We start from the raw sequence: 72,089 nt of genomic DNA on the forward strand, positions 1-72,089 counted from the left end.
AAAGGTTGGCTTGCATCAGAATGCTCTCTACCTTACAGATTTGGAGCTTCCACCCCACGTTTCCTGATGTTTACAGTACAAACTGGGACCAACCATACTTTATCTAAGAAGACAATTCCATAATTCTGGCTTATGTATGAGAAGATTCTACTGCTAGTCACTTTACTTTCAGCCATACCTACTGATTGATCATGAGCAGAAAAGAACCTTTTAACACCATTTTAATGCCCACTGTGCCACTAATGTCTGTATATGAAATGGGACCATAATTAAAAACAGTGTGCATTACTTTAAGTACCTATATGATATTGTGCCATTTAGTCATGCAGCTAAACAATCAGAAAGCTGCATTCTGTACCAGTTGTAGCTTCTTTAATAGTAATACACATAAGGAGTGTGATAGTAAAGTTGTCATAAGTTTACTAGGACTATGTACTGATAACAGAAACTAAGTAGACTTAGTGGCATACAAATGACTTTTATAATTATTATGAACATATTTTATTATGATTCAGATAAATTTATAGCACCAAATCAGTCTTTAATCAGAAGAGAGATAGGTAATACAACCTGTTGATCTATCTGTCTGTCTCTGTCTATTCACCCATAAATAGGTGTGCTAGTCGTTCCTGACTCTAGGGGCCTTGCTCATCTCCGTTTCATAGCTGAAGAGCCAACGCTGTCTGAAGACATCTCCAGGGTTATGTGGCCAGCATGACTAGATGCCAAACGTGCACAGAATGCTGTTACCTTCCCACCAAAGGTTGTCCCTATTTTTCTACTTGCATTTTTACGTGCTTTTGAACTGCTAAGTTGGGACAAGTAACTCCATTATGTGGCGCTAGGGATTCGAACCACTAAACTGCTGACTTTTCTGATCAACAAGTTCACCATCTTAGGCAGTGGTCTGTTTCAAAAAAAATTAGAACCTATTCTGTAGGTATGGCCTGTTTTGTGGGAGTGGTTCAGTGATCACGTGACCAGGATGGGAGTGGCTTGGCAGTCATGTGACTGGGTGGGAGTAGCCAACTTGATGTCACTCACCAGGAGATGTCAAGGATTGGGTAAAATGTGATGAAGGTCACTTAACAATGCTCTTAGCAACCGAAACTTTGGGCTCAATTGTAGTCATAAGTCAAGTTCTATCTCTGCCTTCCTCTGCATGGCAGCCTTGTCCTAGTAAACTCTTTCTCCTTTCTGGCAATTGTCCTCTCTGTTAGAGGCACCAAAATAATCCAGACAATGTAAGGTTTCCTGCTGCAACAGGGGGTTGGACTAGATGACCTCTGAGTAGCCTTCTAGCCGTAAATTACTGTTTCTGTTTTTCTTTCTTTCTGCTAACAAAGAAACCTGACTGAGGTTTATTCCACATTCCTGCCAGATAGAGATAATGAGATAATGACCCTAGAGAAAGTTTGGCTCCATTCACAAATGGAATCATCCAAACCCTTTTAGAAACACAAAGCCCATATTGCACAACCCCCAAAACTTCAAAAAGATAAAACCATATAATATATAACCATATAACTAATTTGTTATTCCCTGCACCTTTTCAATTTAAAGCTTCAATTTAAAGTTATAAGCATTAAGACTTGTGGACTTCAACTCCCAGAATTCCACAGCCAGGCATGTTCAATTCTGATTTAAAGTGAGAGCATTTGTTTTTCTCCTTTGCAAAATAAGTTTCCATCTTTCTTTCTCCCTTCCCTTCCTTCCTTCTTCTCTCCAGCTATTGGGGGAGGGGGAATGACTTCCTCCCTGGCCCCTGTCTGTTTCTTCCCCCTCCCCCCCCCCCCACACAGAGCTGGATAAAGCTATGCAAAAAGCCAGCCCTCACCGGCATCCAGCTTCACTGACTGCAGGCTGCATCAAACTACACAAGGAAGGGAGACAGCGAGGGAGAGATTGTGAGCGAGTCAGGGCCCTTCCCTCCAGTCTTTGCCCAAAGTCCCGCACCGCACCAGGATGATGAAGTTTGAATTCCTCCCCCTCCCCGACCCATATGTACCTTTTCCAGCTGCTTCAGAGAGGGCTTCAACGCTGCTCTTGCCTCAGGTCCTCTGAAGAAGTCCCGCCCTTGCTTCCTTCTCATGAGAAGCTCCTTGCAAACTGGGGCAGGCCAGGGGAGCGTAGTGATACAGGGGTGTGGCCACGCTGCCATGGAACGGGTATGCAAAAGTACGACAAATTTCTGGCCCCAATATGCCCGTACTGGTACGTACGGGCCGGAACCCACCTCTGATCTTAGCCACTGAGCCACCACGTCCTCACTGATACATACATGTAGATAATATAGACTTTGACTTAGAATAACTTTATTGTCACTTTAAATGTATACTAATTGACATACATTAAAATGAAATTTCATGGCATATAGCTGTCAAAGAGTCACCACCCTTATACACTACATAAACATGATAAACAAATAAACAAATAAATAAATATAGACTTTATTAAAAATTCTACACATAATATAAACACAAACAGTACAATACAGAAACATATACAGAAACATAAACCTGCAAATACAAAACTAACTTTAAAATAAACCTAATAGTTCAATCCATCCTTCACTTTGTCCAGAGATCCATTGACCATTTCTTATTCTTTTACACCATTGTAATAACTACTTAAATGTTTTGTTATCTACCTCAATATAATCTATAAAACTGTTTATCATTGAGCTAATGTAATCTAGAAACAAACTCCTGACTTTAATAAAAGACTCTGTGGTCTTTTGTTAGGAATGTCAGTTTGCCATCTCCACAAAGTCCATAACTTTAAATAGCCAGTCTTCTACATTTGGAGCTTCTTTGTTTTTTATTATTATTATTATTTCTGGGTATGTAATAATCTTTCTGCAGTGATCATATACAGCAATAAGGCACCAATTTATTTACTCAGTTCTTCCATAAATCCTAATAAGTACAGTTCTGATTTCATCTGAAAAGGGATTATTTTCACTAACGTCCCACAGATCACCAACCAAATATTTTTGGCCATTTCACAAGTCCACCCTGGATGATAATCTTTTCCATGTTAGGTATGCTAACTGCCTTGAGTTATTTAGAAATATTCATTTTTTTCATATATTTTTTTCATTTTATTTGACATTTATAGGCCGCCCTTTTCCCTAAGGGGACTCAGGGCGGCTTACAATTTGTAGGAAGGGAGTGCAAGACAAAACACAAAAAGAAAATGTGGAGTATAATAAAATAAAACAATAAAACACAACATTCATTCAGCATTCGGGTGGGGCGAGATTAGGGTCTTATTCCCAGGCCTGACGGGATAGCCAGATCTTGAGGGCTGTGCGGAAGGTCTGGACGGTGGTGAGGGTACAAATCTCCATGGGGAGATCGTTCCAAAGCATCGGAGCTGCTACTGAGAAGGCTCTCCTCCGCATAGTCGCCAGTCGGCACTGACTGGCGGATGGAATTCGGAAGAGGCCTACTCTATGCGATCTGATGGGATGAAGGGAGGTAATCGGCAGAAGGCGGTCTCTCAAATAGTCAGATCCACTACAATGGAGGGCTTTATGAATGGTAAGTAGCACCTTGAAGCGCACCTGGAGATCAACAGGTAGCCAGCGCAGCTCACGGAGGATCGGTGTTATGTGGGCGAACCGTGGTGCGCCCACGATCACTCACGCGGCTGCATTCTGGACTAGCTGAAGTCGCCGGATGCTCTTCAAGGGCAGCCCCATGTAGAGCACATTGCAGTATTCCAGCCTAGAGATCACAAGGGCTCGAGTGACTGTTGTGAGGGCCTCCCGATTCAGGTAGGGCCGCAACTGGCGTACCAGGCGAACCTGGGCAAATGCCCCCCTGGTCACAGCTGACAAATGATGGTCAAAAGTCAGCTGTGGGTCCAGGAGGACTCCCAAGTTGCGGACCCTATCTGAGGGGTGTAGATTTTGACCCCCCAGCCTGAGTGATGGAACGCTGGCCAAATTGTTGGGAGGGAAGCACAACAGCCACTCGGTCTTGTCTGGGTTGAGTACCAGTTTGTTAGCTCTCATCCAGTTCTTAACGGCCTCAAGGCCCCGGTTCATCACGTCCACCGCTTCATTGAGTTGGCATGGGGCGGACAGATACAACTGTGTGTCGTCCGCGTATTGATGGTATTTTATCCCGTGCCTCTGAATGATCTCGCCCAGCGGTTTCATGTATATGTTAAATAGTAGGGGGGATAAGACCGAGCCCTGCGGCACCCCATAGGTAAGGGGCCTCGGGGACGATCTCTGCCCCCCCACCAACACCGACTGCGACCTGTCTGAGAGGTAGGAGGAGAACCACTGCAAAACAGTGCCTCCCACTCCCACCTCCCGCAGTCATCGCAGAAGGATACCATGGTCGATGGTATCGAAAGCCGCTGAGAGGTCAAGGAGAACCAGGATGGACGCATGGCCTCCATCTCTGGCTCTCCAGAGATCATCAGTCAATGCGACCAAAGCGGTTTCTGTGCTGTAACCGGGCCTGAAGCCGGACTGGAAGGGGTCAAGGTAACTAGCTTCCTCCAAGGTACGCTGAAGTTGGAAGGCCACCACCTTCTCAACAACCTTCCCAACGAAGGGAAGGTTGGAGACTGGACGGTAGTTATTAAGAACGGCTGGATCCAAGGATGGTTTCTTCAGGAGGGGTCTCACCACCGCCGCTTTAAGTGCGGCGGGGAAGTGCCCCTCCCGAAGGGAGGCGGTAACAACCGTGTGGATCCAGCCTCGTGTCACCTCACTGCTGTTGGCAACCAGCCAGGAGGGACACAGGTCCAATATACAGGTGGAGGCACTCACAGCTCGCATAGCCTTGTCCACATCCCCAGAGGCAACATCCTGAAACTCAACCCAGAGATGGTCTGCCAAGTTATCCCCCTGTGTCTCGGCTGGATCTGCAGGGGTGGAGTCCAAGTCCGACCGAAACCGAGCCACTTTGTCCGCCAAGAACTGGACATACTCCTCAGCCTTACCCTGTAAGGGGTCCCCTGCCTCCCTCCTGTTTAGGAGGGAGCGGGTTATCCTAAACAGGGCGGCCTTTTATTATTAATAAAAGCAGAATAAAAATGAAATAAATCACTGTTCTCTCCATCCGTAGGCATCCTCTTTGGCCATCTGACCATGGCCAGAACATTTTAAAAAATTGCCTAATAATTCTGGTAGAAATAATTTGTTGAGAATGACTAGATGTGCTTCCTATGGTACTTCTGGTCCTCAGAAGCTTGCCTTTGAAGCAATTAAAGATTTCTCCCTATGAAACTGTATATGGATGATCAATCCCTTTAGGTTTTGAATTAATTCCCATCCCAGAAGGTGTTCATCCTGATTTAAACTTTTACTGCTGCCCAATCTTTCAACAGGAGCAGCACCTGGCCCAAGCACAAATTAGACTGTGTCATGATCAGAATGCCTACATGATCAGAATACCTACAGCCTACAGAAAGTGAGTATATCAGCAAAATGCATGTGAGAAAAAATTGTCTCCAAGGTGGAAAGCCCCACACCTTGCATTATTAGTTTCTCATAGAAGTGCCAAGTTTAAAGGTGGCACATGCCAGCTGCAGAAGCGCAGAAACAAGCACCATCATTGTTCGAAGCTTCTGAGAAGAGAGCAGAAGAAAGAAAGGTAAAGTTTTGCCTATGAAATCCTGAAGAGTTTTGAAGATAAAACTTAGTGGACTTTGAGGCAGGGGTAGGATTCAGCCAGTTCAGACAGATTCAGGCGAACCAGTAGCTCCAATAATCAGCTGGGGAGCGAATCAGTTCTCTCTGATGATCAGGTGGGCCTGCCTGCCCGCCCCTGCGCTTTACTTACCTATATCCTCTCAGCTGATTTGCATGACAGAGCAGATTGCCATGCCTCAGCTGTGTTAGTCCCCAGAAGTAACATGGAGGGTAAGTTTTGTTAAAACTGTGCACGTGCGCAGAGTACGCAATCACCAAGCCAGTTGTTAAACCGGCAGGATCCCACCACTGCTTTGAGGCAATGGTCCTTGCAAGAATCTAATTTTGATATTTAGGCCAATGAAACTATTGTATTTGGTTTGTTTTACTGTATACATATTCTTTCTTTCCATTACTTTCTGTTTTTCAGAAAAGCAATGGGTCTGCTAAAATTTGTATGTCGACCAGCGTGTCTATTTACAATTGCCAAGGTATAGAACACAACAGCCACTGGACTGGCAGCCAACCAATAACTCTTGTTTCATTTTAATTCATTCTTTAATTCCTCCTAAAAAAAGTTTTTTTATGCTAGTAAGGTAAAAAAAAGTGGGATTCTGTGTTCAAAACATGTTTTACAGTGGTGCTTGAGCAGTTTTGGAGATACTTCATACTAGTTCTCAGTTGTCCACAAGACATAAATCAAACAGTCTTAATTCTCTAGGAAAAACCCTTTTCATTGTTGAATACATTCCCATCAAACACCAGTGGACCCACCCAATTTTATAGAAGGTGGAAACCAAGGGCAATTTGCCTGGCAGCAACTGTATGTGAGTGCTTGGTTGCCATGATCTATCACCAAATGAAAACTGCACAAAAGTAATAGAACTTGTTTCTCTACAAACAGATTTGTACTTACCAAAGGAATGATATTTGTTGTGTGGAAAATGTGCCTTTTTCTGCTTTCCAGTACATGATCAAGACCTCCTTTTACACAATCCCACTTGTTCAAAATTACACTCATAAGCCCAAGTGAGTGCACAGTAGTAGATACCTCCCTGAAGCTCCTCCTTTTGATAGTAGCTATGATGACCATAAAGACTTATTAAACATTAGAGATGATTATGGGCTCATTATCTATCTCTAATTAGCACACTAGCCCTACTTACCTTGATATTAGCAAATTGGCTTGTTTAGTTATAAAAAATACAAACAAAACTTCAAATGCTATTGTTGTTTTAACCATTCAGTCGTACCCAACTCTTGGCAACTTTATAGGCAAGTGCTCTTTATGTTACTCGGCTAAGCACAGCTTCTTTCAGATGTTGGATATATTCACCTTTGCATAAGTTTTGATATTATCACTGTCCTCTTTGTCCCTTCTTGTTCTACTAACCATTCCCAGCATCATTGACTTTTCCAATGTATTTGCACGCATGACATGGCCAAAGTAAGTCAGACATAGCTTGTGATTTTGGCTTCTATTGACATGTCTGGTGTGTGTGTCAACTGCTATAGTTCTCCTATATGAGGAGCATGAAAAGCTAAGAATAGCAATTTTTCAGAATGGAATGACCTTTGATTTTATGGTATTCAAAATGGCCCATAGCTGTGAAAAATTTCTAGGTGTGTGTTGCTTTAATCTCATTCCTTGAAAGTAAAAGTCATGGTAAAGGAGAGATTTGGCAAAGCAAGTTATAGAACAAGCCCCTGGTATTTAATTCAGTTGGCTTAGTTAACTTAACTTTAACTTTAACTTTTAATAAATTTATATGCCGCCCAATCCTGTAGGACTCCTTAGTTAATGGTTACCTGGGACAGGTTGATTGCAAAACTTGGCTCTAGGATACCTAACTTTCCTGGCAAGCATTATCCTTTCACGTCACATAGAACAATATTTAATAGGAATGTTTAGTCATTATTTCAAGAAGAGTGTAAGGCTAAATTCTGTTCTCCTGTCAGATAGGTATGTTAAAGTCAAAATGGGAGAGAAGGGTTATGAGGAAAATTAGTTCCTAGGTGTGTGGAACTGATTAAATAAAGTAGACGTATAGAAATATAGCAGGAGTGAAATGCTACCGGTTCACACAAACTAGTAGGGACGATTGTCTTTATTTCTATGAACCGGTACTAAAAAAAAGCTTCTGACAATCTCACAGATCAGCTGTGAGCCGTGCGATCATCGGAAGATTCCCCCACCCCCGCGTTTTAAAGTATTTTTTCCTGCCTATTCACCCGAACCGGCAGGAAAAAAAATGCTTTAAAAAGTGGGGAGGAGAGCTTCCGATAATTGCATGGCTCCCAGCTAATCCGTGCAATCGTTGGAAGCTTTTTTTCCACTTTTTAAAGCATTTTCTTGCCTATTTGCCCAAATCAGCAGGAAGAAAATGCTTTAAAAAGTGGGGGCAGGGGGGAGGTTCCATGATAATCACCTGTGCCGTGCAATTGTGGGAACCTTTTTTTCACTTTTTAAAGACTTGTTTTACTATCTATTCACCTCAACTGATAGTAAAAAAAAATGCTTTAAAAAGTGTGTGGGTGGGGGAAGGCTCTCATGATCGCACAGCACCACTGAACCTGGTTTTTTTTTCACTTCTTAAAAGTATTTTTTACTACCAGTTCAGGTGAATAGGTAGTAAAAAAACTGTAAAAATTGAAAATAGTTGGCCATGGCCATCCAGTCACATGACCCACCACCAACAAGCCACACCTGCCACGCCACACCCAGAGAACCAGTGGCATTTTTTTTTTACATTTTACCACTGAAAATAAGGCCAAAGTTTCTTATCTCATATACATTTGTATATATGACATTGTATGTACACATCCTATACATTTGTAATGAGAAATGTTTTTTTTTTCTTTTTGGTGTCTAGCATTTCCAAACTTCCCCCTCCTCTTGATTTATGGAGACACTTGTCAGGGGATGAAGTATCTCTCTCAATATCTCAAAGAAACAAGTCAGGAATCCATGATTATTTGTTTTAGCCTATGCTTCTGTATCACATGTTAATAGCAATTTATAAATTATTGCAATCACACTTGTCACCTTTGTATAAAACTATTTCAAATTCCTCCTCTACATTCTCTCTTCCTTTCTCAAATTGTGTCCTTATTTATGCTTGGCCAACCAAATCAAATATATAAGTTCTGCAATTATCTACACTCTAATACAGGTTTGCCAGCTATAAACCTCAGTAAACGCTCATAATTTATTGTTCTTGGCCTGCTTCTTGAGTTGTGGTGTACAATGATCATCTTGGGGACAGCCTAGTCTTATATTTATTCCAGATATTTAAAACAGGTAATCTCTGACTTACAACCACAACTGAGCCTGGAAATTTGGTTGTAAATCATTGTAGTCGCAAATTGAGCTACCATGTGACCAGACTAAATATTATGATCATTTAGACAGTAGGTATAGTAGGTTAAGTAGGTCATCCTGGGCATGAAGTGACTCATATGGTTTATGATTTCAAATCCAGGTTTCCAATGAGTGGTCATTCCCAGATAATGGCACGAAAGTAATACAATACAATGCGGTTGCTGCAATCAGTCATAAACATGATCTGGTTGCCAAGTGCTTATAATGGGATCGCATAACTATGGGATGGTACAGCAGTGATAACTTTGAGGAAGTGGCATAAGTAAGTTTTTTCAAGTCTGTGGTAACTTTGAACTGTTCTTAGATGTCATAAGTCAAAGACAACCTGTAGGGAGTAGTCTGTATGTGGAATTTCTAAGCTCAATATTTACTTTAACCTTATCATACCAGAGATATCCACGTAAACTGTATCTGAGGTTGTGCACCTTCAGATTTAAATTTTTTTTATTCCCCAATAAGAGCCACTCCTCTTACCATACTAGACAGCTTGCCTTAAAATACAATTTGAAATTACCTCCTGCCAAAACTCCTCTCTCTTTCGTATCCTGTAACACTTTTGTTTTAGCGCATGATTTTTTGCCTTGTCATATGAATTTATTGAAACCTGTTTGTCATTGTACCAAAGACACATCATTTTTTTTTCAATACAGGTATTGTCTGGAACAAGAAAAGCATGATAGGTAATACATTTATTTTAATTGCTGTTATCCTCCCCAATTCCCCATCTCACTAAATCTTTTTTTTTTACATCCCTTGAAACGTTTTTCTAATTATTTTTAAATTCACTTTGGACATATTTACTCCCAAATATTTAACTATCATAAGTTGCAGGACAAAACCAGTCAAATCCACTAACCATTTCTATTCATCTACTATCACATTTTTATTTAATAACTTGGAAGTTGTTTTTCTTTTTTTCTTTTAAAGCCAGATAATTTTCTATATTCCATTAACTCATCCATGAAAACACCAACATTTTAATTAGTCTCCATTAATATATTGTTAAAACCAGACCATAAACTCATGAAAGTGCCATAAACTCTTTATAACTTTGGTGACTAATTCCCTCACACACACAAATTCTATTTTCCACAGGTGCAACCTATAGATTGTAAAGTATAAAAGCATAATTCTGGACCCAGACGATTTTGGGGATTCTGAAGCAGATGAATACACTGGTTCAGTTCTTACTTGCATGGCAATCATTGGATGATTATACTAAGTTATGTGGCAATTAAAATGCTTGATTCTGCTAAGCCTAAGCCTAAGCCATTTTATTCCATGGTGCTTTTTAACATTAATACAAAGGGTGGGGTAGAGGTCTAATCAAGATGTTCGGACTGCCATCAGTGTGTTAATGGTGCTCAATAACCAGAGTATTGAATGTAATTCCCCTTCTGTCTTCTGAACCCAGGATCTTCATTTTATTGAGATGAAATGACAGAAGAGATGTGAAGAAAGAAAAAAAACTTCCAGTACATGGAAATCATGGAAAAGAATTTATCTTCAGATCCATACAAGGAGATAAGTGTTTGTATTCTTCCATCCTTCTGTTGAGGTGTTATAATTCAGTGATCCTCTTTGACGTAGCCTACAATCTGTAAAGAGAAATGAAGATGATTTTATGGGGATATTCAAATCCAGATGCCACGATAATGAGTGGGAAACATATTTTAAGTTCACAATGGACTACATAAGCAGATATGATAGGCACTAGTACCCTAATTCACTGAACTAGAAGTAGGAGATGGAGGCACAACATAATCAGTTTGAGATTCTGTTATAGCCATTCTTAATAAAAGTAGTCCTGTGGAGATGATTTCTTAGTCTGATTACATAGTGGGACTGATCCATCGTACCTGATGGACTGGAAGAACTGGAAGAACATCAGGCTACCATGATGCATATGCCATGTACAACATTTGCCACAGTGAAACATTGCACAATATTTTCTTGACACCATGTATCTGAGTGAAAGTCCACTGGGGCTGCATTTTCCAATGTAACCTTCATGCTTAGGACTGGAATGATTTATAGCAGACTCTGATGGTAGAGTGTTATCTAGCATGATTTCATCTACCTTTGAGTTTGAGCCAAGATTTCTTGGTTGCTTTGTGGGTGGAGAGACTGTAATAAACTTGATTCAGGAAGTTTCAGCTCAGTGGAGAAATCCTGACAGAGGTGGGTTCCTACCAGTTCGCACCAGTTCGGTAGAACCGGTTCGTCAAATCTACAGAACCGGTTAGAAGAGGTTCAAACAGTGGACCCAGAAAGCAGGCCACACCTACAGAAGAGGTTCCAAAAAATTTTGAAACCCACCACTGAATCCTGATGAAGACAGCGGTGTAGCTCCTTCATATGATTCTTTCTTTGGAATAATCCATTTTAGACAACTGCCATCCGAACTACAATCTTTTCTTTTTTCAGGTAAGCAATAGTATCAGCACTTAGATTTATATACCCCTTCACAGTGCTTTACAGCCCTCTCTAAATTGTTTTATAGAGTCAGCATATTGCCCGCAACAATAATCTGGCTCTTCATTTTCTCAACCTTGGAAGAATGGAAGGCTAGGTCAATTTTGAACTGATCAGGATTGAATTGGTGGCAGTTGGCAGAATTAGCCTGCAATACTGCATTCTAACCACTGTGCTACCACGGCTTATCAAGCAATTGAAAAGAAGGTGCCATTGCCTATGATACAGGCAACTAGCATTTTCAAGCCCAAACAGTGGATGAAAACATAATTACTCATACAAGTGGATGCCCTTCATCAGGACTTGGAAAAGGGTATGTGTACCCCTTGTTTCTTTCATTTGCTTGGCTTATTGCTGGACTTTGATAAAACAGTGGCAGTTGTATTTCCTTATTACTAGGGCCATGAATTCTTGGGCCATTTCTTTCATTAGACACATTATTTTTGCTTCCTTTTCTGTGACTCATTGCCTTTCATTGCATCCTCTTTTGTTAATCCAAATCATTAGAGGACCTGGGCAATCAGAATTTTGGCAAATTCTGGAAGGCAGGAAGCCCAACCCACTTTAACCCAACCTTTTCAGATTTCAATCTCTTTCTGGACACCTTTTTGTCCTGCCCCCTTTTCAGGAAGTATTACCTCATTTACCTTTGCCTCAGGGTAGGAATCTTCTATAAAAGAAGAGCGTCTCTCCTCTTAATTAATAGGTGAAATCTTTCAGAACTCCAAAGAGAAACAGCCAGTCCTGAACTTTTCTCTTCACCTGCCCGTCATTTTCCTATCTCAGAGAGAAACCTCTTCAAAACGTCTGAAGCCGGATTTCCCTCAGCAGCCTGGACATAACCCAGTGAGTAGAAGAAGTTGGTCAGGGTCTTTCACTAAATTTCAAACCCAAGGAGCCTTACAGGAGCTAAACCAACTGCCTATAGCACATTGCCTTTATAAAGTTGAAAAGTATAGACTTCTCTGCCTCTAGTTCTTGCTAAGTTGGGTTCCATGTTCTGGAAAGGTTCACCAGCTTCAGTGTTATCCAGAATCAGACAAAGTAACAGTAATAGTATATTGACGCTCATTCTTTCAACAAATTTGAGTTACCAAGAGAATTGTGACGTCAGAAAGCTTGGGACCACATCAAACTGACCTAGGCAAAATAGAATCAAAAAGCAACTACTGATAGGTTTTCCTATATTCTTTCCTGTCCAACTGCTGGAAGAGCCATCTAACACCAGCCTTGAAGACCAGATCTGTGTAAGCAGTTAAATATTGAAAAGAAAAGGTAATTAATTTTACTTCTATCTTTTTCTTTTCTATCCAGATTTTATTTCCTTTCCTAGATTATATGAAGACTGTACAAAAAATAATCTCCCTAGGCATATGTTATGTCTGTTAAAAGCTACATCTTGTGTATGTTTCCTTCATTCTTGTATGAGGAACCCTGAAATATTCTGACCTCTGGCAATAGTGTGCTTTTCTTTCTGTTTTTATCTTCTGAACTGAGTACTATGTAAAGTTATTTAAGTCCACTTTTCTTCCAGTTTCCCTGTCATTGAACAACTTCTTCATCTCCCTCTCATTGAACAATATAATGTGTGAATTCCTCAAATAGATCATTAACATCCTCTTATATGTTTATCTTAGATGGTATTAGCATGAAATATTTTGCAGGTGACTTTCCAAATATATTATTAAATGTTTATTGTTCGATAGCTGTATATATAATTAACTTCATTATTTAAAATAGAACTGATTATTAATTAAAGTTTCATTTTTGGATGTTGAAAATGCACACACTGGGTTAATAAATAGTGTTACTAAATCATGACAGAATGATTCTGTGTAGAGACCCCTGTTTATAATAGCAAGGAAGGGTTCTCTAATCTGTCCTCTGAGCTTTCAGGTTCAGCTAAGGCAAGCAATTCCATGGCCAAAGGTTCTTTTTCCAGTTCGTCTTCCTGCAGTGGCAAAGTCAGACTATTATAATATATTTTATATGGCACTGAGATAAGAAGGGAAACTTGGATTTAGGTTTCCAAAGAAAATAGACTCTAATGAACACATTAATCTGTTTGGAAATGAACTGAACGCTAGTTGGCTTTAAATCAAGCATAAGGGACTTGTAATACCATATATGGCTTAAGAACATTCTTAAAATAATCATAAAAAAGAAATTATCTTCCTATTCATTTATAGCAGAACCTTTTTTGCTTCTGCATTTTTTCAGCCAAATCTATGCTGTTGTGTCCCTTGTCCTTATTCAATATTTTAATTGCTTGATTTTATAAGGTTGTTGTTACATAGTAGTTTCTAAATCTGTTTTGTGTCTTGTTTTGGGATGATGTTCATACAAAAGTGGGTACCTGATTTCACACATAAATAAATATTTATTATTGACAGGGAAAGGAAAAAAAACAATCTGAGATTAAAAGAGAGACTGCATGTCAGGAAAGTTAGTTTTGAGAATCAATAGGCTCTGACTCATTTACTCTGTGTTACAAGGAAGCGGGATAAAATTGAATCTTCTATATTCTCTAAATTCCCCATAAAAGTTTATGACATCATAATGGGAAACCATCTTGTAATCTGGATATTTTAATGAAAACTATACTCATTTATATGAAAATTCCATTGTTTAGATCCCAACACATTTTCAAAGAATCTAGTATATTCCACTCTCATATAGAATTCTGATTATTCATTCATTCATAGACTGCTGATTCTCCCCTTCTCAAAATGTAGTTGTTTGGAAAGGATCCTTGAAAAGGATTAAAATGCTCTATTATGTTCTAAATCAGCCTTTCTCAACTTTTTTTTTTAATCCTTGAGGTATCCTTGAAATAATTTTCAGGTCTTCATTGACACCCTCGATAAAACTATTGTATCTACAGTTCACCATACACTACTATAATTAATAAGCCCATAAAAATGATAAAATTAGCCATTTGCTATGAATGAAGCTATCTCCTATCACCCAGATGGACAACTAAGTAATATTGCAACAGTGCTTTAGAAGCATTAGATGAAATTATGCACCAATGGCAATTCTAAATTTTCCATTTTAAAAGACTGTGGTACATAATAGACTGCCTTATATTATTACTGCAAGGTTAATAAAGCAGTTTGCCCCAGAATCCTCTTAAGGAATTTGTAAGGGTATAAATCAGTGGTGGGTTTCAAAAAATTTTGGAACCTCTTAGGTGTGGCCTGCTTTCAGGGTCCACTTGTGGAACCTCTTCTAACCGGTTTGGTAGATTTGACGAACCGGTTCTACCGAATAGGTGCGAACTGGTAGGAACCCACCTCTGGTATAAATGTAGGAGATGATCAGCTTGAGCCTGAGGTCAATTGCACCATCAGTCATGTATTCCTTCATGCTCATAAAAGATCTAAGTAGTTTACTAAAATTCCTTAGTTACTGCCAAATTGCTTTAATTTGACCTCGTGGTAGATAATAAATTTCCTGTATGTAATTCTATGACCACATGAACTGAGTTGCAAAAATCTAGATCAAATACAATAGCAGAGTTGGAAGGGACCTTAGAGGTCTTCTAGTCCAACCCACTGCCTAGGCAGGAAACCCTATACTGTTTCAGACAAATGGCTGTCCAACTTCTTTTTAAAGACTTCCAGTGTTGGGGCATTCACAACTTTTGGAGGCAGGCTGTTCCATTGAAGTCTTACAATACTACAGTAGAAACAGTAGTAACCTTCAAGTTTCTAGGTTTTATCATATGTCAAGACTTAAAATGGACACCTAACATCAAAAACGTCATCAAAAAAGCTCAAGTTATTTCTGTGCCAACTCAGAAAGCTCAAACTGCTGATTCAATTCTTTCTTTATTATTTTTTTTTCATTTTCATAACATATAATCACATGTATACTATTATATAACCTACATTATATGGTATTATTAAATGCTTACATCAATTCATCTTACCAACCACTCCCAAAAACCAATTATTGGCTCTTCTGCTCCCCATATACCATATTTGTACTTTATCCATCACTTTCTTCTCCCTCTCTCCTCCCCGTCCCTATCTCCTTTCTTCCCTCTGCCATCCTTTCCTTCTCAACTTCCCCTTCCTTTCTCCTTTTTGTCTCTCCCCTTACCACTCCTCATTTCTCTCCTCCTCTTCCCCCCTTACCCTCTCTCCTATCCCTCTCTTCTTCCTTTACCTTTCTTCTCTACTTCCCACTCTTCATCTCATTTACTTGGTGTATTTCAGCTTCTGAGCAAGCTCCATTTTATGTTGATGGTATTTATAATTCCTTTTCAATATACAGTACATATTTAATTTTTCTCCTCCGTTTTAGTAAAAAAATAACTCAATATAACAGAAAAGTATACATATATAGTCATCTGGCTTTTAACATCATCACCCCCAACCTAATTTTGGCTGAGCTGTAGACCTTGTTACAATTCCCCGCTGCTGATTCAGTTCTACAGAGAAATTATTGAGTCTGTCATTTGCATCCCTGTAACTGGTTTGGTTACAGAACCAGACAGGCACAAAATTCAATGGATAATTAGAACTGCAGAAAAAACAATTGCTACCAACCTTCCTACCAACCTGTATACTGCAGGAGTCAAAAAGAGGGCTGAGAAAATATCTACAGACCCCTCATATCCTGGACATAATTTGTTTCAATTTCTACCCTCAAAACGACACCATAGGGCACTGCATGCCAGAACAACTAGACACAAGGACAATTTTTCCCCAAATGCCATCATTGTGCTAAACAACAAATTCCTACAACACTGTCAAACTATTTACTAAGGCTCTATTACTATTATTCTTCTCATCCTTCCTATTACCTATCTCCCACTTATGACTGTAATCATGTTGCTTGTATTTTTATGATTTATATTGTTCTGTTTGTTTCCTAGTATGATTTGATTGCTTAACCTATGACTATCACTAAGTGTTGTATCTTATGATTACCTATCTCCTCCTTCTCATGACTATAGCCATGTTGCCTGTATTTTTATGATTTATATTAATCTTCTAATCATTCCTCCCACCCATTTCCTCCAACTTATGATTGTATGAATGTCACTTGCTTGTATCCTTACTATTTATAGTGATATTGATTGTTTCCTGATTGCTTATTTCTACCCTATGACTATCATTATGTGTTGCACCTTATGATTTGTGATGAATGTATCTTTTATTTTATGTACACTGACAGCATAGGCACCAAAGACAAATTCCTTGTGTGTTCAATAACACTTGACCAATAAAGAATTCTACTCTACTCTGCTCTACTCGACTCGACTCTATTTCACCTTGTTCCATATATAGATTTTGCATGATGACAATGAGATATTCTGAGGATTCCTCTTTATTTAAGTATATTCCACAGCTTCTATTCAAGCAGATATTAATCTCTTTTTGGTATTATTTGGCTCTCTTAATTATCCAGCATTATTAGCAATTATGCCTCAGGTTCCTCAATCTTTTGTAAAAGAAACTTGAAGTTCTGTCATTTCCATAGAGGGCTTTACTTTTTGTGGGATGATGGTAGCATTATTTGTTAGAATAGAAAATTAAATATATTGTACTTTAGTTTCCACAGTTAGTTAAACATAACATAGATTAAGCTATTCTTGGCCAATCATTTGCCAGATTTGCTGACATAAGATCAGTAAAGGTTACAATATTTACTGATATTTCTTCTCTTGCTTACCATGTTTCTGAAAATATTCCATCAATTAGTATAATTTACAGAATGGTAATGACCAGAATGTTGATACAACTATCATCTAATACTATAAATGTCAGGGTTTCAAGTAACACCCCTAATGAAAGAAACATGAGTAGGTTCTGGCTGCTGCCACTGCCAGTTTGCTCAGGGACGTGATGCACACGCACTTGATGCGTGCTATGCATGCCTGCACAGTACTAAAAAATGTTTCTGTGCATGCGCAGAAGCAAAAAACAAGATGGCACCACCATAGGCACCACCAAAAGAACTGGTTCAGCGGTGTGGCAGGCCAAGTTACTACCTACTTGGCCAAACCAGTCTGTACCGGTAGGAACCCACCTCTGGAAAGAAGACTCTGAGGCTTGAGTTGCCTCAAAGTTCCATTTTATTAGAGATGTCATATTGACACATCTGGGAAAACCCAAAAGCTTCCAGGTTTTCCCCACCCAAATGAAAGTTCAAGACCCTGCCCAGCACCCACATGTTCCTCACATGATCCAATCAGGCACCATCTGAATTAAAGATGCTTCTCAGTCACCTCATCACAGCTGCACGACAAAACGGTCCTGACTTTCTGAGAAAGATAGTTATTATGGCTACGTATCATACACATGCTGTATAATCTCCCTCCCATTTGCAATAGATTCTTGTAAGTCGGGACTGTCTTCTAACAAATCTTGGAGGTTGAGTACTGTAGGTTGACAACACATCTTTGCTTGATCTTCTTTAAATCGGTTACTTTTTATTTATTTATTATATTTATATGTCACCCATCTCACTATCAAAAAAATTCTGGGCTATCCATTGGTGACCTTAAACATATTAAACCTATTTCTGAGTTCAAAGATCTTTTGGAAGACTTTTTGTATTTTTCCATGCCTGTTTTTACCCTAGATGTCTTCAAAGTTGTTTTAATACTGCTTCTTGATGCTTCTAGCAGTTTTCTGAATTCTTGTTTAAGTTCCTTCTTGAGATTTTTGTCTTTCTTGACTTTGGTTTCAATTTTCTTCTTGACAATTTCTACAATTTGTTCTAAAATCCAGTTTTCTTCTGTTTCCTGATCTTTGGCAGTCTTTTTTCACATTCATCCCTAATTTTTTAACAACAGCAGGCACATTCTATAGTTTCTATGGTTCTAATAAATGATGTTCAAGACATCAAAGAAATTCCTGATGTTTTCCATGAAAATATCAATAGCACTCAGACATATATACCACTTTACAGTGCTTTACAGTCCTCTCTAAGTGGTTTACTGAGTCAGCCTATTGCCTTCAACAATCTGGAGCCTCATTTTACTGATCTTGGAAGAATGGAAGGCTGAGTCACCCTTGAGCTAGTGAGGATTGAATTTCTGACAGTGAGCTAAATTCATGATCTGTTCCACAGTCAGTTACTGCCCACATTTTGGCTGTTATAACTGAGCTTTACTTTACCAATAAAATTTAGTATACTTCTTAATGTCTACAGATCTTGGCATTCATTCAGATGTATGAAGACTGTTAACAAGAATCCCTGGATAAGCAGACACTTACATGTTGTTTTTCCACTCTATTTCAGATTTCTAGGTCATGTGGTCCAACTACATTTTCATCCTTAATATTTCCAAGAATAGCATTTCAGTCTTCAACCATGCACAACAAATCTGGTTTACATGTTCTTGTAAATTTTGATTTAAACCTGATCATCCAACTCATCAATTTCCTCTTCTTCTGAATCAGTCATTGGAACATAAACTTATATAATCATCATATTAAAGGATTATCCATGCTGACTAATTGATATTGTTCAGCTATTGATATTATTGTAGCCAAGCACTGTTCTTGCTATAACATTCTTCACTATGTAAGTAACATTGTTCCCTCTTTGTTTTTCATGTCCTGAGTAGTAAACAGTGAATCTTCTGACTGAAACTGTCCAATTCTACTCCATCTCACCTTGCTGTTGCCAACTGTGCTAATCTGTACTAGGCTCATTTCATCTTTAACAATACTGATTTTCCTGTGAAAGAATGCTTTATATTCCATGTTGCCACTGTAATTCTGTTTTTGCCATTTTTCCTGCAACTAGAGGTCCCAAAGTCTTCATATTCTGCAAGTCCCTCAATTCTTCTTCAGTTGCATATTGAGTTCCATCTGCTGATAATCATCCAGCATATTATCCTAAATATTGTCTATTTTAACTAATACAGATAGTCCTCAACTTAAAACAGTTCATTTAGTTTCAGTGGCAATGAAAAAAGTGATGTATGACTGTTTTCACTGTTGCAACCTTTGCAGCATTTCCATGATCATGTGATTAAAATTCAGACATTTTGCATTTGGTTCATACAGCATTGCTGAGTGATGTGATCACCTTCTGTAAGCAAAGTCAATGGGAAAACCAGATTCACTTAACAAACAAGTTATTAACTTATCAACTGTACTGATTCATTTAACAGCTGTGTCAAGAAATGTCGAAAATGGGGCAAAACTCACTTAACCAATTCTCATTTAAAAACATACATTTTGGGCTCAATTGTGGTGGTAAATCAGGGACTACCAGTACTTTAAAATATATTTTAATTTTAGAGCATGATGCTGCATCTGAGTTATGTTTTCTCCCGCTTTTAATGCATGCGAAAACAGGGCTTTGAAATCCATCCAGATTCAGTTATTTCCATTTCTTTAATTCACAATATATTCTGGATTTCCAGTGAGGTCACACTAAAATCATAAAGCAAATACTTACATGGTCTGGAAGAAAATTAGGCAGGAAAGGAAATTCCTGTTGCATAGTATAAATGTCAGTCTAATAATCTTATTTCCTCTCTGAGAATTATTAGGGACTCCCAATTTTTGCATAGCGGTTTCTTTTGTACTTAAATGTTTTATTGCTTGAAAAAAGGGAACTTATGCTATATGTTGTAATTCTGTGGCCCTGTGGTTTAAGCCAAGTGTTTTTTTTTCTTTCAGAATTTAAGCAGATATATATATAAGGCAAACCGTGTTTAACAGATAGAACACAATTCAGTGAGGTTACACTACTATTGGCAATAGCTAACAGCTGAAAAGGTAAGAATGTATTTATTTTTCTTCCAAATTTAGGCCTATCAGAATTCCAGTACTTTCCAGTACTGACTAGAAAGAAGTCTATTTGAAATGTACATTAATATTTATTTATGTATCAATTTATTTGTCACTTCTTGTGAGATGGGAAACCAAATAGAAAGAAAGAAAGAAAGAAAGAAAGAAAGAAAGAAAGAAAGAAAGAAGGAAGGAAGGAAGGAAGGAAGGAAGGAAAAGAAAAAAAGAAAGGGAAAGAAAAAAAGATGGACAGATAGACAAATGAATGATAGGAAATAATAGGTGGCAAACTATAGAATTCTAGAGCCCTTTACTGTTCAATATGTTTGTAAATTATTTGATGAGATGTTAGAAAATGATTATCCAATCTGTACATGATGTAATAATAGTAAGGACAGCAAAAATCTAGGGGAACATTATCAGGATTCAGGAAATTTTGAAAACTGGAGCAATGGGCAGAAACAAGCAAAATGAATTTCAACAGGGACAAATACAAAATCTTTATCTGTATAGGAATAATTCCTCTGGGATCAGAGGCAAATCTATGTAGCAGTATACATATGTGAACAAGATCTGGGATCTTGGTGGATCATAGATGGTGTACTTCTTTGAGGAAAATGTACCCAGCAGATCCTTAATTAAATTGTTAAGGATCTTAGAAGGGAATTATTAGAAATGTTGTTATGATTAGCTTGGTGAAGGGAAGTCTCTAGGCAGGCCTCTTTAAGTTGTCAGGAAAAACATGCGGAAGACTTTTTCAAAGAAAGGGTAATGAGCAATGGGTTTTATCTTACAAGGATACAGTTTTTTGCTGAACTTCAGGAAAACTGTCTGAACAAAACTAGTACAATTTCCTCAGAATGATGAAGTCTTTTCTGTTGAAGGTTTTCAATAGAGAATGATGGATTATCTTTTATTCTTATACTGCTTTGAGGTCTTGTGTTTTTGTATTTATTGTTTGGGGCATGTATTGCAATTATTCTAATATACCCTTTTTTTAAAAAAAATCAAACCAGGTCCAATAATAATCCAAAGAAACTAGTTAAGATGTATCAATTGTAAAATAATATGAAAGACAGACTAATTTCAACCCCTGAATAATTTAAAACAGAGAAATTATGTTAAATTTACTGAAAATAAAGTAATAAATGCAGATTATTTTTGCCCCATTAAATCTTCCTAGTGTGGGACAAATAACCTTTCTTTTGCTATTGGAGTTACCACAATTTCAACAATTTTCATTTCTTAGCACTAAACCCTTTCTGTTTGCAGCATCAAAACCATTGCATTTCTCTGATCATTCAAACATCAGAAGGAAAGGATAGGTTTATGGTATCTGACAGGGACGTGCAGTCAGGGGAGGCACAGGAGGCAAAGCCTCACCACTGTCATCATGAAAAGAAAAAAAAATGTAAAAGGAAAAAGGCAAGAGCTGAGGTCAGGCTGAGCTAGTTGCTGCCAGAATCACCATGGATGACTCTGCTTAGTGCTTAACTGTTTAAAAAAGCCTCTAAAAAAGTGCCCTCTACAGGATGAGGCGGGAGAACGATGTGCCTCACCTTGTCTGGCGTTTTATGATCACTCGAGCAGAGTTAAGCAAGAGTTAAAATTCCTGACATAGATGAGGCACGTCATTCTCCTGCCTCCTCCTGTTCCTCCTCTTCCTCCCTCCTGGGCACTTTTTAGAGGCTTTTTTTAAACAGATAAGCACTAAGCAGAGTCATGACTCTGGCAACAACTAGCTCAACCTGACCTCAGCTCTTGCCTTTTTCCTTTTACATTTTTTTTTCTTTTCATGATGGCAGGCAAGAGCAGAGTTGAAATCCTCTCTGAAACAGCTGGAAAAGTGTGGGTTGGACAGAGGGGGAGAAATTCCAACTTCATCCTCCTGGTGCGGGGCTTTGGGCAAAGGCTGGAGGGAAGTGCTCTCCCTCTCCAAGTGTAGTTTGATTGCAGGCAGAGCCACGTTGTCTTTTCAAACCTGTAATCAGTGAAGCTGGGCTGGATCCTTCCGGGGCTGGGGGAAAGTGTGTGTGTGCTGCAATAGGGCTCTTTGACTGGCTTCCTGACTCCCTCCAATCCAACTTGTGTGTTTGTGTGTGTGTGTGTGTGTGTGTGTGTGTGTGCTTCTTTGAGAGAGAGTTTGTTTGAATGAGAGAGGCAAGGGGATAGGAGAGGTAGTCCAATCCAACTTCTGTGTGTGTGTGTGTTTGAGAGCGGGGGAGGGAGGGAGAGAGGGAGGAAGGGAGGGAAGGGAGAAAAAAAAGAAAAAGAAAGAAGGAAACTTATTTAGCAAAGGAGAAAAACAAATGCTGTCGCTTTAAATCGGAACAAAGCATGCCTGGCTGTGGAATTCTGGGAGTTGAAGTCCACAAGTCTAAAAAAATTGCTGCCTCACCAGCCATAAACCTCACCGCACGTCACTGGTATCTGAGTACCCTGATACTCTATTTTATTTTCAGTCTAACTTGCTTGGTGCAACTCTATAGTTTCCATTAAATATTTTAGCCCTTGCTTTTAGCAACTAACATATTCTATAGGTTGGGTAGTAGGATTTAAGGCTCTGCTAGCTTTATGCCATGATTGTAAATGGGATTATTTTATTAAAGATTGCTGCCAGTATCAAGAAAATGCATTGCAGATAAGATGTCAATGCGTAAGATATAGAGGAAGATAGTTCACAATGTAAATAAATCCATGAAATATCTTGACCCTTCATTTATAAATATGCAAGCCTCTCAAATAATGATTGGTGCAATCATATAGAGTTTCTCTTTTTAATCTTTACTTTTATTTATTTATTTTTCCTTACAGATGACATTCATCATATTTATCCTGATGTTTACACTGACTTTGGTTGCTCACAGAGAAGCAACACAAGAAATAAGAGCAAGTGGTATGTCACTGAGTTTTGGAATGAAATTTTGTAGTAAATTGCAATGTGTTAATTACTTGATAAGACTCCATTTTACATCCAGGAACTTAAAATGGCATACAGACAGGAGTGGGATTCAGCCGGTTTGCAGTTCAGGTGAACCGGACGCTAATTTTGCATCCAGTTCACCAAACTGGTTGTTGCAAGGACTGGCTGGCTCCACCCACTCTGCCCCACCCCTCCCAGGAGTCTCCATGTGGCCCGTTCATCATGTCAGGTAAGTGCAGGGCTCACATGGAGGCTCCGGAAGGATGAAAAATGGGCCTCCCGGAAGACTACAAACAGGATCATTTCCACCTCTGGAGGGCCTCTGGAGCCCAGGAGTAACCATTTTTGTACTCCTGGAAGCTCAAGAAAAGCTTCCGGAGCCTGGGGAGAGTGAAAATGCTGCCCCCCTGTGGTGCAGGAGGCCGAGTAGGCCACGCCTACCCAGCAACCGGGCATTTTTCAATCCCAGCCCTGTATACACAGTACACTTCCTCTAATTTTTCTCCACAACAATCCAGATAGTTTTGCATGAAACTGGCCTAGTAAGCTTCTATTATTAAGAATAGACTTGAATAATATCTTCTTCACCAAAACATACTGCACCAAATTAACTCTATGTATGGTTTTGCTATGCAGGCCTTAGAACACTTCAAATGCAATCCCAAAGATTTATTTTCAATACATCTTTACCATGAAACACTTTATAAACCTTAAAATCCTTAGCAAAACAAACTGAGTACAATCATCCTAGGCATCACAGGGAGAGGCCAATCGTTCCAAATGATGATATTGCTTATATCAATATACCTCTTTTGAAAAGATATATATGTAGTAATAACATTTATATAGCTGCCCATTTTAAAACCAACTCAGCATAGCTTAGAACCAATAAAAATATATAGGGATAAAACCAGCAACAATAAATTAAAAACACAAATGCCTCAACCACATTTCCCCTGACTTTACTCTGTCCCATTCTAGTGGAAGAGCCAGGTCTTCAGAACACCAAGTTCAATCTGAAGCTGGGAAAAAGTCAAAATAATCATTGTGGAACAATTGATTTAAAGTCATGATGTTCACGTCTGCTCAAACTTTGCAATAAAACAGTTTCTCTCTTATGTTAAAGAAGAATTCAATAATTAATTAAAGATTCAGGAGTTTCGGTATCCAAACCCAAACTGCATCCCAGTATAGTCTAAAGATTTCTCATTGCCTGCACTTCTGAAAAATCAAATACTTTTTCTATTAAATGTTATTGCAAGAACATGTCACAAGTGCAAGGGAAATAGTTAACTTTCCAGAATAGTTGTGTTTGGTATATCTTCCTGCAATAAATAAAGAGAAAGAAATGGAAGAAGATGTGCTTGACTTCTCCTTGCTCATTAACAATAGAAATGTAGAGGAAGTTATGCTGCTTTTTAAACAGCAGTGATTTCCAGGATAGTCTTAGTTTGTTGATCAGGTTAGGCCAAGGCAAAAAAGCAAAATAAAAAAAAGCATACCTCATTTTTTCTCTCCCTTAATAAATATTGGCAACTACCACACATGGAATACAGGTAGTCCTCAACTTACAACTGTTTATTTAGTAACAGTTCAGAGTTAAAATAGCACTGAAAAAACTTACAGCCTGTCCTAGCACTTAAGAATTGTGCAGCATCCCTATGGTCACATGATCAAAAATTGAGCATTTGGCAATGGGCATGTATTTGCAGGGGTTATGGTCAAGGGTGAAATCAACTTACCTTCGCTACTACAAAAACGGGACATTATGATGTCTAGGTGGATAGGTAGAACGTCCCGCCCCCACCACTACTGGTCCACCCAAACCAGATAGAACCAGCTGAACTGCACCACTAGTTGCGGTGCCCTGGGTCATGTGATCACTATTTCTGACCTTCCCAGCTGGCTTCTAACAAACAAAGTAAATGCAAGAAGCTGGCTTTGGTTAACAACTGTGTGATCCACTTAACTGCAGTGATTTGTTTACCTAGCGTAGTAAAAACAGTTGTAATATCAGGTGTGACTTACTTAATAACTACCTTGCTTCGCAACATAATTTATGGTCCCAATTCCAGTCATAAGTTGAAGACTATCTGTAAGTCTATGGCAGTAATTGATTTGACAATGAGTAACTACAAGCATTCCTTGTAGGAATATTGTAAATGTTGAATAGAATATTCTGTTCCACAAGGGTTCGAGATAGAAATGAAACTATGGTGTACTAAATGGTCACGTATACAATGTCTATGCTGCCAGCTAATTGTAACTCTGTACCAGAATCAAAAGAAAAATGTTATCACATAACAGATGTACATGGGAGTTCACTATTTATTTACATATTTAAGAAAATGTATACGGCCACCCAACTCACTTTCAGTGACTCTGGGTGGTTTACAAAGATAAAAACTTATTATTTTTTTAAAAAGCAATAACCCCCCAATTCCCTCATGAGAACAATCAATCGAATAAGTCACTTGATGAGTTTCATCCCACTCTGGACTCCCCAGGCCCATTGGCAAAACCAGGTCTTCAGGGTCTTGTGAAAGAGTGTCAAATTGGGGAGCAATCTTATTTCTGTTCTTCAGGGATGGAGCCACCGCAGTCAAGCTTCTTCTTGGGCCCGTTAGATGTACTTTCTTCTGCTAGATGAACCTCCAATATGGAGACATTAAATATTAATTTAATTAATTTCTTGCAGGTCAGAGGTAGAAACAGAGCTTTACCCAAACTGCACACTTTATTAGATTATTCTGAAGCTGTTGTCTTTTGTTCATGGGTTCACTATGATATCTGCTTAAGGACAAGTACTGTTTTGATTTGCATGTGGTATAATCTTTACTTTTTAAAACTAAGTGATGTAATGTAAGAACGTGTTAGCATTTTCAAGGTACATGCACTGGGTTCTAGATGAACCAGTTGGTTGATCACTGCCTACCTTTTAGAGTTTTACAACTTAATGATTTTACAATGTTCAGAGCACTTTGTAGAATCCCAGTGGTCTTCAGATAATTCAGCACTTCCCAAAAACCTGACACTCATCTGCGACACATCTGAAAGTCAGCATGGATCGGTTTGTTGGAAGAAAAACCTGAAATGGGTAGGAAATGGCAGGACTTTGAAGATAAGAGTTAGAGGGACTCCGGATGCTGGCAATTATACTTGTTGGAGTAACACTACACAGGAGCTTCTAAGTTCCAATGCTGTTTACATTACAAAGAAGAATGAAAAAGGAGAAATAGATGAACCAATCCTCAAGAAAGGTAAGATTCGGAGCAGTATCAATACTGTGTACTGTTTCTTCTTTTTAAAATATAACTTTATTGAAGAATTTTAAGAAGATAAAAGTAATACAAATGTTCTCATTTAAATTATAGCATAATATACATTTCCCTACTATTCCAACAATATTTTATATTCAAAATTCTTAGCCATTTTACCATACATTTTTCACTTGTTCATCTGCAATTTTAAATTTTAGCAAAACTTTTGGCAATTACTTGCTTGTCATTTGTACATAATTCAGTTTCAAATTCTGTCTTTTGATACTCAGTTTCAAATGTGCTGTTATCTATCTTGAACCTTTCTCTTAGCTATGCATACAAAAAGTAGTAAAAACTAAATCCCTATGCAACCAATTGTTCTCTTGATTTCATCTTATATTCTCCATGTTCTTGTTCAAAAAATTCTCAATGTTCTTGTTCAAATAACTCTCAATAAGTTAACCATTTCTCTTTAGCTTCTGTTACTTTCCTATAAATTGTTTCTGTGCCGAGACCCATGAAGGTATTTTGGGGTATTGGTATTGTGGAGTGCTTCTCACAGTTCTTTCTCAGTTTAGAGATCCTGTCAATGAAATTTAGTCCAGCAGTTTCAAGTTTTTCAGAGTTTTGAAGTGATTTAGCAGAAAAACCCCAAATGTTACCCAGAAATTCCCTAAAAGTGTTCAGGAATTTTTCAGATTCCATCAAACAATCTGATAGATTTCTTACTTCTACAGTTGTGAATAAGTTGTGACAGCTAAATTTCAAAATGAAGGGATCCAATGATTACAGTGGAACGAGATTACAACACTCTAACCCACTTACTTGACCAAGGGTACTTCCATACTACATTCTTAAGGTGATCCTGTCCAATTCTCACACTGATTGATATAAATGAAACCATTTTAAGAAAATTCTGTCTAGATCAAGATGATAGACAATTCCACAGCAGTTATGCCATTTCTTTTTCTCTCACTAGATATGCATCCATTCATATTAAATTTGAAAAATGCAATACAACATTAACAAAGTTAAAACATCAATATGCAGTACAATGATCAGGTTTAAAGTAAATGTTCCTTTTTTACATTTTCCCTGTTGGGCTCCAAAATCAATGCTTCAGTTGTTATTACCAATGATGTTCCAATAATAACATTTGCCTGACATGCAAAAAACAAAAACAAAACCAATCATGCAAAACCTGGGGATTATATTTTTAGAGGTTTTTTTCTTTCCCACAGTCAACTACTTTAATGCTTTTTCTTTTTTTCCCCCAAGTATATCATTTTATCAGTTTTGCTATTATTTATAAGGAAAAGGGGTATTACTCTGGCTCCTAAATAGCCCAGCATGTTATAAAAGAAACATTCTAGTATTTGATTGGTCAACCTATTGAAAAAATAATGGCAGTATAAATTGAGGACAAGTAGTAAGTGTTATTGTCTGCTCTTGCCCAACAGATCTGATCAATGATCCATACTTACAATAACCTGCCATGTGGCTATCCCCCAAATTAAGATGTTTAGGAATAGTTATATGGACTTGATAGCTGTCATCAAGCTGTGAGAAAGTTAGGAAACAGTTTCAGCATGAGAATTGAGACCCGCAAAACTATATTTAATCCAACAGTGTTAGCTAAGGAAGCAAATGCTCTATATACCTTGTAGAACCCCTAAATTATCCAATAGTAATCCATTATATACAGACTCTTGACACTAGGATTTGTTAGCACAAGAATCCTAAATATGCGATGCAATCAAGAATTGGATGCAATGTATCATGGGCAGAACTTTAGAGACAGAAAGCCTAGTCCTAAATGCCCATGTCCTTTTGTCAATCTTTCCATCCCTCCCTCCCTCCCTCCCTCTGTCTCTCTCTTTCAGTAGTAGTAGTAATAGTAGTAGTAGTAGTAGTAGTAGTAGTAGTAGTAGTAGTAGCAGCAGCAGCAGCAGCAGCAGCAGCAGCAGCAGTAGTAGTGTTGAAGGCAAAGCTGATCAAAAGCTAACTTGGAACTGGTTAAGATCAGGAGCACTGAAAAAAGAAACAGAAGGCTTTATTCTGGCAGCTCAAGAACAAGCCTTAGCCACAAACTATATGAAGGCAAAAATTCAACATGTTACCACCAACAGCAAATGTCACCTCTGTAATGAGAAAGATGAGACCGTCGACCACTTGATCAGTGGGTGCAGCAAAATTTCACAAACTGACTATCTACAACGCCATGACCGCATTGCTATGTTCATTCACTGGAAATTGTGCCAAAAGTTTGGATTTGAGGACAGCAAAAACCACTGGGAACATCAGGTTGAGAAGGTTTTTGAGAATGAGAAAGTCAAGATCTTGTGGGACTTCAGATTTCAGATTGACAGGAACTTGGCCCACAACACACCTGACATAACAATAGTTGAAAAGAAAAAAAGTATGGTTCATTGACATTGCAATACCTGGAAACGCACGAAACAGCAAGAAAAAAAATCACAAAGTACCGGAACTTTCAAATTGAAGTTGAGCAACTGTGGAAAAACAAATCATGTGTTGTCCCGATTGTAATTGGAGCCCTTGGAGCAATACCCAAAGGGCTACCTCGCTATTTGGAAATTTTAAATTTATCAGACTTGAACATTCTGACTCTACAAAAAAAAACACCATACTTGGAACAGCTTATATCCTCCGACGTTACCTTAACAGTTCCTAGGTCCTTGGTTAGGACTCGAGCTGTTGAGCTACCAACCAGCCCCAAAGGCTATGAATCTCACCAAAGATTAACCAAATAATAATAATAATAATAATAATAATAATAATAATAATAATAATAACAACAACAACAACAACAACAACAACAACAACCAATTCCTTTCTGGAAAGACAGAAACAGTTTTTCTTCCCTGAAGGAAGAGAATGAAAATAATTATGTTCCCCAATGTTTCCTTCACATGGACAAACACAACTTATTTCTCAATGCACAAACAGCAAGGTTATTTATGTTTCTTTACCTGCTTGTGGAAAGGGAATAGAATTAAGGATGGGAATGGGAAGGGTTTTTCTAATCAAGAATGTATTTTGGAATATTGTTTGGACTACTAATAATATTTCCACTATAGATAAAGAAGAAAAATTATCACCAACAAGAATAAGGTGTGGCCAGACCTCTTCCTGTCTTTGCAGAGATAGTGGGAAAAAGTATATACATTTAATTAACTAATATTAATAACATAGAATTCAAATGATTGGAAAGAGAGAATAGCATGAACATTCAGAAACAATCTTGAAATTTTTTTTGTGGATCAGAATTATTATGTACCTTGTACCATAATATAATCTACTTGTGTATATTTGCAAAATAATTTCTCACATTGTTTTATTCATCTTGATGCTTTCAATGCCCTGAAAATGCCCTGCATTAAATCATAAATTAAAAATAATCACTAGCATGCTCTAAAACATGCTGTACTTTAAGGCCATTTTATTTTTGCCCTCTAGATCCAGAGAAAAAGGTCTATTTCTACTGTGAAGCAAATAATTATTCAGGGAACTTCACATGCTTTTGGAAAGTGCAGAGTCCAAATCCAAACCTGAAATTTCAGATTGAATATGAAGATGAAAATCAAAATAAGTAAGTCATTTAATATATTATTATATTGAGCATATAATTGTTATATGCAGGTTAAAAGGAAGGTCAAGAATCAGGGAAGGATGCATGGATTATCTGCATCTTCCAAATACCCTGATCAAAAAGCTGTTTGTGAAAAAGGGACAAGTGATGATGCCTGAACTGTGACATAAACTCTGTCTCTTAAGCACTTTCATGTGATATTGCAGTGCAAGAAAGAGGGAGCAGCGATGTCATAGTACAATTACCATTCTTTTGAAACTTCAGTAGAATTAGGAATGATTGCTTATGTGCTTTAGAATGATGTCAATTAAACTCAATAAAATCAAATTTGTTAATGAAGTAGAATACATAGTGAAGCATTGTGTATGAAATATTCTTTAAGAGATGAATGAGCCAATAATGTAATGGCTGATAGCATTGGGCTTGTCATATTGTCTAAGCTAGAGCAAAGTGAATGTTCATGATTATTACAATGTGTAGTCTTTATCTACTGGTAAAATTATCTAATCCATGAAAACTAATTATGGGATAGAGCTATTAAATTTTCCGTTACCATGAGAGAATTCAGTGTAACTAACAATACTAACAATTATACAAGGGCAACCTTCTAGAACTTATTTTCTGAAGTCTATATTTATTTATCTTCATTGCTGATGTTTTAAATTTGATAATTAGTTAAAAAAAAGAGGTAGAAATCCTGGCTAAATTGGATCTTGGCTTTAAATGCAGGTCTGCATCACGAACAATGATTTGTGACATTAAGTCTGACAAAACAAACACAGAATATTCGGCTTCCTGCAGAAGAGAAAATCCCTGTTCATATACCGAGGAGTATGGACTAATTGCAGTGTCTCTTCATGTTTTTTTGACGGATGTATTTGTCTATGAAAAACATACCAGAAGTTTCTTTATCAAGGACATCTGTAAGTCATGTAAAATACTTCATTTTGTCAATTCAACAGGCTGAGAGAACAAAAAAACATACAAACCCAATTTCCATCTACAAAAATAATTTCTCCTTTTGGCTGCAATATATAATATGGACAGCAGAGGACAACATAAGCTTATTTGTGAGCCTTTCTGAGAGAAAAGAAGGTGTCATTTCCCAATAAAAATATGTGAATGGCTTTTTTTGAAATCAAAACAATTTGTGGGACAAGAATAAACAATGCACTTATCCAAATCAGGATTGTTTAATAGTAATCTCATTTCAGGGGTCATGTTTACATTTGAAAACCATCCTGCCCATCAGGCTTACAATGTCTTTGATTTTCCACATAGTTCAAATCCAAGTCAAGTTGAGTTTCAAATAGCTTCTTGACAACGGTTCACCGACAAATGCGCGCCTGGCAAATGCGTGCTGCCAAAACCACACCGACAAAAACCGCGACGTCGAAAGCACACCCACTAAAGCACTCGACAAATGTGCGCCGACAAAAGCGCGCCATCAGAAACAAAATGAAAACAACGCGAAAACAATGTTAACAACCCTTACCCTAACCCTTACCTTTACCCTTACCCTAACCCTAACCCTAATCCTAACCCAATAACCCTAATCGCGCTTTTGTGGGCACGGTTTTGTCAGCACGCTTTAGTGGGTGTGCTTTTGACGTTGCGGTTTTGTCGCTGCAGTTTCATCGGCGCGCATTTGTCGGGCACGCATTTGTTAGGTAACGCTTGACAACTGTCTGGAAGTTGCTACTGCTTTCCTTTTTCTAGCCAAGGTAATTCCAATTAGTAGGAGTATCAGGTACTAATCAGGTAAATCAGCTAATAACCAGACCTGCTTAATCTTTTTACTACATGCCAAGGTGAGCACACAGATCATCTGGCTAATTTTCGCAGAAATTTGACACCATTTACGATGATCAAAGTGAATAAATTTTTAAATACATGTATGTAATCTGGGTGAGCTCCCTCTGAATCAGTGATGGGATTCAGCCAGTTTGCACCACTTTGGGAGAACAAGTTGGTAACTTTCTAAGCAGTTTGGTGAACTGGTTGTTGGGAGAAATCATTAGGGCAGAGAACCGGTTGTTACATTATTTGAATCCCACCACTGCTCTGAATGTACTGGACTCTAACTCCCTTAATCTGATCATTAGCCATGCTGATTGGTGCTTCTGGGAATTGTAGTCTAGAATATTTAGAGGTCCACAAATGTGTTAATTCTGATATAGTCAACCCAGATTTTCATACAAAAACTATACTGTAGGCTTCAAGGAAACATATACAGTATATTGGCTCAAGAAGAACTTTCATGTGGTCACCCTTCTTTGACTATCACCTTTCTTATTCTGAAATATTCAAATATATTGAATTGGTTCCTGCCAGTTTTCTCCCATAATAAAAGAGCAAGCAGCTAATATGCAATCATATTGCGGCCTTAAAATAAATGTGATCCTTCTTGACCTCATTAAAAATGACAAGCATTAATAGTATGTAATAATTTAAAAGTCTAACTAAAATAGATACAGTTACGTATAATATTCATTTACTTGTTTTATGCAGTAAAGCCGGATATTTCTCCGTGCCATGTTACCAGAACTGGCAAATTGATTTTGTTACATCCTACAACCTGGAGCACCCCAGTTTCTTATTTTGGGCTTACTTACCAGATCAAAATCGTTTTCAACAATAATGAAGAGGTAATTTTTTTAAGCACATGTACTTTCTTTGAAGATATTTTAAGATGCACAGCTGCAGAACTATGATAATAATGAGAATAGGAAGTAAGATAGAAGCAGACAATCTGGTGTAGGCAGGTCTGCTATCCAATATAAGTTTGGTTAAAATCTCTGCAATATTGGATTTTAATCAAATTGGCTGAAGTAACTCAAAATCTGTGACAAGTATCAAGTTGTCTATCTCTGTTTTATCGCATGTATTTTTGGTGAATTAATAGAAATAGAATTCTTTTGATTACTGTGATAGATATTTTTTTGTTCCTTTGTTGTTTCAATCTATGTCTTGTTCTGTTTATGCGTTTCAAATACAATTTCTAAAAAAAAATTAGAATACTTTATTGGCATAATGAAAATCTGGAAAGATCATCTATAGGGAGAAGGTCTACAGATAAAGGTATTGAACTAAGATCAAGGAGACCTAAGCTCAAATTCTCATGTGATCACAGAACCCACTAGGTTTTACCAGTCACATTCTCTCAACTGAACCCGAAAGCAATAGCACTTAGACTTTTATTCTGCCTCACAGTGCTTTACGGCCCTCTCTAAGCAGTTTACAGAGTCAGCATATGGCCCCCAACAATCTGGGTCCTCATTTTACCCACCCCAGAAGGATAGAAAGCTGAATCAACCTTGAGTCTGGTCAGATTCGAACTACCAAATTGCAGACAGTTGGCAGTCAGCAGAAGTCACCTGAAGTATTGCACTCTAACCAATGCACCACTGCAGCTCTAGATTTGATAGATTTGTTATGAAAACAGAACGAGGAGGGATTTATAATTCTCATTTTTTTTACTCCTAAAACAAGGGCAAGATTCACACATAATCAGAATTGAACTGAATGAAATTCAACGTCTCCATCCTTGTCTATCTCAATTTAGAATTGACATCCTTTCTGGAAACTCTATGCTTTTTAGGCTTATGTGCTTGGTAAATGAATTTACAATGCATTAAATGAAAGTTGTAATTTTATTCTCAGATTTCTGAAGTTGATCATTCATTATTGCTTCAACATGGAGACAACATGACCATTACTAAGAAATTGTGTCGCTTTTCTGGTTACCGCTGCTTAATTCGATCCCGGGATCATTATAACAGCCATTCTGCTTGGAGCAATTGGTCAGATTGCAGGTATGATTAAATAGAGCTCATTTTTAGTGGTCAGCAACAGTTTTGTTGCATGAGTTTATAATAGGTTTTTTTTTTTTTTACAGTCACTTTATATTATTTGTAAAACCTGAATATTTCTTTTAGGCAGAAAAAAAAATGTGTTGCATACAATAGATTATTCAAGAGAAACCTTATTATACAAATGTTCTGATTCCTAATATATCTACTTGCACATATTAACTAATATTTTTTTTAAACCCAACAATTTTTATTGATAGTGATTCATAAGGGGAACAATACAGCCACATGGTGTTGCTATATTGTTCATAACATACAAGAAACCAAATTGCTATTTTGCTAATTTTGCCTAAGAAATCAGGAGCCAGAGCGGTTCAAATGAAAACAGGTTTATTTATGTTAACATTCTCTACAAGAATATGAAGTAATAATGATCAAAGTAAATTGGCGATATATAAGAGTCAGTGGAATTCAAGGTGGGCTGGACTTAGATTTCTTGTGGGAATGAAGGGACTCAAGGCTGATAGCACGCTTGATCTCTCCCTTGGCCTCAACCAAGTCACCTCCTATAGTTTAACCATATGCTGTTTCCCTATCATCTCCTTCTGAAGTTTTATTTTTCCCCATAATTAATAGATTTAGTCTACTAAAATTATGGCTTTTATGCTTCATTTTCTTCAGAGTAGAAACTTTTGAGGAGTTACTAGCTTTCCTCCATTCTTTAAAAAAGTATTGAGAAAGAAAGATAACACAACAGAGTTTCTCTAAATCTTAAATTAGTTAACTTACATTGTTGAATATTGACATTTGAATAAGATTGTGAAGCAGAAACCTTTTTTTTTGTCCTCTCTTGTCAGGGAGATTTTTCAGGCCACTGAATATTTCAAATATATGGAAAAACTGTTTAAATGTATGATGAGAGGGAGAGTTGGGGAGGAATGAATATTGCAAGCAATAACAATTCAATATTTAACTCCCCTGCATTTTTTCCCTTCCTCCCATACTGTGTTCAAAAAGTAGAGCCATGGGTAAAAGTCATGACAGTGAACAGCCTTTGAGCTTATTAATTCTTTCCTCTTTCTTTTAAATAAGGGATTGGGGTTAAGCAAAAGCAAACTGAAGTAAGAAGTTATGCATAGTTCATTATCTTACTTACCAATCACTTTGTCTAATTATCAAATAGCCAGTTCCAAATTATCATCATTGGATGAGGATTTCCTGTGCTTTAGTGAAAGCCAGTTTTGTGCCATGATTAAGGTATTAAACTTGACTTTGGAGGACTTCAAAGTCTTGCCTTAGGCATAAAGCCAGCTGGGTGATCACGTGCCAGTTAGTCCCTGTTAGCCCTGGGAAGCAGGCAATGGCAAACCACTTCTGAAATTGTACCAAGAAAAATGCAGGGACTAGTCCAGGCAATCACAAGAAGTCAACAATGCCTCTAACACACCAGTCCCTGAAAAAGTATTTTAAAATAAAAACAGTGATATATCTTTCAGACTACTACTCTTTCTGTTCAAAAGGATTGGCAAAAAAATCATAAAAGCAAGTGGTTGTTTAGAGATAATATGAATAGAGATAAAATATTAAGCCAAATTCTCCAAGTGGACTTGCTAGAGATAACAAGTCTTTGTCTAGAGATAAGAACTAGAAATATGGTGATGAAGATGCAATATTTTAAATTCTGTTCTTTCTCCCTCCATTTTACTTTAGACACCGGATCAACTAGACATCCCAGGAATCTCATGTGGGATCAGCCAAAGAATTCCATCTATGAGATCAGAAAAAAGCAAAAAGAACACCTGCTGAACTTTTTGTTATACTTATTTATAGATTGTTGTAATTGTTATTATATATTTATAAAGGATTTTTAAAATGGATGCTTTTAGAATTCCTATTTCCTAAAAAAGGGAGGGGAATTAAACTGTAGTTCATGCCTTTTACATTCTGAATTGGTTAAATAAAGTAAATTGAAATCTTACAAGTAGTTAATTTTAAAAAGCAAAAACATGATGGTTAAGAATGTAAGATCTGAGTGTATCACTGTTCTTGTTTTCTTAGATGTACAGTATATTTGGGAGAGATTATATGTATTTGTATGTAGAAGTCTCCCCTATATACTTTCAAAAGCTGAAAACAATCTGGGATGGACCTTGATTTACAAGCCTCCATTTATTGTATCAGATTTCTCCACCTGTCCCCAATATTGTGACAATAGCTCAGAGAATTTCCAACCAGGAAGACAGAAAAGTTCTAAGCCTATGCAATATAAATTGAGAATTTTGTTAAACTTCTATTTACAGAAATCTGTAGGAGAATATGTTTAAAGAAAAAAATAGTTTTGTAGTTTTGTTTTATGTAATATTATTTAAAATATTTTAAAGTCCTGTGGTAACTGAGTTCATATATTTATCGTTTATTTATCTGAATTGGTGGTGGAAATTAAATTTGCCTCCCTCGTTCTTGGTTTTCCATAAGTTTTTAAAAACTGAATTGTTTAGAGGAATCTACGGAAGATGAATTGATAGCGTTGATTTGTTATTGTTGTTATTTATACTTTATTTTATCTTATTGTATTGTATTATTTGAAAATATATATTATGGATATTTGACTATACTTGATTGTATTTTTACTGCATTGTAAAATGCCATATGGGAATAGTTAATCACTATGTTACTAATTACACTATCACTTTGAGTAGTGGTGAGGAGAGGAGGGAGAGAGGGAGGAAGTTTATAAAATGAAAAACACATAATATAATGGTACAATTAATAATGGATCCTTCATAAAAATGAATTAGTAAAGCTATTTCATCTACAACATTGTGGTAATTAATTTACTGATAGATTGATTTTCAGTTGTCATAGGCTCTGCACTAAGATATTTATTTTCCATTCTCTGCAGTTCCATGCTCAAATTTTATTGAAAACACTTTATATCAGGATTGTAAGATATTCTACTTGCTGACATTTCGGCCTATAAATTAAAACTGAAGAATTCTATCAACCCATCAAACAAAACATTTTCAATAATAGTACTATTAACATTTTGCTACTTTGTAGGCATTATAAAATCTATGAATTACCATATGGGATTTTGAGATCGGAGTCCTCTTTCAGATCCAAGGAGCAGAAGCCTTTAAAAGGGCACAGGCCAGAACTAACTAATGGGTGCGGGTCGGGAGTGCTGGGAAGGGTTGGAATTCCGGGGGAGACATTAAGTCATTCCATTGGGGGGTTCACCATCTCTACTGTTTGTGGGAGAGGCAGATATGGTGGGAGCCAAGGGCCAAATTATGTTCGGGGGATGCGGATTCGCTGTTTAAGAGCGATTGCACATTCTGACCCTCATCACCCTTCTCACACCCCTGGGTGCTCAGGATTACAGGACTCTGGTCTCCGTCTGGTGTCGCTTAATGCCAGGTCCGTGGTACATAAGGCTCCCCTCATTTACGACCTCATACATGAGGGTAGAACGGACCTGGCGTGCATTACGGAGACCTGGTTGGGCCATGAGGGGGTGTTCCCCTTAGTGAATTATGCTCACCAGGCTTCCAGGCATTTTACCAGCTGAGAGCCCAAGGCAGGGGCGGGGGAGTGGCATGGTTATTAGGGAAAGTCTCAGACCTCAGGAGGTCACTGTGCCTCAGATAGGCGGGTGTGAGTCCCTTTTTGTGAAATGCGGCCTTGGAGTTCAGGTGGGCCTTTTTGTTATGTACCTGTCTCCCTGCTACGCTTCATCGCCCCTGCCGGAGCTGCTGGATGTGTTAGCTGGATTGGCGGTTGATTTCCCCAGGCTTATGATCCTGGGGGATTTCAATCTGCCTTCCATTGGTGAGACATCCGAGTCAGTTCAGGAGTTCATGGCTTCCATGACACTATGGACCTAACTCAGTTAATTCAAGACCCCACCCATAATGGGGGACACACGCTCGACCTGATTTTTGTCTCTGGGTAGTGGATGAATGATCTAGATTTAGGGGATATTTCTATCCAACCCTTGTCATGGTCGGATCATTTCCTCATCAGGCTTGACTTCCATACTGCTACCCATCACTGCAGGGAGGCGGAACCAACTAGATGGTTCCGCCCCAGGTGCCTGATGGACCCTGAAAGGTTCCTGATGGAGCTTGGGACTTTTCCTGAATCCCTTGCTCACAACTCATCCAAAGCCCTAGTGGAAGCCTGGGATAGGGTGGCCACTAGGGCTTTGGATCTTGTTGTGCCTTTGCGGCCTCTAACCCAGTGTCGATTCCGGGTAGCTCCCTGGTTTACCAAGGAGCTCTTGGAGATGAAACGTCAGAAAAGATGCCTAGAGAGTGGTTGGAGGGCCAGCCGGTCTGAATCTGATCGAACACTAGTAAGAATTCATATTAAATCCTACTTAGTGGCGATAAAAGCAGCAAAACGGCAACATTTTTCCGCTCTTATCGCGTCCGCAGATAACTGCCCAGCTGTCCTGTTTAGGGTGACCCACTCTTTACTTAACCAAGAAACTGGGAAAGACCCCTTGCAGGGTAGGGCTGAAGAATTTGTTCAGTATCTGCAGGATAAAATCACTCAGATCTGGACAGGATTGGACTCTGACTGAGTAGACTTGGGCAAGTCGAGGGGGATGAATCTTGTGGAGACCACCTGGGATGAGTTTGACCCTGTGACCCCCGAAGGCATGGACAGGATTATGGGGAGACTCAGTACTGCAACTTGTGTGCTGGACCCGTGTCCCTCTTGGTTAGTCTCGGCTTCCCAGGAGGTGACATGAGGCTGGCTCCAGGCGATTACCAATGCTTCGTTGAGAGAGGGGTTCTTTCCCATCGCCTTGAAGGAAGCGGTGGTGAGGCCCCTCCTTAAGAAGCCTTCCCTGGACCCAGCTTCTTTAGCCAACTATCGTCCGGTCTTCAAGCTTTGCTTTGTAGTGAAGGTTGTTGAGAGTGCGGTAGCACGTCAGCTTCCCCAGTTCCTGGATGAAGCTATCTACCTGGATCAGTTTCAGTCGGGTTTCAGGCCCAGATACAGCATGGAGACGGCATTGGTTGCGTTGGTCGATGATCTCTGGTGGGCCCGGGACAGGGGCTACTCCTCTGTCCTGGCCCTATTAGACCTCTCAGTAGCTTTCGATACCATTGACCATGGTATCCTACTGCGACGACTTGGGGGTTGGGAGTAGGGGGCACCGTTTTACGATGGTTCTCCTCCTACCTGTCGGATCAGTTGCAATTTGTGTTGACTGGGGAGCAGGTATCGACCCCGAGGCACATCACTTGTGGGGTTCCCCAGGGGTCGGTTCTCTCACCCCTCCTGTTCAACATATATATGAAACTACTGGGTGAGATCATCCATGGTTTTGGGATACAGTATCATCAATATGCTGATGATACTCAACTTTTCATCTCTACCCAAACCACCCAAACAATGCCCTCGACGTGATGTCCCGATTCCTGGTGGCTGTGCGGATCTGAATGGGGAGGAACAGGCTCAAGCTCAATCCCTCTAAGACTGAGTGGCTGTGGTTTCTGTCATCCCGATTTGTGCATCTTGTTCCATCTTTGATGATAGGGGGAGAAATTTTAGCCCCCTCAGAGAGGGCCCGCAATCTGGGTGTTCTCCTGGATATGCGGCTTAGTTTAGAAGAACACCTGACAGCCATGACCAGGGGGGCCTTTTCCCAGGTTTGCCTGGTATGTCAGTTGCGCCCCTTCCTGGATCGGGATGCTCTGTGCACAGTCACTCATGCCCTAGTCCTTTCTCACCTGGACTACTGTAATGCTCTCTACATGGAGCTGCCCTTGAAGAGCACCCGGAGGCTTCAGCTGGTCCAGAATGAGGCTGCGCAGGTTATCATGGGGGCACCTAGGTGCTCCCATGTTACATCCCTTTTAGGCGGCCTGCACTGGTTGCTGGTTGTATTCTGGGTGCGATTCAAGTTACTAATTATGACCTTTAAAGCGCTCCATGTCTTAGGCCCAGGATACCTGCGAGATCACCTACTGCCACCGGTAGCCTCCCATTGTCCAGTGCAATAGCACAGAGTTGGCCTCCTCAGGGTGCCGTCGGCCAGACAGTGTCGGCTAGCAACCCCCAGGTGGAGAGCCTTCTCTGTGGGAGCGCCTTTCCTCTGGAATGAGCTGCCCCGGAGTTTCATATAATCCCTGACCTCCAGTCCTTCCAACACGCCCTAAAAAGTTGGCTTTTCCAGCAAGCCATCCTGGCCTGAACAAAACAAAATAAATTATTGATCATTGTTAATTTTAATTTGATTTTTTTTAAAAAAATGTTATTGTTAATTCTAATTGGGTTTGTTTGGGATATTCTATTTAATTTTTTTTAACTTTTGTATTATGTGTTTTTTTAATGTTGTATGCCGCCCTGAGTCCTTGGGAGCAGGGCGGCATATAAATCCAATAAATCCAAATCCAATCCAAAAGAATGTATTTGGGACTCATTCTATATGCTTGGGTAAAAAAAAAATCAAATCAATATATATCCAGTGGTTTTTGCAATCAAGAGAAAAATCAGCAGAAAGGTAAAAGTTAAAACAGGAAAAAAATCTGACTGACAAACAGACTCCCTTCCCACAGCTAAGTCACATTTTGAGATGAGCCAGCAAAGACTGCTGTGGAAAAAACCCACTTCAGCAAGTGCCCCAGTTGCCCCAAACTGTGGCTTTTGACCGACCATTCTAATATTTGTTACATAATTATTAACATGAAAATTATTACTGTGCAACTGGTAGTTATGCCGATTCTACATTACAAGAACCATCACTTATCGCTTGCTTTAGGATGCATTATTTTACTTAATTGTATTAAATATTAAATATTACACACACTTTGTAGATGGTGCCAAAACAACCAGTCAGTGAGACAGAGGTTGTTGTTGTTTTTTTAATCTCAGGACATTACTCAGCTGAACACCTAATTCTAAAAGTGCTGCCTAATGTCTATGTGTATTTACCAATGTAGTATGCCTGTAGCATTATGATTTACGTATTCTATTATCTTTCTTACTTCTCCGTCTTATTCTTACTATTATGGTGATTATATGGTGATAATCATCCTTATTCTGTTGCTTTGCACATACAATGAGAGCTTTTGCACAGGAGACAAATTCATTGAGTGTCCAAACATAATTGGCCAAATAAAGTCTTCACTAAATGTGCCAAATAGAACTATCAGAATCAGAGAGTTTTTTCCTGAATAACATTTACTGACCATCTGTTTTCAGATCTATGAATTTCAGTAATTATTGTTGTAGCATTTAAACTATGCTCACATAAAAGCGACTTCCTGCCATTCTCAGTGACTGAACATTTCAAAGTGCTGTATTCAAACACTTTAGAAAACTACACTTTGTTTTCCATACTTGCAAAGGACACATATCTGCCATTTCTACTTGTACCCAACAAGAAGTGTGAGGACCCACTAACCATTTCCCAGGGACAGAAACATATGCCATTTTCCTCTTCTTGCCCTCAAACTACTGTGAAAGCAAAGTCTACTTGTCTTTTCTTGCTCCGAATGAAAAAAATAGTGCTTTGTCATATTTTACAACACTAGCAGAGCTGAGTTTCATTTCTTTGTTTTTAATAATTTATTTATTTATTTATTTATTTATTTATTTCCAAAACAAACATATATTGTAAAAAGTATATCAACTGGTTACAAAAAGCTTTTGTGCATCTCTTCCACCGTCATCAAATATAATTCATATTAATTCAAATATCTTAACTCAAATATTTACTATATTAACATCATCATACCTCCACTTTTATTTGACTACAGTTATTTAAACATCCTTCATCCTTAAATATACCAAGATTCAATCCATAACCACATGCTGGCATTTCATTTACTTATTTATAAAATCCTCCATTAACATTAAGTCCTCATATCCTGTTTCAGCTAAACATCCATAATATTTAATACCAAAGTTTTCTAATCCTCCATGTATATAATTTATTATCATTATCCTTTCTTTATTTAACTATATCCTATATCATAGCATTTTCCCCCTATTAGTTAAAATTTAACTGTATATAGTTTTTTATGATACTTATTATTGTTATTATTAATCTTTATAGATAGTCCAAAAATATTTCTAACCTTCCCTTCTCATATCCAATTATTACTTATCATAACAACTCAACATTGTATACATTATTATCATTATCAATTTTTATTTAACTATACCTATTACCAATGGATTTAACTAAGTTTAGCTAATTTTGAATTATACTCTTCCATCTATCAACCTGTATCTCTCCAATAACAGAACAGTCTTATATCTGCTGCCATTTGTGGGGCCAATTCTCCAAACATCTTTTTGAACGAATCCATACAAAGAAATCTTTGCACCTTCTTGTTTGTGGTATCTCTCATATAATTTTGGTACCCTCTTTTTGTTTCCTTTATCAGCTTGTCTTTAATTCTCAGCAGTGGTATCAAATGTTTTGCAAATAGTATTTCATAGTCCATAAATTCTTTGATATTTTTTTCTCTTTCTATGCCCTGTCCTTTGAAGTAAATTTTCTCTCCATTTAATGCCTCTTCAAATATTCCATATTCCATATTGTTTTTCTTTAAACAATAAAAGGTTCTTACCAGCTGGAAACACTTCTTCTTCAAATTGCCCTGACTTTGTCAGCCTTAAAAGACTGGAATTTTCACTGCCAGACAAAGACTTTAAACCTGCCTTTCTCGGAGATTTTGCGATATCTCCAAGATCAGCAAGATATAATCTTCCTGTTCACCATCTCTTCGGGATGATTTAGGTCCGTTAGAACCCCCCAGCAATAAAAGTATCGAGTGCGATCTCAGAGCTTCTTTATAGGCAAATACCTCTACTCTAATTAAGTAATGAAAGAGGCTTGGAAGTATCCCTTTCTCTATGACATAGTCCTTCATACTGAATGGTTTGTTTTTACAGGTTCATGGAAAAAACAGTGAAACCTAAGCATTTTTTCTGCTTTTTACAAGCTTTCTGGTTGCATGGTGAAATGCTGAAATGTAGTCCTTCCTTCCTTCCTTCCTTCCTTCCTTCCTTCCTCCCTCACTCACTCACTCACTCACTCACTCATTTCCTCTCCTTCCTTTCCCTTTCTCCTTTTACCCTAAGTGGTGAGAAAAAGAATTATTTTTTTCTCCACTAGATCTGCCATTGGACACACCTGAGAGTGGTGTGATGGCCTAGAGGTGGAGCACTTTCCTCACAATCAGGAGGCTGTGAGTTTGATCCTAGGTAGAGGCAGATATTTTTCTCTCTGGGCACGATGAGAATATATTTGCTGAACGTAACTCCACATTGGCGACTGGAAAGGTATCAAGCCAGTAAACAGCTCCATTCAGTTGCCCAGATTCCACCACACAACGGATTATGGGATCATTAAAAGAAGATGATGATCTACCATTGGGTACACCAAATGGGAATGTGTCAAATGTTGCATGAGGGACACTCAATAGAAGGAACTCATACAAAAGGTCTGTCAATGATAACCTCATGTCCTTAACAAGCCACCCATAGAAAGGACAACGATGTACACTTTTTCTGGAACAGATGTGAAAAACAAAGATGAAGGAGAATTTGTAGAACACCTGACTGGGAGTATTGCTACAGTTAAAAATGGATTGGAATCTATAGAGCAGTTTCTTAAGCACATAGAAGAGAGTTAAATCAATAAACAAAATGTTTCTTTGAATGTCAGTGGCTTTTGAAATCTAGTCACCAAAATTAGCAGTATTTAGATCAGGGGTAGTCAACCTTTTTATATCTACCGCCCACTTTTGTATCTCTGTTAGTAGTAAAATTTTCTAACCGCCCACCGCCCACAATCACAGTAATGGTGATTTTATGAAAAGCTAATGAAAATGTTTTTAAATAATGCTATGACATTTTTTTAAAAAAAGTCAATTAAATTTAATAAAAGGAAAAATCTTCAGTATCGGACAAAACCCCTACCGCCCACCATGAAAACTGGAATGCCCACTAGTGGGCGGTAGGGACCAGGTTGACTACCACTCATTTAGATAGTATTCCTAAAGACTGCTTATTAAAGATTATTACAATAATAAAGCAACATATTCTAGACTATGTAAATGATAATGTGCTCAATGAATAAAGCTGAGGCAGGAAGAAAACAATACTATTTGTGAATGATTAACCCAAAATCTTACTTCAGAGCTTTGCTGAGAAAAGTTTTTGTATCTTAGCCACAAAGAAATGATTCATCCGGTGGCAGACAAAAATAGATTTTTGTAATTTTGTAGCTGAGCTTCAAGATAAACTTATACATCAGTTTCTTCTTTTTTCTAATATAGATATAGGCAGTTATATATTAACAGCTACTGGTCCCGAGATATATCTATACTACAGAAATTCTGTGATGTCGACTTAGAGACATTGATTATCAATTGCAACCATTCTATTCCCCACCTGAGCTTTCCTCATTTCTCCTAATTGCTGTGTAAACAATGCATTACAAACTCTATCTGATCAGATTATGTGGGCTGAAGTTAAATACCCTGATTCACTTCCTATTATTTTGGGAGATTTCAACAGAGGTAACTTAAGGAAAGAGCTACCAAAATACTTTCAGCATGTCAACTGTCCCACTAGAGGAAAGAATATTTTAGACCATTTCTCCACAACCCTGAAAGATGCTTATTGGTCTTTACCACAAAAGGCTGTGTTACACTCTGATCATTGCATGATTCACCTTGTATCTGCTTACAGACCAAGACTTAAAACCATGAAACCAACATTTAAATCTGTGAGAACTTGGACTGAGGAGGCAAAACTAAAGTTACAGGCTTGTTTTGACTATTCTGACTGGATTATTTTGTAAACATTAGGGAATATCCATAATTTAATACCTTACCAAAAGCGAACAGAATCTAAGCCATGAAACTCTGCAGGGTTGATATTCCATAGGGCAGATGCCGCATCAGAGAAAGCAACAGACAACCATAATGATCAAGTGTTTTCCAAAAGAATGGGGATTTCAGAAGGGGATCTTATCTCTGTCCTTTCCACAGACACAAATCTGCAGCCATTTCCAGAACATGCCCGTTTGCTACCAAATATACTATCCTCTCTGTGGAACCAACAGAGTCATTTCATTTATTTCATTTATTTGGGATTTATAGGCCGCCCTTTTCCCTGAGGGGACTTTCATAGGAAAGGGGGGTGCAATACAGAGACATAAACAATATGTGAATAAAATAAACAGTAAAAACACAACTTTCATTCAACACTCAACACTCGGGTGGGGCGAATTAGAAACTTATCCCCAGGCCTGACGGGATAGCCAGGTCTTAAGGGCTGTGCGGAAGGTCTGGACGGTGGTGAGGGTGCGAATCTCGACAGGGAGGTCGTTCCACAGGGTCGGAGCTGCTACTGAAAAGGCTCTCCTCTGCGTAGTCGCCAGTCGGCATTGATGGAATTCGGAGGAGGCCCAATCTGTGCGATCTAATTGGTCGGAGGGAGGCGGTCTCTCAAGTACTCAGATCCACTACCATGGAGGGCTTTATAGGTGGTAAGTAATACCCTGAAGCGCACCCGGAGATCAACAGGTAGCCAGTGCAGCTCGCGGAGGATAGGTGTTATGTGGGCGAACCGTGGCGCACCCACTATCACTCGCGCGGCTGCATTCTGGACTAACTGCAGTCGCCGAATGCACTTCAAGGGCAGCCCCATGTAGAGCACATTGCAGTATTCCAGCCTAGAGATCACAAGGGCTTGAGTGACTGTTGCGAGGGCCTCCCGGTTCAGGTAGGGTCGCAGCTGGCAGACCAGGCGAACCTGGGCAAATGCCCCCCTGGTCACAGCCGACAAATGATGGTCGAAAGACAGTGTGGGGAGATCCGGGGGGCGGAGCCTGTTGCCGAGGAGAGCTCAACCGAGCTCCTCTCAGAGATCTGGTCTGTATATCTAATTAAGATCATAGATATCACCCCTTTTTGGCTAAGAAAGGGGCAGGAAGTAGCTCTGTGTGCTAGGGTCTATTCGTAATTCACAGCCTTCTCCTTTTTTTTTGGCTGTGGACAGAGATTAGATCCAGCATGAGCGGAGCTTTTATCTCCAGCCAGTTCTTCTCAGCTGCCTTTTTTTGCAGCCCCAGACAGGCGACCCCCCCCCCCCCCCAGGACAAAGCAAAGTTGTTTGAAGCTAGGATTAATACGGACGGGTCCCACTCCTGTGAGATTTATGCTTTTATTACTATCTTAAATACCAGCACCATTCATCTTAGAGGCTTCTTTGTTTAAACGGACTTCAAAATGGCGATTTCTCTCCGTTGGTGACGGATAGGGGATGTACGTAGCCGGTTTTACCTTACTGCAGACCGCTCCTTAACAAAATAATTTTTTTTTGTTTTTTTTGGAAACAGAGGGGAGCGAAAGCACTGTTTATTTGTTGATTTATAATGGCACCCAGGTCAAAATCGAAGCGTCTCTCTACAAATGTGCCTAAAGAATCTGTGAAGGAATCTAAAGAATCTATACTGGAATCGCAGCCCTTGTCTCCTACGCCCTCTACTGGAGAATTCTTAACACAGGAATTTTTTTTTCAAATCTTTAATGATTTTAAACAAGAAATTAAGGAATTTGTATTGGAGCTATATGGTGATTTAAAGTCTAAAATTGACCAAATGAAGGCGAATACATTTGCAGCCGTGTCTGCCCTGTCAGATTATACCGCTGAAATAGAGAATAAATTGGAAAGTTTGGAGGAGGCTAATTCTAATTTGACTACTAATATTCAAATTTTACAACAAAAAATTAGAGACACTCAGGAACAGCTCGTTATGATAAACTTTAATAAGAAGGCATTCGCAATAAGAGTCAGAGGATTCCGCGAAAAGGAGCGAGAGAATTTGAAACAGACCTTTGTTGAAGCCCTCAGCCATGCGGTGGGAAGCCCGGGACTTAACCTTGATTGGCAGATTCGGAAAATCTATCGCCAGAATTCGTTGGTAGCGGAACAGCGACAGCTCCCAAGGGACATAATTATATATTTCTCCACAAAAGAATCCAGAAACGCGATCGTGCAAAAATTTTACAATAATAGTTTGAGAATTGATGGCCAGAACTTGATTGTCTTCAAAGAAATACCTTTCCAGATGTTAAAGGCAAGAAGGGACTATACCTTCTTAACTAAAGAGCTTAGAAATCAACAGATTCAATATAGATGGGAGGCCCCAGCCGGTATTACGGTCACATTTGAGAATCAAAAACTTCGTCTTAATTCTGTTTCGGAGGCTCGAGATTTCTATTACAAGACTTTGAAGGCGGGACTTCCTGATTCACTTGGAAAAGAGGAGAGACAAGCCGAAGGAGAAGGCAAGCAACAGACCACATGGCTGCAAGATGGAGGAGGTAGCTCCCCCTCCCTCGGAGAAGCAGAAAAGCGGAGTTTGAGGATTTAGACATTCTAAAATATTCACCAAAGTTGTGGATTGAATGGGGGTTTGCGACCTCTCTCCAGCAGAAAAAGGGGAACTTATTGGTGGGGTGATACTGAATGTATATATGTAAAATGCATGCAGAATGATTTATGCTGTTTAAATCTTGTTAGAAGGGAAAGTTTGAAGAGATTATTTTAAAATAGAAGGTAAACTGATTCTTGTTGAAACTAATTATTTTGAGCTAGATTCTAAACTAATGCTTGCATAAATTTGATAGTGGCAAATATTAGAGAAGCAAGGGATGAGGGTAAAATGTATGCGGAATGATTTACGTATATTGGTGGGGTGATACTGAATGTATATATGTAAAATGAATGCAGAATGATTTATGTTGTTTAAATTCTGTTAGAAGGGAAAGCTGGATGAGATAATTTTAAAACGGAAGGTAAACGGATTTTTGTTGAAAGTATTATTTGAATATGTGGAATGATCTATGCTATCTAATTTTTATTAGAAGGGAAAGCTTGGTGAAATTATTTTACAAATTTGGATAAATGTTTATCTGAATACAAGGTTAAGGAAGAGGAACGGGAGAGTCTACAGGAGGTCGGGGTAAATAACAAAGAAGCAAGAGACGAGAATAAAATATAGATAGAATGATTTACACTATTTAAGCATAGATAAAGATGGGGGGCTGAGCTTAACACAAAGAGTTTCTTTTTTTTTCTTTTTTTCTTTGTCCTTTTCTCTCTTTTTTTTTTTTTGGTTTTTTTTTTCCTTTAATATATTATTTTTATTTTTAATCCATATGAATATAAGATACTTTAGATAGAAGGCAGTGACAGGTGTGGGCCCTGGGAAGTCGGGAGGAGTAGGGATGGGGATTTTTGGGGGGTGGGTGGGTGGGTGTTAACATAGTCTCAATAAGAACAAGAATGCACTTATATACGGTTGTTCTTTTTTTTCTCCTTTTTTTTTTTACTCTTTTCTTTCTTTAAAAAATTTTTTTCCTTGGTTTATTTTACTTTTTATCAGATTATAATAAACAACACTTGAATAAAGGAATACACCAAGGAGGGAGGTAGAGGGAAAGAGGAGGGAGGAGTAAGGAAGGAGTAAGGGGAATGCAAGGAGGGTGTGTTGGGAGTAAGGGGAGAAGGAAGGTTTGAGGGGAAAGGGAAGTAGGAGGGGAGCGTTAGAGGGAGGAAAGGAAAGTTGGAGGGGGTAGATGGGGTGTATGGAGGATGGAAGTGTCAGGTGGGGTTGTGAATGATGAGTTGTGTTTTCTTTTTATTTTATTTTTTTATTTTTTTTATTTTTTATTTTCTTCTTATAGCAAATACTCTGTATATAAGTGATTGTAAAATGGAATGTGAAAATGAATAAAATATATTTAAAAAAAAAAAAAGAAAGAAAGACAGCTGTGGGTCCAGGAGGACTCCCAAGTTGCGAACCAAGAGTGACTTATAAAAACATATGTGAACTCTGCAAAGCTAGGAGGTGAGTCACTTCCTACTTGGAACTCAATGGCACATCATCCCAAGCAAGTGGTAGCTCATGGGCCAACTACTGCATTTCCCTGCTGCCCGAATCTTAGGGCAGTTTGTCTCAGACACAGGTTGCCTAACCCCTCACCTTTTCTTCTTTCCTGTTTCTAAAGGGAAAGTGGGAAAAAAGTTAAGATACTGCACATAGGAGTGTGTGATGTCAAGGTAAATAACACTGGAAAAGTGACTAAGCTCACTTCTCCTCCTTCTCGGGTTTCGCCAATCCTTGATGTGGGTCTTGATCATGGAAGCACAGGAAGGCAGGAAAGTCATTCACCATATTCCCAGTTCAGAACTTGTTCCCCAAATCCTGATAATGCCAAGGATCAGCCTCCCTCCCACTTGGAAAAGGAACCCGGAGGAAACCCTTGTCTTTCTTTTCACAGGATGAGTGCAGCCAGGTCATGGTGGAACTCAAAGGCCTTCCTGATAAATGCATGTTGGGGTCAGCTCCCATCTGTGGCAGTGATGGTGTCACCTACCCCAATAAATGTGCTTTCTGCATTGCCAAAAGGTTAGCTCTTGAGATCTGTGTCTGCTTGGATGAGAAGGTGGCCTCTGGAGGCTCATGCTGCTCAGATGAATGGGTCCAAAACCCAAGAGAAGTCCAGAGAGAGCTCTCCCTGAAATCTCTTCCGTCAAGACCTTTAGAGATCCTGTGGGACAACACTTTCTTCCCGCTCTGGCCATTGAATGTCCCACATGAATCTGAGGTCAAATTCTCTTCTTTCTTTTAGGTTGAGTGAAAACAAGATCAAAATAGTCCGCCAAGGATCATGTGAATCAAAGGTAAGTCCCTTGCTTAGAAAAAAATGTTGTGGTCACATGAGGGGAACTAAACCTCAACTGAGTTGTCTATCTCCCTTCTTGGCATTTATCAGTCCTCCTTTAGCTTTTCCTCTCCAATCCTGTCCTGTCCTTTTTTTTGTGATAGACAGAGAAGCTAACTTAAACTAAGTAGATCCCTGTGGAATTCACTCTTTAATAGCTTATCAACTACTCTTCTTTAAATGTTTGCTCATATTCTACATACTGAAACTTTGAAGGGCTACATTAAGGTGTTCAAATTTATTTTATAATTTATGTTTTGTAGTTTTTGTTTTTTTTCTTTTCCTGGTATTATTTATTGGTTTCCATTTGGATAGTATTATTTGTAAAATTTATACTCAGTTCAGTTCAGTAATTACACTCATTCAAATATTTAGGCATGATTTATGTTTTAGCATTTTTTTTCTTATATAATTTTCCTTCCTTTCCATATCTTTCTGTGCATAACTTTTTAAATCTTCCAAAGTTGGCTAACTTGCTATTCTGGTTGATTACAATTATAACAGCAATAAATAACAAGCTACAAACTGTTTCGATCTTAGAGCAGACAGCATAATACTAGTTGTTTATTTCATATTTACAGTTGAAAAATGTTGTATTTGGCAGTGATGAGATGCAGAGGTGGGCTTCTGCCAGTTCACCCCAGATCGGGTGAACCAGTAGTGGCAGCAGTGGAAGGCTTCGCCCACCTGCCTAGATGCTTCCACACAGAAGCATTGCATGAGTGCACGAGCAAACCGGTAGTAAAATAAATTGAAACCCACCACTGATGAGATGGCTAACTGAAGAAGCAAATGTCATTTCCAATTTTGTTAGGAAAATATGCCGCACCTTAGGTTTCTCTTCCTTTAAAAATGTTTTTTTAAAAAACAATAGTTGCTTGTTCAGTTTTTTAAAATCTTACTTCGTCTTCTTTGCTTTCTTTTTTCTTTTACAATAGAGAAACTAAAGCCTTTCAGGAGATATCACAAGGTAGTTTAGAGATCTAGTCTGATGTTGTGGATAAGGCACCAGGCTAGAAATTGGGAGGTATGAGTTCCAGTCCCACTTTAGGCATGACCTTAGCTGGGTTACTTTAGGCCAATCACCAGCTCTCAGCCATAGAACGGAGACAATGGCAAAGCATTTCTGATAAAGCTGCCAAGAATATTTCTGGGTGTAGACCAGGCATTTGTGTGATGTAGAGGCACATAAACACCCACCCACATACAATGTGGCATACATGCTGGTCTCATTTTATTCTCACAGCAACAACTTTGGAAAATAAGCGAAGCAAAGAGAGACTATGATTGACTTCAAACCACTCCATGAGTTTTCATGACTGAAGGTTAACTAGAAACTTTCCAGTTCCAGCCTGACACATTAACAAGGGTTTAAACCTGTGATGGTGAACCTATGGCGTGTGTGCCAGAGGTGGCATGCAGAGCCCACTCTGCTATCATGCGCGCTGTTGCCCCAGGTCAGATCTCCATGGTGTCTCTTTCGTGAGCTTCTGCTTCCCTGCAAACGATGAAACAAAAGCTCACAAAAGAAAAAACCTCTTCCCGGGCTGCCTGTGTTGGGATGCCCTACTTCCCACCGGACAACTGGTCTTTGGGTCTCTGCTACATATCTTCATGCATGTGTGCATGCATGTCCATGCATGCAAATGTCCACACATGTGCATGTCCATTCATATTCATGCATACACATGTACACCTTTCAGTTTGGACACTTGGCATCTCAAAGGTTCACCATCAGTGGTTTAAACATTTATCAATCTAATACGTGCAGACTTGTCTAAATTTGGTTGTAGACGATGCCATTCTGACATTCCATAAGCCATTTTGAATTTAGTACTACCTAGATTCCCCCAAGTCCACCCAGAACGAGAACACTTATTTCATAGCAAGAGAAATGGTGCACAATTCTGACATACAATTTTTGTCTATTTCCCAATTCAAACTAATAAAGTGTAGGATTACTTGAGTCTAAAATTGTGCATTTCATTTCACCAGGTAATATTGGATATATCATACCCAACCACCAATTGCTTTTTTAACGGTGCAGGATAGAGGAAGGGTCATTGGAGTGCTATTTTCCAGCTCTCTTCTGCTACTGTACCTAAAAGGGTTAAATCTGCTAGAAAGACCACTCCTTTGGAAGTCTTCATGTTAATTAGTCAGCATGTTGTTTCAGGAAAGTTCTGTCACTTGAATAGATATAGATGTGTATGTTGTTTGTGTCTTTGTCTACCCCTACTTTTTTCCCTGCATCTTCTCTGTTTTTTGCCAGTTTATTGTTGTGATGTTTGTTTCGATTTAATAAACAAACATCAAATCATCAAGTGCAATGTGTGTTTGCTCTGATCTGAATACAAGGATTAATTGGTATTGTGCTGGCTATAAGCTAAACTGGAAATTACTCAGTAGAGGTGAAACTTTTCTGTCACCATTTGCTACAGGTAGTCCTGAAATTATGACTAATTATTTATTGACTGTTTGAAGTTATGATAGATTGCTATTTACAACCTCCTCTCAAAGTTTTGATTGATACCACCCATCCTGTGGTCACATGATTGCATTTTGGGCACTTGGCAACTGTTTCTACAGTCACACGATCATATTTGCAATTCTCTTTTTTTGCTGTTTTTCAGCAGAAAATGGCAAAAATGCCCATTGTACATTCTTAACAACAGTGTGGTTTGCTTAATGATCATGTGTATTTAAAGTACTGCAATGTTAAGAGTGGTTCAATATACAATTTCAATCTCTGTGGGACAAGAGGCAGGATTGGAACGAATCAGAAAGAATCTTCATTCCCTCAGAATTTATTCTGCAGCTGGGTCAGGCATCCTAATGTCTTCCTGATTTTTTAAGTATGGCCTCCCACCAATCCAGATATAAGAACAAATGAGAAAAGTTTGTGGAGTTGAATCCCAATATCTGGTTCCTCCTCCTTACTCTGAACACAGGCCCCAAATTCTGTCTCTGGTTCCTCCAAGTGAGTCTGAGAAAAGTCCTGCTGAAAACGTTGGAGAAGTACTCGGTATCAGCATGTAAGATTTTTATATTTCTTCTTCATGTTCTTCACAGATTTAGAGCTGTGAAGGAAAATACATTTTTTTTAGGAAGGAAGCTTCTCTTTCAAGGGAGAATTGTAGTTGTGGGAAGAGGGTGATTCTTGCTGGATTTGGCAGATGGAGCAAGAGTTAATTTTGCCTCATCACCCTTACCATTATACTCCATATTTTTATATCCTGCAATATCCCTCTATAGTACATTTTGTAATAGATATAGCTTCTAAATACAAAGGGAGGAATAACTGATATTCATAATTGTCAGCAATTTCTTGAATTATATAAATAAATAACCATTAGTGTTTACATAGTGCCATAGTTTGTAATGACCTATCACGATATAAAGTCAACTTTTATTTAAATATCAAACAGTTCAGTTAAAAGTGACCCATTTATCATAAAAGTAACTCATTTGCCAAAAAAGAGAAAATGTTTTTTTGTTTTGTTTTGTTTTGCACAAGAATTTGTGTGGAGCTAACAATATATGTTTGAAAATCTTATGACGAAGCTCTGCTCTTACCAAAATAATCTGTGCAAGTATAAGTCGTGAAAAGAAACACAATGCTTATTCTTCATTCAATTTTTTTAGCCTTTGAAGCTGAGCACCAATTGTGATTGAAGGATAAACACAGAGAGTTTTCCCAAATCCCTAACAAGCTGCACAAAGGAGTTCAATCTAGGCTGTGACACCAATGGTTTGATGTACAATAAACTCAGGTGTTGGTTAGCAAGAACTCAATGAACAGTTCATAGAGTTTGTTGATAGCCAATAGATCATTTGGAATAAGATCTGAGGAAATCTGTCACCATACATGTACTGATAGAACTAATCCAAACCCTTGCAAGCATCCTTGGCCTGGTTTCAAAGACTCCTTGTCTTCTGGCTACTGAGAACCTAACTACGTCCGTCAGCCAACAGTCCCACCCTCTCCTTCAGCTGACCAACAACATGCAAAACCCAGTATTCTAGGCAGCATTATAAACTTGTAGACCTTGGCTGCTCACATTGTTTGTTTCTGAAGCAAAGAAGAAAAAAAGGTGCAGCTCCTGCTGCTGATGAATAGGGAATCCCATGAGATTGATCTGAAAGGAAATAGGGATGGAACCAAAACAACCTAGAACTTTGACTTATGGAGTGAGGGGGGAAAATAATGAGGAGAGATTACCTGGGAATTTCGTATTAGAATCCATCAGTATATCAAAGGAAATGCTGCCACAATGTGCATGCCTATTTACTTCCTTATGAAGGTGAAAATGATGAGCTTCTCATCCTATGTGAAGTTCTATTAAAATATGCTTCACAACACATTTTACTTCAACCAGGTCCTGTTGTTAACCAATTCTTTAAAGATGTTCACTAAAATATATTCCACAACTTTTACATAGATTCTGAAGTAGTTAATTCAGATTTATGCAATGGAAGCTTTCAACTTACAATGCTCTTCAGCCATTTTCTTATATTCAGAGACTCTTGGACAAAATGAATTATCCATTGTTTTAACCAAACATGAGGTAGAAACAGCCTTTCTTCTATAGGCCCACATTTTCAGAGGAGGTAGACTCTGCTGGTGTGCTTACTGATTTTTAACATTATATACTATGCTATTCTTCTACTCAGATAAAATTGATTTTCCTTGCCTAATTCATAAATGGTTTTTATGAATCAAGAAAATATACAAGAATATGCTTCCAATCATGTTTACATCTATGGAATTATCTTGTGGCTAGTGGATGGCTTTCATTCATTATATTGTATTAAATTTAATAAATATAGTGGGAGAATTAATTAAGACATGATGCAATGTCATCACTACATTTATCACGTACCTAATTTTAAAGTAGTTTGTAAACTTATACCTGAATTAAAAATTACAGCCAAATGGAAATAAGATTTTACTTCTGCTCCTCTAATAGGCATTCAGTTGGGCACCATTAGTAAAAGGATATTGGACTGGAGAGGCCTTTAATATGAACCAGCAAAAGTTTTATAACAAGTTTGCTGTATAATATATATTTTGTTTGATCTGGTTCTGCCACAGGCAGAAATGTTTTCAAAAGTTTTTGATGTGTCTCAATGGTGGAGTCATTCATGGTGATTGAGGGCAGGCCACTGTAGCTTCTGCCTTGATTACCTTAACCATCAATCTTATTGTTTAATTAACTTATGGTATGTGTTCCAAAGATAATATTGGATTTTACAAATGCTATTTTATGATACTAGCACATTAAAATTTCTTTTACTGCACATTGTAATGCTTTATTCATTATTTTATTTACCCAGACCAGAAAATAAAATATATAGAGGAAAGACCTTCATCTGAATACACTTCTAAAAGAGGTATGTATATTGTTCTGACTGTAAAGCTAACCCTAGATAAATGATGTCCAATACAAATTTTTTAGAGAAGCACAAAAATAAATAAATTCAGTACTTGTGTTTCATACCTTTGTTGTAACAATTCCCTTTTTATGAATTAGTTTGGGAACACATTTAGGTAACTTTAAAATTCTGCAAACTGGAAACATCTCTAGGCCTTCAAACCAGAGGTGGGCTCCTACTGGTTCGGACTGGTTCGGCTGAACTGGTAGTGGTTTGCTGGCCTGGGTTGCCAGAACCAGCAGCGACCCAGGCCTGCCACGCCTCCAAACTGGTTGCCCAGTTGGCATGTCCTTTTTTTTTCATTTTTTAATGTTCTGTGCATGCACAGGCCTATTTATGGGCAACTGTGCATGCACATAGCAATAGCAATAGCAGTTAGACTTATATACCGCTTCATAGGGCTTTCAGCCCTCTCTAAGCAGTTTACAGAGTCAGCATATCGCCCCCACAGTCTGGGTCCTCATTTTACCCACCTCGGAAGGATGGAAGGCTGAGTTAACCTTGAGCCAGTGAGATTAGAACCGCTGAACTGCAGATAACAGTCAGCTGTAGTGGCCTTCAGTACTGCACCCTAACCACTGCACCACCTCGGCTCCCTACACATTAGCTCACATGTGTGAGCGAAGTGAGCACATGCCAAATTGCATGCGCACCGAACCAGCAGTAATGCCAGCAGCAACCCATTCCTGCTTCAAACTTACATTGTGACAGACAGACTGTCCTTTAATTGAACAAATTATGAAATGGGAACAATTTTGATCCTTTGATGGACCCACAGCTGAGGGCAATTGAAATCTTACTGGGTCCATTCCTTGTAGGCCCAACTTTAAGCAAGTATCTAAGATATACTTAAATCTTGGGCAGAATCTGCCCAGAGCCTGGGGAAAATCTTTTGTAATCTAAATATTTACACATAAAGTATTGCTGCTCCATAAAATATTGTTCCATTCTTTCACTGTAGTCATGCCTACTGTATGTAACTAAGGATGCTATCAGATGGATCTCAGGCAAGACTGAAATTACTTTGGAGGGCAAGTGCAAATCTTCCACACTAAGACTGAGGTTCCTATATAAACAGCAAACTATCTCTTAGAGCACTAAAATATACAGTACAATACAATACAATACAATGCAATGCAATGCAATGCAATGCAATGCAATGCAATACTACAATACAATACAATACAATACAATACAATACAATACAATACAATACAATACAATACAATACAATACAATAGCAGAGTTGAAGGGACCTTGGATGTCTTCTAGTCCAACCCCCTGCCTAGGCAGGAAACCCTATACTGTTTCAGACAAATGGCTATCCAATATCTTCTTAAAGACTTCCAGTGTTGGGACATTCATAACTTCTGGAGGCAAGCTGTTCCACTGATTAATTGTTCTAACTGTCGGGAAATTTCTCCTCAGTTCTAAGTTGCTTCTCTCTTTGATTAGTTTCCACCCATTGCTTCTTGTTCTACCCTCAGGTGCCTTGGAGAATAGTTTGACTCCCTCTTTTTTGTGGCAACCCCTGAGATATTGGAACACTGCTATCATGTCTCCCCTAGTCCTTCTTTTCGTTAAACTAGACATACCCAGTTCCTGCAACCGTTCTTCATATGTTTTAGTCTCCAGTCCCCTAATCATCTTTGTTGCTTTTCTCTGCACCCTTTCTAGAGTCTCCAATCTTTTCTACATTGTGGCAACCAAAACTGAATGAAGTATTCCAAGTGTGGCCTTACCAAGGCATTATAAAGTGGTATTAACACTTCACGTGATCTTGATCCTATCCCTCTGTTTATGTAGCCTAGAACTGTGTTGGCTTTTTTGGCCATAAATGAGCATGTTAAGAGAACAAAATATGAAGTCATGTAAATAAAGCGTTTCTTCTCAATATTGCAAATGATAGGCTGAAAGAGATGAATATCATTGAAGAATATCTTCAATGATATTAGAGTAATGATTTCTTTTTCTTTTCTAAGAACAATGAAAGAAGACTTGACTGCAAATCAGGAAGTGCTATTCGTGATATGAAGACAAATATGTATCTGTTAAAACTATTTTCTAGATTTTTAATTGCTAATGTTAAAAAGTTATTTTCTACTGATCAACAAATTAAATTTAACCTAATTCATTTTGGTTTGGTATAATCAAAATTTGCATCTGGTGAGCTAGCCTCCCAATAGATAGGACCTACTCTCCAGCTGTTACAATTGTGGCTCAATCTAAGCTTTGTTCAAAATATGTGCACACAGCAAAAGAAGCAGTCATATCTACTAACATTATTTTAGGATATATGGGCAGAATAAAATATTTCTCACTGATTATTCAGTTTGTCTGTTAGATTCAGTACATATTCTTCTCAAAAGTCACCAAGACATGAAACTATTGCTTGAAGATTCTGAAAATAAAAGCAAAAATGATTCACTGACAAGTCTCAGCTCCTCTATGCTTCTTTCTTCTATAAATTTTTCATATACTACCCAGTGTTCATCATCGTTATGAAGATCATTAAATTATCTCTGGAATTTTATGAACATATAACGAAAAGGCATCTACCTATTTTGTACCTTGACAGACCCCTTTTAAAACGTACCCCCGGGGGGAAAAATCCAGCACATTTAAATCTGAATCATACTTAATCTTCACTGAACTTGCATAGCATCAATAATGAGATGGGCTCCATCAGAAATTTTATGCTAAGATATTTTTCTACATAAATGATAGCCATTGTTATTCCAACTTGAAGAGGTACACTGGTACACTTGTACAAGCTATTTTAAATAAAACCAATGCAATGTTCTAACAATACCACCTTATTTACATGATTTATAGTATATTCTAGCTACAAAATCACTCAATATTGGAATATTGCATTATTCTAACTTTCTTGTACTGAAGGAATAGCTATACTAAGGCTGCTAATGCAGGAAGTCTTTAGCAGGTACTAAAACTGTTTTCATTGCATTGGTGGATGATTGACACTGGAAAGAGGATACAGAAAGTATAGTCCTCATAATTCTCTCATTTCTTTTTCTGGGTTTTGATATCATCAGCTATAGTATTTTTACAGACTCTCTGATCCAACTCAGATACATTATGGGATCTCAGATATATTAATTTGCAGTGGACCCAGATCTTCCTGTCAGACCAAGTCCAATAACACTGTTCAATACCACAGTGAACACATTGTATCTCACAAAACTTCAGCTTGCTTTCTCCTCCCCTGCAACCCTCATTGATTTTCAAATCTTTATGAATCTTCTTAGGAAGAGTTTTGGAATTTGACCTCTAATGGTCTTTCCCAACCAACTGCAAGAAACCAGTTGTTAACCATTGAATACTGCCTAACCTTAGTAATGGCTGAATGAGAGTGAAGAATCTGAAATTAAATCCAAACAATGCTATTGGTTCATAAAAACTGGACTCTGGATTGAAACTCAGCTGGGATTGTGTTACACTTTCCTAAAAGAGCAGGTCCATAATCTCTGGCTGCTTTTTGATTCTAAGCAGACATTGGATTCACATGTGCTAGCTTCAGTGCATGGCATATTTAAGGATTCTCAGAAAAGATCTGAAGATGATGCATAGGAAAAGAAAATGGAAAATGGAAATATCTAGGCAGGTACACAAGAGACATTTTGCTTAGCTAATATTTGGCTAGAGTCTATTGTTATTTTCATCCAAATAGGTCTTTAGGTTTATGGGACAAGATCAAAGGCCTTCCAGTCCACAATGTAGCCTTTTTCTCCCACTGATAAAATGTAATTCTACTTATATTCAAATGAAAACAAGCAGAATCCCTCTTCAGGCTTATCCACTTGACTCAGAGAGGAGAAAGCAGATTTGGGGGGTGGGGGGTGATTGGTGCTGGGCCAGACTGTACTTGCTCATTGCACTATCCATGTTAATTCCTATAAAGTTTCAGTCGAAACATAAAATAGGTAATAAATGATATTCAATATTCAAGGAAGGTTTACAAATAATAGCCCTTTATATTTAGTATTTATAATGTAACATATATACTTTTATATAAGCCCATCTATAGATAAGCTGACTGTCAACATTTTTATATGATTTAATTTTTCACAAATGGCATATCCCAGGGAGCACATTTTTGTGGTATTGTGTATAAAATAATTAAAGTCAGCTTATCCATAGTTGATCTTATACATAATTATCTATGGCAGGCATCCTAATCCCTGAGTTGTGGCCCACTACTGGGCTATGAGCCGTTCAGAATTGGGCTGAGGAAGTGATGGGCGAGCACATGCTCCATCTCTGCAAAAGCAGATGAGTATGTGCCCACACACTTCATTTGTCTGAGTGGAAGACATGTGTGCCCACCGCTTGTGCAAATGGACTGCATATGTGTGTACTTGCTGGCCCTTCATGCAGAACCATTGTCCCTCCCCACCCCCAAAAGCTGATCTGCAAAGCTGGAAAGGTTGGAGCACTCTGGTCTATGGAATATACAGATACTATTTATTTATTTATTTATTTATTTATTTATTTATTTATTTATTTATTTATTTATTTATTTATTTTTGTTTATTCAAATATATATGTATATAGCTGACCATCTCAAAGAAAGCCACTCTTAAAAAGCATCATACATACTCACAGATAATGCCATCTTTGGATATACTGAATCCAATATGGGGGTTGTATTTTGGCATCTAAAGTTATTGGCTTATATGTGAATATATCTATATCTGTATCTACTAGATACCATTCAAATCATGGCTTAAGACCAGTCCAGATCATTTTTTCTGTTTGGGGATATTTTCTCTAGAAGGCATTTGGACTTTTGTGTCCTATACCTAAGGCAGTGGTTCCCAAACTTGGCAACTTTAAGACTTGTGGACTTCAACTCCTAGAGTTTTCCAGCCAGCTCTGCTAAGGTAAGATGTGATGGCTCTCCATTGATGGATGGATGGATAGGTGGATGGATGGGTGGGTGGATATTGATATATATTATTGATTCCTGTAAGTAGCCTTCTTCCTTAACAAAATAAAGGTACAAATGGAACCCAAGTGTGTTCATCCCAGCTCTTTATATTGAAAGTTGAATGACACATTATTTTGTGCTAGAAATGAGAATACGTGCACTACAAATGCTTTATTAAAGTTTCCATTTATTGTGTGTAATCATATATTAACAATGTCCATGATTTGAGCCTGGCTCCATGCTATTTTCCTGTGGGTATTATGAAAATGATTCACCATTACCTGCTTCCACAATTGGATTTTGGATTTTCCTGACTTGCCAACAGTCTGTCATTTTCTGTTGGTCCCACTCACAAATATTTCTTCATCTAGCTGTGGCTTAGCTTTCTGAGATCAACCACAATTGGCTAGATTCTACATTCATTTAGAATGCAGTCAGGGAAGTGATGGTGTTCAGGAGAAATAGCTATCAGCACAAAGAAAATGGAATTCAATGAACATCATGTTTAAAAAAAATCTATTCACAATTAAATCAACATTATTATCTTCCAAAATGCATTAATTTGCCCCTAGGAAAGAGGAAAGAGTTGGTATAACTTTAGCAAGTTAGCGAAGTACTAACCAGGGCTGGTCCTGTTTGCCTTTCAATATCAGCAAGGATGACCAAATGTTGCCACCTATTGAGTCACAATGATATACTGTATACTGAAAGGGGAAGATTTTGAATTTGACATTTTAGGTTTAGGAGATTATCCTCAGTGATGAAAACTCATTAGGTAACTTTGGGTCAATCACTCTCAACCCAACCTTCTTCATAGCATTGTTTTGTGGGGGGAAATTGGAGGAGTGACTATTATGCATGTCATGTAAAGTTCTTGAAGGAAAGATGGGAACCTAACAAATTAAATAATTAGGGAGCGCAGCAGCATGCAAATACAAAAGAGTCTACAAGCACATTTAAGGAAACCCCAAGGCTTACAGAAATAGTAAGACATAAAGCAGGAATAATGTGCAGTGCCATTGGCATAGATTAGACCTAGAACTAAGAAGAAATTTCCTGACAGTTAAAACAATTCATCAGTGGAACAACTTGCCTCCAGAAGTGCTCCAACACTGGAAGTTTTTAAGAAGAGATTGGACAACCATTTGTCTGAAATGGTATAGGATTTCCTGCCTAAGCAGGGGGTTGGACTTGAAGACCTCCAAGGTCCCTTCCAACTCTGTTATTACATTCTATTTCAAAAAATACTATCCTACAATCCCTGAGAAGATACTCACTGAGTAGGGCAGTGGGAGGGCTCCTTTTATATCTCATTGTTGAGCTGTTTTTGAGAAGAGGCTGCTTTCTTGTTTCCTTATGTCTGTCCTGCTGAAATAACGTAAGATTGCCCATTGTTCAAGAGCAAGGTGATAAGCTCTGTCCTGGTTGAGAGAGAGTGTGATGGCTTCTATAGATATGGAGTGCTATAAGTACATTCATGATTGCTGTCACTAAGTTCTTAGAGGAAGTGAGTTGCTGGATCTTGGAAGAACAAAAGGCAGATTCCATTAGTCATGAAGATAGTAACAATATTTGTGATTCTTTCTCTAAAACACTGCTGTATTTTTTCAGGTAAGTATTATGCTTTGATTTTCAAATCTCCATAAGTGATCATAACTTCATACATAACTCTTTGTTCACATTTTTTAAATAAAACAAACAAACCATAACAAGGTAGGGTAATAAGTGGTTTCCCTTATGAAATGCTGATGTGTTTTTGACACATTTGGGCTAGTCATCCTCTATTGTCTGCCTGATGCATTAAATAGTCATTAGAAGAATTAAGGTGGATAGTGAATCTCTATGCTGAATTTAAGGCAGTGGGCTGGATTTACACTTAATCATACTAGAATTTTTAGAAATAGAAAGGTTTTTGTTAGTCCTAGTAACTTGTCTTGTTTAGTTCTTTCAGTCTAAGTTATGACTAGGTATCAATGATATCTATAGAAATTAATTGGCACCAAAAATCAATTCATGTTATTATTATGGCTTGATTGTTCTGTTACAAAATAGGCCAGCACTAACTGTATTTTTAGATACTAGGAATGGAGAGCCCCATACTTTAATTCCCCCTCTCCAATTTTCAAACCTTGGAGGTTTTCCTGTTGTATTTTTAAAGAACTGTTTACTCACAACAGTTGCTGGTATGCTTTACTTCCCTATAACATCTTATCAGCTACACTGCAGAGAAAGGAACACCCCTCGAAGTTTTTTTCAATGTGTTTCTTCAAAAAAGTATTTTGCTGTCATTTACAATGTCAATAGCACAGTAATTGGAATGCATGATTCACATGTATAATGTCCAAGATTGGAAAAAATACAGAATATTTATTGTTGTTATTGTTGCTCTTGTAATTACTGCTTTTTGTTCCCTAATCTCTCTATTTTCCTTGGACTGTAAATCTTGGTGCACTGTATCATTGTTTCGGCAGTCACTTGTATAAACATCTTAAGGAATTTGGAGATTCAGGTCTCCACATGAATGCAGAAGTGACAAAATGGTGCATTCCTGAACTTAGTAAGCAAAGAATAAAAAGTTCAGAAAAAAAATACAAAGACGACAGAAGAAAGAAATAGTTTTTAAAAGATGTGATGGATTTCAGATATTCTGTCTATGCAACCAGGCCAATGAAAAGGAATTCTTTTTCTAAAGAAATTCTTGAAGATAAATTGTAAAATGAAAGAAAGATATTTTAATGTAATTGTACTTTTTGCAGCTGGCTAAATGTAATGTGAAGGGTGGTTATTGTGCCTATGTACAGATGCATTTTAATGCATTAAGGTTTTCAAATCTTTCTTAAAGACTAAGAGGGTAGGAGACATTTTTGGGGACAGCATAGGGTTGAGGGAAAGAGATGATTTTCACAGTCAGGCAGTACAACAGAAAAGGGATACCTCCTAGGTTCCATCATATGATATTTTATCATGAGTCATATATGAAATACCTGTTTTACCACTGAATTATTCTCAACATACAATCATGTCAAATTGTATTCAATTCAAAAATAATATAAGATTCTCTTTTTCATTAGTGTAATATATTGCAAAGGCTGTTTTCCAACCGTTCATTTTATTTTTTTATTATAATTATTGTTTCAATAATGTCCCAAAGCACCATAGTTTCCCTGAAACAGACTATTCAATCACTTGATTTCTTATTTTCAAGTCAAAATGAAAGCATGTGAATGGGCGGAATCAGAGGTGGGTTCCTACCGGTTCGCACCAGTTTGGAAGAACCGGTTCGTCAAATCTACCAAACCGGTTAGAAGAGGTTCCACCAGTGGACCCGGAAAGCAGGCCACACCTACAGAAGAGGTTCCAAAAAAATTTGAAACCCACCACTGGGCTGAATGCAACCTGTTCCTTACTATGAGCATGTACTATGAGCCCCTAAAAACCTCTGAATCTTAGAGACAGCTAGGAATTTAATGTATCAGTACCTGCTGAACTATCCTCTCCACACTGCTCAGTTGCAATGTGTAGGAAGCCTCCACTGATTCAAACAGAAAATATGATATTCATTATTATCAACTTATATCCAGGAGAGAAGTAGGATTTTATCTGCTGGGCTCATTTGGAATTTGAATGTATAGTCACAGTATAGTTGCCACAGGGGAGTTGCTTGCTTATTCAAAACAGCTAATCACAAAATGCCCTTTTATTAAGTCACAAGCTGAGGGATTAACCATTTTATTACTTCTTTTCACTGATTTGTTCCAACTTTCAATTAAGAATATTGAATTATTATTGCAGGATGAATGCAGCATATTTGTCAAACCAATAATATTATGTCCACCAGAACCTCAACCAGTCTGTTCCAAGCAAGGTTTTACCTATATCAATATATGCGCACTTTGCCATATGAAAACGTAAGTCAAACTATTTGGAGGATTTGTTGCTAACAGCTAGATCAGTTAAAATTCTGCCTTTAAAAAGACATTATTGCACACACTTCCTCGGAGATCTACTTTCCTAAGAGCCACGGCTAGCACTAGAAATTGGAGGTAATGCATTATAAAAGAACAATGCATATTCTTGCCATGTGCCGAACCCTTTGATCACATCTGCCAGGGCAAGGAATTTGCACATTTTGCTCTACCAACACAGTGGAAAAACTGTACACATAAAGAGGGTTTGCCAGGTAAGTAGCTGGCATGCCTTGTAGTAAGGCTATTCTCAGTCTCCAGAATCACAGTGGCTTAACTCTAAAGCAAGATTGTGCTGCAACATGCTATGGCGAAATGAATTCACAAAGTCTGGCTCATAGCTGCCATGTCTATAATACGCACCCTTTAGACAGTTAAACCTGAACACAGGAGCAGACGGCTTGTGTAGAATATCTTGTAATTGCAGCAAAATACTAGAGAGCAAGCAAATCAATCTGCAGCAGATGTGCTTGTCCCAAATCTTACTTCTAACCAAGACAACTGCAAATGAGTTGTTGGCAGGCTTGTTCAGCAAGATTGTGCCTGGAAAGAAAAAAGAGTCTATCTGGGTATATTTGTACCTGAGATGTCGGGAAAAGCAGTTTGTGTGCATTTACAATTACTTAGTAATGGAAATCCTAGCTAGACCACAGACATTTTTGGACATTATCTATTTTTGGCTTGAGGTCCTTGATTCATTGTTACAGATCACTTTGGGGCAGAAAGCACTGCTGCACCAATATGTAATGCCAACTTCTGAAATGAGTGGTGAAGTAATATCATGAGGCTTCTAATTTCTGTTTTCTTTCTCCAAGGGCAATGCCTGAGACTGCCTTACAACATAAAGGCAAATGCGCATCAGAGTGATAGAGTTACGTATGTATATACATATTTACCTATCACTTTCTCTCTCCCCACATTCCTAATTCCCCCACGTATCTCTGGCAATGTTCTCTGAAGGCAGGGTAAGCATTTTTCTGCTCCTTTGAATTCCTAAGCTGGAAAATGACAGCCAAGCGATAGATCTGAAAAGGGGAGAGAAAAGTCAGCAGCACCATAATAGGCATATAGGAGAATATTAGGGTCTGATGGAGTCAAGTCTCTTTTTTTTACAGAGTGGACACCTCTTGACTTAGTAGATAGAAACGTGCACACTGATATCTTATGGAAGTAGTTTGCCCTTACCTTCTTTGATTTTGAAGTATTACTCAGGTTTTTTCAAGATCATCTAGATTTTTCTAAGGGAGAATTCCTCCAGTTTACCAAGGCAGCCTAGTGTGGATAATTTATAAGATGTGCTTATCAACAGTGGAATCATGCTGGCAGGTGAAGTGTTCAAGCTAAGCATTCCTGAATTGTGTTAAGATTCAGATTTCTGACTAAAGCTCAGGATATCCAGGCCTCAATCCATTATCATGAGTGGGGTGGGGGGAAGAGTTTAAATAAACTGCAGATCTTACCTACATATATTATTGGAAGCAGGTTTCCTTTGATGCTTCTTTTCCACACTTTACCAAAGCTGTTGGAGTGGCTATTGAAGCATTTTGCTTCCTTCCCAGATCATGGTGCAAGAGGGAAGAATGGTAATTCCATGATTCCCCACCCCTTATTCTTCTTTTTGAAGACAAGGATCAGAAAGGGCAAATTCCTCTCCAGAGTCCTGTTACCAAATAGTTTACAGGAGAATTACTACTTTCATCCAGAACTGACCAGTCATGTCTGGTTTCTACTTAACTAGAACAGATATACCAGAAGGAGCTATCCTTGTGTTACTAATAGCATTGTTAACCTTAGGCAAGGAGGAAGGAAGGAAGGGGAAAAAATAAGACATCCAGTCTACAGAAAATGGTGGTAGCTTTCTTAACTCCACAAATTGTTAAAAGAGTCTGATTTTGTTTTCTTACTTGATCTTGGTAGGGATGGATTAAATCCTGCCAAAATTTCCTTTGCACTTCTAAGTTAGAACATATTTTCTATTGGAAACTTTTATCTACTCACCTGAAGCTTTCTTTGTTGCTATGATAAGGCTTACATGTATGCTTTGTTCTCCTTTTATTTTCCAGGAACATGGACAATGATGAAGACTGCAAAAAAGAAAACATTCTTAAGGAGAATACATCCTTGTGCTTTTCTGTACAAAGATATATTATCTTTAGTGTCTATTGTAAAAAAAATCAATTTTCTTGATTTGCTAATAGAATAAAGTTAATTAAACTAAATTATATCTCTTCATTCAGTTTACATGAGCCTTTTATCTGGTTCACTGAAAAATAATATTTGATAAAGATGCTGCTTTTACTCTTTCTGGTGCATATACTGTAGCATCCATTCTCCTTCATTTAAAAAAAGGGAGGATAATTATTTTCATTACAAGGAATATGCTGAGTAAATGGCTTGGAAACATATATTCTGACTTTTAAACTAATGTGCAGTTTGATTATGAATGTGCCTCATGGGGCAGAGAGAGTAAAAAAAGAGAAAGGTAGCACAAAGTGGAACAAGTCAAAATGCTAAAGAACTTTCAAAATAATATTTGAAATTATTTTTTTAAATAAAAGTTTTAGTACATTTCATGTGTAATTTGCCTCATGGGCAAAAGATCCTATTTTGTTAAGAGGGATATTTAATTAAAATGCCCCAATTCTTTTGGATAATGAAGGAGGCTAATTTCTACATCTTGCATACCACATTAAAGCTCAGAAACTCAGCAGATTCAGATTTAGTTAACACTGGGTATTAACTGGGTATTGATTATTCAGATTTCAGGGCTGTAAAGATTTCAGGGCTGAGAAATTGTCAAATGTTCCCAATGACAAAAAATCTGTATTTTTACTTTAAAAAAATATATGGATATGCCCATATAGTCACAAGATGTCAAGCTTAACTTTAGGATTTCTTGCCTTAATTCAGAAAGCTAAGGGGTAGATTCAAGATTGACAGTTTAGGAAATAGATACCACAAGAATTACTGAAAGCCTATTGTTGCATGGTGTAATAACAGACTCTTGAACATCTGATAGAAACGTTCTTATACTAAAGAGAATCAAAACAGAAAGTTCTTTTAACACATCTACCATCTCGAGGGTATATTGAAGTTTTCCTAGGTATTCTTGCATCCCTCCTTCAAAGCTGGTTTTCAATCCTCTATAGCACATTAGCAATCTGATGCAACTTAACCCTAACTCACAGGGTCTATTCTAAATGAAGTTTTCATTAAACAATCATTCTGTTTCCTTAGCTGAATAGTATGATGGGTCCAGATGGGATGGACTTGTAGTTGTAATCTTTCTCCTCCTTTTATTCCACTGCTTCTTTTATTTCTCACCAACAATTTTTTATTTCAATTTTATTTAAAAGAATCATTTTACAACTTTTTATTACTACTGCTAGGAGACCAAAATTTTAATTATCCTAATTGTTAAAGGTGCTGTTGATGAATTTTAATAATTAGATTTTCACAATTTAAACCAGACTAAAAGTGGATGGAACTTCCTTTATTACTATGTGTTGTTTATTTTGAATCCTTTTATTTTCCTTTAATCATTCTGACCATAAGCACCTCACAGCATGTCAGTCTCACTAGGTAGACCAGACCAAAAAAATCAACACAGGTTTATTAAAATCAACTAGCTTTATTGAGATTAGCTAGAATAATGGAAACTTGCAAGAATGATTATATTGTATCTCTTCTTATTTCCAAGAATTAGAAAGGTGTTGGCCTGAGCCACTTATCAACTATGTCTGCCTGTTGTGGCCTTAAAATGTTTTTTTTTTAATTGTCACCTTAATGGATGTTGCATGTTTCTATTGAGTTAACTTCCTTAGTTCCCTGCACAGCAAACACACAGTAACATGATACGCAACATGTTAAAAAGTTATGATATTTATATAGTTACATATTCAGCACATCTAAATTATATTAAAATAATCAAAATATCTTTACAATCCCCAAGACATGTCACAACTTTTGAGCACCCCTAATGTTTGGAAATTGAAAGTTGAAAAATTTGACACATGATTATAAAATAATCATAAAGGTCTTATTTAAGGTAGAGTAGTATTCTGCGAAAGGGGAACTTCAGCAGAAAATACCTCCAAATAGCCTGCTGCTCTTTGCAAAGAAGTTAAAAAAAGGTAAAGGTGTCCCTGTGGGTTGTACGCCACTATTTTTATAGCCAACTTTAGAGGGCATTGCTCATCTCTGTTTTTGTATGCCATTGAGCTAGCGCTATCATGATTCTAGTTGTGGCCGGTATGGAATCACGCTTAGCGTAGAACCTATGGTGAAACACAAAATGATGTTACCTTCCCACCAAACGGGTACCTATTTATCTACTTGCATTTACCGTACCTGTTTTCCTACTTCTAGGTTGGCATGAGCTGAGGTAAGTGATGAGAGCTCACTCTGTCATACAGTGTTAGGACTCGAACCACTGAAGCATAGACCTTTCTCTGGTGTCTTTTAAGCTACCAAGCCACTGCACCTCTTTTGCAACGCAAACACTCTCTGCAGGCAACTTTTATTTACAGTACATAGCCCCATAGGTGTCCAGGAGGAGGGAAGGGAAGGGAAGGAGAGGGAGGGAGGGAGGGAGGGAGGAATTCTGATGCTCCCTGCCAGCTTCCCACAAGGAACATCAATGGGGAAGCTAACAGAAAGTTTGAAATTGCTCCCACTGCCACTGCTTCCCCCCCCCCACCCAGAATCATTTTTTTCTATTGTTTAGGTAAGGAAATGATGGCAGGTTGTGCAATAGTATTACGTATACACTACTATACAATCTGTCATGATTTCAGAGATATTTCTTTAACTAAACTCCTTCAAAAATATACAACTGGACCAAATGTTATGGTCATAATGGTGACCTCCATGGGGAACTATCCCATGATTAAGTGCTGTTTAATCTTTTTTTCTCTATTTTGCCATATTCTACTCAGATTTATTCACCTGTGTATCTTCCTTTGTTTTACATATGTTGAGTATGTGTGAGGGAACATTTGCATATATAACACTCCTTCCCCCCAGTTGTATGCGGGAGGTAGGCAGCTTTGTAAGGCATGTAGCAGGCTTCTGACAGGCTGGTAGTAGGCTGCTGGCTTTGGAGGAAGAGCAGGCTTGTCGGAAGCTGCTTCTTTGGAAAGCTGTATGAAAAGTCAGAGGCTTCTTAGGCAACAGTATCTGTTTATTGCAACAAGACCGTTTGTAACAGTAGCAAACAGTAGACCGGATAGACCCTAAAGTTGTGTCTGGTAGATCTTCTCGGCAGAGAGGCAGGCAGACAGGCAGCTTCAGCCACGGTTGAGCCAACGCGATTCGTAGCTTGTCCCTGAGCAGAGGTGACGGCTCCAGCCAAGGTTAAGCATAGGTTGCCCGTCCCTTTGACTGAAGGAGTCCGTGCCTGTGGATCTACTCAGGTTGGCTTGATCGGAGGCGAAACCTGAGGCAGTGGCAACTGCTGCTGCAGCTCTGACAGGTCTTCAAAGTATTTTCTGTTCGCGTTTGCCTGGTTGCGTTGCGACTGGCTTATTGTTTAGTTTTATTCTTATTCCAGGCTCTGCGGAATCGCGATCCCATCCTCGTCGCCAGTTTTACATATGTTGAGTATGTGTGAGGGAACATTTGCATATATAACACTTTGTAGGAAGGAAAGCTAGTGTGAATAACAAATGTAAGGATATATATACTAGAAAGGGGAAAGAAAGTGCTTCTTCTTGGCCATTTTTTCCCCTCAAATGTGCAGTTTGGCAGCTTTTCCTTCTGGGAACAAATGCACAACATAGGGAAATAACTCAGACGTCTGCTACATATAGTTTAGTTTAATCTTCTGTGCAAAAAGTTCTTCCCGCTATAATTCACAAATTTAACTAATAGTTATTAACCCATATTTCATTTATGTCCCATTCCAAGTGATCCTTGTAAACCTTCTTAAACTAAGCAAGGGAGAAACCCTTCCTTGTACAGTACACCAGATGTTCGTATTTCAGGTTCTGCTGGAAGTTTCCTGGTAATGGGAGAAAGGGCAATGTGGCAAAGAGAAGCCCTCCCAACCTCTAAAGAATGGGATTTAGCAATATCTGATTCTGATAAGATATAAGCTATTGTGACATTTCCTTGCATTTGCATAACATCTAATAGGATGTTAGAAATGTAACCAATGAGAAGGTACCTTTGGTGGGCTTAGAAGAGTGTTAAGAAATATGGGAGCAAATAATGTATTTTGAAAATATTAAAAATCAATGTGCAAATTAAACCAGAGGTTTTTCTTTTAGGTACGATGGATACGCAGATTGAAAGAAAACCTGGAATATAGTTTTTATACATGATAACATCAGCCAGACTTCTATATGCACAGAGGCGGAAGATATACAAACTGCTACCATGAAAGAATGGATGGTGTGAAATTAATGAAGCTGGCTGAGATGTCAAAATTGACCACTTTGATGAGAAAAAAAAATGTTTTAGTTTTGTTTCCATTTGCAAACCACTTTTTGACTTCTTGTTTTAAAAGGATAAAAATGAAACTATGATTTTGGGATTCGATGACTAAATCTGTTTTGGTTGTAGAAATATTGTACAATGTTATTCTGTTGGTTGCTATGTAAGTTTTACATGTTTTGCCTTTATTTTTGTTTCTTTTTTTGTTGTTACACTTTTAATTCTTCTTTTTCTTGCTTTTCTTTTTTCTAACTTTTCTTTTTCTATTATTCTGTATTTTGACAGTTTTTGAAATTCAAAGATCTACTAGGATGCTCTTACTACAGATGGATGGTTGGTTGGTTGGTTGGATGAATGGATGGATAAGCGCCATCAAGTCAATATTGACTCTTATCTGTCTTCCACTTGCCCTTTTAGAGCTCTCAATAGTACATTCATTGCCAGTGTACTTGGATACATTCACTTTGCTGCTGGCCATCTTCTTCCTTTGTTTCTTTTAACTTTTCCAAGCATTATGGATTTCTCAAGGGAACTGAGTTGTACATGATGTGTTCAGAATATAATAGTTAGAAACTGGTCACTAGTGCTTCAAGTGAGAATTTTGGCTTAGTTGTTCTGCGATCCATTTCTTTACTTTTCTGAAAGTCTGTGATATTCACTTCTTCGAGTTTCGAGTTTAATAACATTTGTATGCCGCCCACTCCCATTGGGACTCACTTCTTCTAGGCCCAAATTTCATACAACACCAAATAGAAATTTATAGCAGTTTTATGTACAATATACCCAGACATTATATTCTGCCAGCAGAAATGCTTCCATCATGAATTCAATTCAGAACAGCCTCCTTTTTGAAAGAAATAAACCTATTACTTTCAATTCTTGCCATGCTTGCAAAGCTCAACGTCAACTTCTTTACTGTTTTGGAAAGATCCCAACATTGAAAGATGTATTTTATAATGGATGGTATAGGGGAGGGAGTAATGAGGAAAACTTCCTCCTTTACCATTTAGCCAGCAAAAGAGCCTCAGCTGAACAAAACAACTTTTATTGGACCTAAGCCAACCGGATTTCCTCCTGACTCATATTTTCAGTTATTGTGCATGAAAAGAAGCAAGCAAAATAACGACTTTAGATTACATCATCAAAATAATTTAAGAGAGCCTGTTAAGGGTCATTGTGCTTAAGATTGCCATTGCTTTTGGGCATTCTAGTATAAATATGACTGTGAACGTTTGTACTTGGACTGGATAGTGTACTCAAAATCCAGAGAGGACAATACCGAGTTCATTAGCCATGAAGTTCACAACGGCATGTGTGATCCTTTGCCTGGTAAACTGCTGCTTATTTTTAGGTAAGATTTCTGATTAATTCCAAGCTAATATCTCTAAAAATATAATGAATATTCTGCTATAAAGGAAGATTATTATATGATTTCACTATTAATAGCAAATGTTATAATTCATAGATTTATTTTTAATAGGCCTTAGGTCTATTAAGAGCCAAGGTGGTGCAGTGGTTAAATGCAGCACTGCAGGCTACTGCTAGATCAGCAGTTCAGCGGTTCAAATCTCACCGGCTCAGGGTTGACTCAGCCTTCCATCCTTCCGAGGTGGGTAAAATGAGGACCCAGATTGTTGGGGGCA

General features: G+C 38.2%; 2 protein-coding genes across 2 annotated transcripts in view; both read left to right on the forward strand.

Moving 5' to 3' along the window:
• Window positions 1-23,423: 23,423 nt before the first annotated feature.
• On the forward strand, window positions 23,424-52,737 carry IL12B (interleukin 12B). Its single transcript, XM_032239040.1, has 10 exons — window positions 23,424-23,430; window positions 26,177-26,461; window positions 29,942-30,074; window positions 30,804-30,997; window positions 32,586-32,722; window positions 33,738-33,889; window positions 48,943-48,994; window positions 49,216-49,343; window positions 49,567-49,618; window positions 52,732-52,737. Exons 1-10 carry the CDS (start codon window positions 23,424-23,426, stop codon window positions 52,735-52,737), a joined length of 1,146 nt encoding a protein of 381 aa, XP_032094931.1.
• An 18,831-nt stretch (window positions 52,738-71,568) lies between these two features.
• LOC116523948 (ovomucoid-like) overlaps window positions 71,569-72,089 on the forward strand; it is an 11,670-nt gene continuing 11,149 nt past the window's right edge. Inside the window, exon 1 of the mRNA XM_032239041.1 lies at window positions 71,569-71,797. Coding sequence (XP_032094932.1) covers window positions 71,740-71,797 — 58 coding nt within the window. The 5' untranslated portion in view covers window positions 71,569-71,739. The remainder of the gene's footprint in view (window positions 71,798-72,089) is intronic.

Source organism: Thamnophis elegans, chromosome 2 (assembly GCF_009769535.1).
Source record: "Thamnophis elegans isolate rThaEle1 chromosome 2, rThaEle1.pri, whole genome shotgun sequence".
Lineage (NCBI taxonomy): Eukaryota > Metazoa > Chordata > Lepidosauria > Squamata > Colubridae > Thamnophis > Thamnophis elegans.

Coding starts and splice junctions, on each gene's coding strand:
- IL12B (XM_032239040.1), top strand. Junction 30,075..30,803: donor GAAGATGAAAATCAAAATAA/GTAAGTCATTTA, acceptor CTTTAAATGCAG/GTCTGCATCACGAACAATGA. Junction 49,344..49,566: donor GCTTTCTGCATTGCCAAAAG/GTTAGCTCTTGA, acceptor TCTTTCTTTTAG/GTTGAGTGAAAACAAGATCA.